The sequence below is a fragment of the Thrips palmi genome, unplaced genomic scaffold, assembly GCF_012932325.1.
Source record: "Thrips palmi isolate BJ-2018 unplaced genomic scaffold, TpBJ-2018v1 HiC_scaffold_17, whole genome shotgun sequence".
NCBI classification, from domain to species: domain Eukaryota; kingdom Metazoa; phylum Arthropoda; class Insecta; order Thysanoptera; family Thripidae; genus Thrips; species Thrips palmi.
Window position 1 is genome coordinate 12,209,036 of NW_023144626.1, and position 70,451 is coordinate 12,279,486.

The 70,451-nt window shown below is 43.6% G+C and overlaps 5 protein-coding genes across 6 annotated transcripts in view; 1 reads left to right on the plus strand and 4 right to left on the minus strand.

Moving 5' to 3' along the window:
- The first annotated feature begins 1,522 nt into the window (after nt 1-1,522).
- On the plus strand, nt 1,523-46,875 carry LOC117644073. The gene is made up of 14 exons (XM_034383258.1): nt 1,523-1,547; nt 6,133-6,309; nt 7,250-7,435; nt 9,037-9,188; nt 10,270-10,341; nt 12,585-12,724; nt 12,875-13,067; nt 13,856-13,992; nt 16,600-16,776; nt 17,574-17,776; nt 23,091-23,302; nt 26,631-26,762; nt 43,514-43,650; nt 46,646-46,875. The coding sequence occupies exons 2-14, from the start codon at nt 6,183-6,185 to the stop codon at nt 46,854-46,856; spliced, it is 2,079 nt and encodes a 692-aa protein (XP_034239149.1). The 5' UTR covers nt 1,523-1,547; nt 6,133-6,182; the 3' UTR covers nt 46,857-46,875.
- On the minus strand, nt 29,836-35,321 carry LOC117643699. The gene is made up of 5 exons (XM_034382750.1): nt 33,841-35,321; nt 33,567-33,729; nt 33,287-33,448; nt 33,109-33,201; nt 29,836-33,030 (listed from the first exon to the last, which is right to left on the minus strand). The coding sequence occupies exon 5, from the start codon at nt 33,027-33,029 to the stop codon at nt 30,249-30,251; it is 2,781 nt and encodes a 926-aa protein (XP_034238641.1). The 5' UTR covers nt 33,030; nt 33,109-33,201; nt 33,287-33,448; nt 33,567-33,729; nt 33,841-35,321; the 3' UTR covers nt 29,836-30,248.
- LOC117643714 lies at nt 40,755-45,247 on the minus strand. 2 transcript variants are annotated; one of them, XM_034382775.1, is made up of 5 exons: nt 42,833-45,247; nt 41,677-41,816; nt 41,411-41,510; nt 41,139-41,248; nt 40,755-41,048 (listed from the first exon to the last, which is right to left on the minus strand). In XM_034382775.1, the coding sequence occupies exons 1-4, from the start codon at nt 42,894-42,896 to the stop codon at nt 41,142-41,144; spliced, it is 411 nt and encodes a 136-aa protein (XP_034238666.1). In that variant the 5' UTR covers nt 42,897-45,247; the 3' UTR covers nt 40,755-41,048; nt 41,139-41,141. The 2 variants fall into 2 exon arrangements, with proteins under 2 accessions (XP_034238666.1, XP_034238665.1); XM_034382774.1 differs by lacking the exon at nt 42,833-45,247 and having other exon boundaries at nt 41,677-42,335.
- Nucleotides 46,876-47,781: 906 nt separating the features above from the next.
- On the minus strand, nt 47,782-59,298 carry LOC117643712 (acyl-CoA Delta(11) desaturase-like). The gene is made up of 5 exons (XM_034382765.1): nt 58,953-59,298; nt 53,069-53,199; nt 51,999-52,204; nt 50,291-50,476; nt 47,782-48,474 (listed from the first exon to the last, which is right to left on the minus strand). The coding sequence occupies exons 1-5, from the start codon at nt 59,128-59,130 to the stop codon at nt 48,231-48,233; spliced, it is 945 nt and encodes a 314-aa protein (XP_034238656.1). The 5' UTR covers nt 59,131-59,298; the 3' UTR covers nt 47,782-48,230.
- A 6,540-nt stretch (nt 59,299-65,838) lies between these two features.
- Nucleotides 65,839-70,451, minus strand: part of LOC117643702 (myrosinase 1-like) — a 10,180-nt gene continuing 5,567 nt past the window's right edge. Inside the window, exons 3-10 of the mRNA XM_034382753.1 lie at nt 70,106-70,240; nt 69,114-69,239; nt 68,825-69,008; nt 68,504-68,743; nt 68,122-68,291; nt 67,697-67,837; nt 67,040-67,149; nt 65,839-66,553 (exon numbers count right to left, since the gene is read on the minus strand). Of these exons, the coding sequence (XP_034238644.1) occupies nt 66,361-66,553; nt 67,040-67,149; nt 67,697-67,837; nt 68,122-68,291; nt 68,504-68,743; nt 68,825-69,008; nt 69,114-69,239; nt 70,106-70,240 (1,299 nt within the window). The 3' untranslated portion in view covers nt 65,839-66,360. The remainder of the gene's footprint in view (nt 66,554-67,039; nt 67,150-67,696; nt 67,838-68,121; nt 68,292-68,503; nt 68,744-68,824; nt 69,009-69,113; nt 69,240-70,105; nt 70,241-70,451) is intronic.

Genomic DNA, 70,451 nt, shown 5'->3' on the forward strand with positions numbered 1-70,451 from the left:
GCTAGTACGACAGTACTACTTTTGATAGTAGTTTTGTTTACGGGGCATGCAGCGGCGATTTCGGGTAATTGATAGGCGTTAAATAGGAATTTATCCTCCAAAGGTAGATTTTTGCTTCCCACCGGTCCCTGCACCGTTCCCCAGGGTGCCTCCAACTCTCAAATCGTTATGTTGGGTCTCGAGAACACTCGACACCGGGGTCGGAAAGTGCAAGGTTAAACCCCTGACAGCCCTGACTAGACCAAGGATGAAGGTGGGGCCGAGGGCTCCTTCCAATCCCCGGTACGAGTAAAGGCCTCCTCGTCCGCACCTTCCGGGCTTCGAGACTCCCCCGCGTGTAAGGGAGGGTGGGGTACAATGGGACACGGGGCACAATGGGACACTGTCAAATTAGCCACCTTGCGGTGTTCGTAGGATCTGCGGGTTACGCTCGATTATAGGCCAGCAGTTGCCATGTTAGTTTCACAAAGCGGGAACTCTATTCGACTGAGCGTTCTCTCGGCAGGTCGACGCAAAGTGCGAATGTAAGAAAAACTAGGCAAAACTAGCAAGACCGGAGAATTTTGTTTTTCCTCTAGCATTTAAAGTATTTGTCGCACGTTCGTGGCGAGTTCACCAGTGCGTTCGTTGGTCTTTTCAAGTTCAGCGAAACTTGTCTGGGCGCTCTGGCATTTGGGGCACAATGGGACACCCTCGTTTGGGGCACTATGGGACGTGTTAATCAAAGGGCTTTCAAGTTTTGGTTGTAGTTTATGTATAAATGAAGCCAAACCATACGTTAATTATGTTCTGCACAAAAATTTTGGCGTCACACATTTCTTTCGTGCTTTTTATTATATTTAACACTGCATATTCTTTATTTGTTACACATCTTACTCCGGTATTTTTTTTAAAGGCAACCAGTAACGTAAGTCCTTTTTTAAAATAGTTCGTGACAAAAATAGATCAAAACCTATTGCCCACAATTTTTTTAATGCTCCTTCGCTTTATTTTTAGGTCATAAAAGGGTGTGTCCCAATGTGCCCCTGGGCTGTCCCATTGTGCCCCAGCCCGGGGCACAATGGGACAGGTGACACTCTTTGGCCAAATGTCTCCACAGACCAAAAATGCCGTATAATCAATTTTTTGTTCAAATAAAAGTTATAGATAAATAAACAAAGAACATTTTGAGCTTTCGGGAGACATTCTAGCTCCAACGGTCTCGGATCTAGGCCAAAAACAAAAAAAGCGTCCCATTGTACCCCACCCTCCCTTACCTCGCCCTTGAAAGAAAAGGTCAGTATGCAGTCATCATTATACTTCTATTCTAAATTTAGTAATAAAGAGACTTTTTTTTGTACAAGTCAGCTTTCAGTCACCAAATTTAAAAGTGGGTCACCCCTCGAGTCAGTCACTGCTGGCAACAAAGGGCGGATAGCGTGACAAATCAGTGCCGGTGAGGCCTGGGTACGACCAACGGTGGCCCATGCATACTTGATGGTGCGGTGGCTTTGAGGACGCCGCCGCTGGCTGTCGCACAACGACAATCTGGTGCACGCGGTCGCAGGGTGAGTATCAACCAACGCCACCGCCAAAGGCACCGAAAGAGGCACTCCGCCCTAAACTGAGTAATTTAGATCGTTGCTCTTTAACTGTTGTTCCCCGATGACCCAGATTGCACTGGCGAAAGTAGTCTACTGATCTTTGAAATGCGCACAAATAATGTCATGTGGAATAAGGTAGGTGTACGCCAGACCGTGTCTTGTCGTAACAGGCTTCGCGATGCTGCGCCAGTTCCGACAATCCACGCCTGGCGTATACACCTACCTTCGCCTGCGGCGCTCGCCTGCCGCCTTCGGCAGGCTGCTTTCCTACACTGAACGTAGAAATGGTCGTGATCCCCACATAATATAGAATTTGGTGATCAAAATCTTCAACAATGGGACTTAACTTTAGGTCGACGGTCAGAATGGGTTCTATTTTCGTCATCAGCACCCTCCAAAACATAGGAAACGATATGAATCTTTACAAAAAAAATTGGAAGTACCAAACAAGGTGTCTTATTTTCTGCCGTTTTTAAGCGGTCTTGCTACCGCTTCTAGTTCTGCATCCGATCCCACTCATCCCATCCCATCCACCCATCCATCCATTCGGCGCGCTCGGGCTCGGAGGGGACTGCATGGTCGTGTTGGTCGTCGTCGTCTGTCGTCGTCCTGCGCCGCCGCGCCGCCTCGCCGCGCCAGTCCCCACTCCTCACAGCCACCCCCACCCTTCTTGCCCCCTCTCTGCCCGGCCTCCCCGGCCGGTCCACGGCAAGACCGCTTTGCTAAGCTGGGACATTCCACGTGAATCCAACGACAGTTTGGAATCGAGGTCCTCGGATTTCGACCTAAGTGGTATCAATCGATTCGGTATCGGCCCCTGACTCACCATGTAAATTTTTTTGAAAAAATTTTGAACGGTTTAGTTTTTGCACCAGTTTTATGGTTTTATAAGTTTAAAAATAGTAAAAACAAAAATTTTTTTTTTAAATTTTTTGTAGGTGTTCTTGAGGGTTTAGGAATGTGGGAAAAGCATTAAAAGTTGTTTGAGAACCATCTGGGAGGTTTTAAGGGTAGTGAAAATGGTGAATTTTGGTGAAAATTTGACAAATTTCACCGTTCTGAAAATACGTCATCATGGATTTTGGCCAAACTTTTTTTTTCTTTTCCTCTACTATTGGTGCATACTCCCTTAAGAGGGTTTGGATGGCCCGCCACAATTTTCTCTTCTGGAGCCTATAACATGTCTAATTGCGGCATATTTTTCCCTTTAATTGACTGTTTTTTTGTCGTTTCTCTCGTACGCTTACTTGGTCGACCATGCAGATCACTCAAAGTAAGGATATCAGGGCCCAACACAACTCCTGATAGCTAGCTCTTCTATATGCAGACTTTTAGGGACCCATGCAACCATTATTATAGTTACTTTACACAAATTTATTTTATTTTGAGGACATTTTCACTCAGATCTCGACTAACCTGAGACATGGAGTTTCGAAGTGGACTTTATGTAGTACAGCACATGTTTCAACTTGATTACTCTTTCCATTAAGAATTTCTGAATCTTGCCATCCTTAAATAGTGAGTTGTCACTAAACTTTTGTCCACTTCAAAACTCCATGTCTCAGGTTAGTCGAGATCTATGAGTGAAAATGTGCTCAAAATAAAATAAATTTGTTTAAAGTATCTATGATAATGATTGCATGAGTCCCTAAAAGTCTGCAATTAGAAGAGCTAGCTATCAGGAGTTGTGTTGGGCCCTGATATCCTTACTTTGAGTGATCTGCATGGTCGACCAAGTAAGCGCATGAGAGAGACGACAAAAAAACAGTCAATTAAAGGGAAAAATATGCCGCAATTAGACATGTTATAGGCTCCAGAAGAGAAAATTGTGGCGGGCCATCCAAACCCTCTTAAGGGAGTATGCACCAATAGTAGAGGAAAAGAAAAAAAAAGTTTGGCCAAAATCCATGATGACGTATTTTCAGAACGGTGAAATTTGTCAAATTTTCACCAAAATTCACCATTTTCACTACCCTTAAAACCTCCCAGATGGTTCTCAAACAACTTTTAATGCTTTTCCCACATTCCTAAACCCTCAAGAACACCTACAAAAAATTTAAAAAAAATTTTTTTTGTTTTTACTATTTTTAAACTTATAAAACCATAAAACTGGTGCAAAAACTAAACCGTTCAAAATTTTTTCAAAAAAATTTACATGGTGAGTCAGGGGCCGATACCGAATCGATTGATACCACTTAGGTCGAAATCCGAGGACCTCGATTCCAAACCGTCGTTGGATTCACGTGGAATGTCCCAGCTTGCCTTGGCGGAACTTTTTAAGCGGTCTTGCTACCGCTTCTAGCTCTGCATCCGATCCCACTCATCCCATCCCATCCATCCATCCCATCCATCCATCCATCCATTCAGCGCGCTCGGAGGGGACTGCATGGTCGTGTTGGTTCCGTCGTCCGTCGTCCGTCGTCGTCCTGCGCCGCCACGCCGCGCCAGTCCCCACTCCTCACAGCCACCCCCTCCCTTCCTTGCCCCCTCTCTGCCCGGCCTCGCCTGCCGGGCCACGGCAAGACCGCTTTGCTAAGCTTGCCTTGGCGGAACTTTTTTTTAAGTGTTTTTTGGTTAATATGACCGAAAGGAATGATATAGAAAGCTGAATTTTGGTGTGTGGCGAGCCAAGAATCTACCTAAGGATCTTGCAAAATCTCAGCCAGATCGGCCGAGCCGTTCAGGAGGAGTAAGTAGTGCGCACGCACACTCAGACAGACAGGTAAAACTTTTCAACCCCACTGGAGCAACGGGCTTCGCTATCGCTCAGCCCAAAATGTCACACTCTTAAAACCTTACGAAGTATTATGAGCGTACATATAACAAACTAAAATACTTTGTTATACGAAGAAATAGTTCGTAAATTACGAAGTATGTACTTTGTAAGCTTATGTATGCTCAAAATACTTTGTTATACAAACTACTTTTGTTTGTAAGGCCCAAAATAGTTTGTAAGGTTTTCTCAGTGCATACGTAAAAGATCAACTCTCGACAAGAAGGAAATAAAGTTAGGAATTATTGCCCTTTAGTCCATGCCATGTGCGTCCTGCAACAAGATGATATTTGATTTCAACAGTACTGAGCTTTGATCTGTTTCTTCATATGATACATTACAAACTAAAACTATAGTACACATACCAGAATCATCCCACTCCTTCGCCATGTTGATCCAGAATGCTTCACCCGCGTCTTTTCAGTGACATGCAAAGCTACGTATGTGAAAATGTTCTTGTCCTCTTCCCTGGTGTAATGTGCAAACCTTCTTGTTCTGTTGCCAGTGAGGGAATGAGTGACAATAAATTAAGAAGTGAATTGAACAAATCATATGAACGATTCTCACGTTTCGGGGTAGTTTTGGCGTCTCTGATTTGCCGAAAGTGAGAAATATCCAATTAAGTTTTTCTGATTATTAGGGTCCTGGATGATACTAGAGTTATGGCAATGGTATTTATAGTAAAGACCTTGTACTACCTTCCTAAAAACATGAGGCATAAGGTATTCCCATACGTTTTAGTGGGTGTTTTGATCACGGAAATTACGTTATCACGGAGGTTACAAAGTGTGAAAATCGGCTTTAACGGCTGACTCGGGCTTGCTGTGGCTTAAAAGTCGTTCCAGGGTCAAATGATACTCTAAGCCCGACATTTAAGTGGAAAATTTTTTCACCTAGTGCTGCTGCAACATTGGGTAAAGGGTGCCACGGAAGTTACAGGTAATTGTTGATACACGCCATTTTATAATACTCTAGCCCGCTTTGAGACCGTGTACAGCATCTTAGATTTCCGTGACCCATGCAATTATATCCCAGGGACTCCACTTTGATGGCTTGTGTCATGGAAAGTTAAGAGTTTGGCTTGGGGAGAAGTCCAGAGCTGCCTTTTCGAAATTTGTGTAGTGAAATTGAATATACGGTGGACATTTTTCGTTGCAGCATAAGTACCTTTGAAAGAAGTCTGGCGTATTGGTCTTCGGTTGAAATTAGCTCGAGACATGCTAAGCTTCGAATCCCCATCGACAGTTGGCAGCATTTTCGAACCACACGGCCACACTGGCGGAAAGTTCGAGTATGTTCTCTTTGGACAATCACGGAAGTTACATTTAGGGTATCCCAAACGCTGCGTAGACCAATCCAACGAACGTGAACTTTTTCGAAATGTGTGCGTTTAGTGAGCAATGGCCCTCCCTAACATCAGAAACAAACCCCATGTCTATATCTGCGCTCGTTTGGGCACAGTTGTCTGAAGAACGCTCTAAATGTCTTACGAAGAAATTTCCCATATTACGAAGGAAATGGCGCAAGCATAATACGAAGGTGGTTTTTCTTCGTATTACGAAGGTTTTTCTTTGTATCTTACAGTGAAAAAGCTAAAAAGATTCGTATTACGAAGGAATATTGCTTCGTATTATGCTTGCGCCAAATTCACCGCAACATACGAATAACATGGGTCAAATTTCATTGTAAGACATTTAGAGTGAAACGAAACTACCCCGAAACGTGAGAATCGCTCATATATTTGTGGCACATAAATGAATTTTCCATTATTTTCAGTGATTGATGCGACAGTGCTATCAGTTCATCTTCGCAAGGCGATTGGAGACATGAACTGGTGGAATGTCCTGTTCATTTCCGCCTCAGTGCGAGCGTCAGACGTTGCATATCTAGCAATGGACTTCTTTGCGGTAAGGGGTGTCGACGCTGTTGTCCTGGCCGTAAGTGATGCTGCCGGTGAGTCAGGGAGGGTGATCAACTTTAAGAACGTCGGGTGCGGTCAAAATCGACAAAAAATAGAAAAGCTAAGCGATACACATCGGCAACTTTAGCCCGTCCCAAGGCTGTAAAATTTAGGGGAATGGTTTTCCTTGAGTTCCGTGTAACTTGCTGCCGAATACATACGGGGAACAAGCGAAAGGTACTGAATAGATGCAAGGTAGGTGTACGCCAGACAGTGACTTACCGTAACAGTCTTCGCGATGCTGCGCCAGTTCCGGCAATCCACGCCTGGCGTTTACACCTACTCTGGTCTGTTGCGATGGCGCTGGCCAGCTTTCGGGAGGCTCTTTTGCTTACGCATCGGCACTCAAAGAGACGGGGTCGCAAGTCTAAACAGCATTTGGTTTATGCATTGAGGCTGGGAGGCACCGACCCCAGGCCCCCTTATGAGAGTGATGCTCGCTGATCAAACTGAATGACATCTAAATTATGTTTAATCACGGCCTATTGTGATTCGGTTTTCTTCGGCACTACACAGCGAGAAATCGTAGGCCTCAACTCTTGTAATGCTGACCTTCACCTCAAAATGGTTCCAGAGAGTCAAAACAGACACCAGGACAACATTTTAATACACGGGAGCAATATGGGTGTCAAATAGTCAAATTTTGACGATCCACTAAGATTTCTTTTAGCGTTTTTCACAGTTACACTCAAACAGTTACAGTTACACTCACGACAGTTAGGGACCCTGCTAAATCTCAATCAGGTCGGCCCAGGCGTTCGGGAGTAGTGCTCACACACAGGCAGCCACAGTCAAATTTGACTGTTTGACTTAAATGTTTCAACCCCAGCCGAGTAACGGGCTTCGCTGTCGATCAGCCAAAAATTGTAGGTGTTTCCGTTGTCTGCTCATATTCTCACACGTCAACACTTTTTTGTCGTTTGTTTATCTTAGAAAAGCTTAGTGTCTTCCGTATCCTAGCGGGAGACGGCCGCTTCCAGGTTTCCATCCCGGAAAACTCTGCCAGTGCACACACCTTGCTCAATGTCAGGCACCAGACGAACATTGGCGTGTTGCTGAAGGGCGGCCAACACAGGCAGCGTTGGCTACAAAAGGCAAGTATTGTTATTAATTGCAGCTGTATTCCTTTCAAGGGGATAAAAACTAACACACACGCTTCGGTTTTCGAGCTGGGCAGCATGCAGGAACAACACACAATATTTTATGTTCAATTCTGTACGAAACATATAAGTTTTCGTGTGCACACTAAATGCACACTTTTCGTTGTATTCTTCCAATGTTCGAATTGAGGGACTTGACTGACTTCTGTAGACATGTTTATTCGGCGAGACCAGCACAGACATTAACCGTACAAAATGGGGCAGGTAAACAGCTGGACAAGACAGTGGTAGTGGGGGTAAAACAGCTGATGGTGACGTGCGTACAGAAGGGTGACAAATGACGGGTGATGGATGAGGATAATGTGTGATGGCGGTTAATACAATAAGGGAGTATGGGGCGATTTGTAACAGGGGCGATTCGTAACACACGCGTTTATTAATTTAAGTGGAGGGAGCAGAGGAAAATCTGGGTATGGCCCCTCTTTCGCTTCAAGTACAGGGTCCTTCTACAATCAAAGCGGATGTGATCGGTGCTCAGGTATAGTTTTGGAGGGCGTCTGAAATTTAGGGTACACCGAAAACAGGTAAATCTTTTATTTTGAATTCTAGGAAGTTTCTGTCTGAGGCTCCCCAGGTATGAATCACCATCGAAGTACTGTTGGGGCCTTGAAGCGTGACCCCTTTACAATGTAACCACGTGGCATAAGGTGCTTTTACTTTGTCCAGTGATAGTTAGGGACGTATTTCTTGCGTAGCCGGCAATTGGGGTGATTCGTAACAGACCCGTATAAAAACAAGAATTTAAGTAATTTTTGCAATTAAATGCTTGAATTATTTCTCGAATCATCTGCTGTTTTATTCCAATACATTTACACAGCTCCAAATGCATTTTAAAGCGAGTTATTCTATGCTTTCCTCCAAAATTGAAAAAAGTGAGGTTAGGGTTGACATAGCCGGTCAGTTTATGCTGAGGCGGTCAAGGGCAGCTTGTAATGTAGATTTTAAGGCGTCTGTAGGACATCCGAAGAACAACTGCTGGAGGAGATAACATTCCCGACGATGTTTCATTTAATGTGTAGGCTGTTATGAAAAGCCCCATGGCTGTTACAAATCACCCCATGCTGGGGCGATTCGTAACAGCATGCAAGGGTTTGGAAAGCGTCTTAGATTTCAAAGATTACGGACTCCAGATTGATCCAACGGAGCTGCACAGTCTAGATGAAGGGCCAGACTGCTCAACTGGCACAAGTTTGACACCGATATGCAGAATGTTCTTAATTTTGTATAGAGAATTCCAAAATCTGTTACAAATCGCCCCATACTCCCTTACTTTCCGTACAAATTTGTACAAAAACATTTAGTGTGAAGCACACAAACTTACAAGCGTACATCGAGTGTTCATACAGGCATACTTGAACTACAAGCACACAATCTGCACAGAATGTGCACTTACAATTCTGTACAGGATGTAGCAAGACATAATTCAGTCTCTGGTCTCCAGCTTCCCCGGCTTCCTTTGGGTGCTCCCTCAATTTTGAAATAAAATAATCCTGCAAAATGGAAAATATACAGTGAGTGGTAAATATTGTGTGAGCTTATTAAAAGTCAGAAAACATCCAGTGGGCCAGGAACTCCTTGAAATTTTTACAACTGATGTGGGCAGACGTGATGGGCCAGAAAATGAGCTCAAAAGTGGGCCTGCACTAGCCAAGCTTCGCTCTTCAAAACGCCTCTCCACATGGAGAGGCACCCGTTCGAACTATGGAGACATGGTCAGCAAGTCATCAGCTGCCTTAAAAGAATCCAGCTTAATATAAGAGAGGAAAGAGTAATAATTAATTAGAAAAACAAACATTATTAGTAGTACAGGGAACAGGGAATGCATTGGACAAACCTCAACAATTGCAGCGTGCTCTATCTGGATACGCTATTTGGATTCTGTTATTCATTTCAAATTGAAAGACCGGCTGAAATTGAGAAACAAGTTTTGTAAAGACAATATCGCATTGTTAGTAGGAATGTACCCACCTCAAAGGAGACCCGATACTTAAATAAATCAAGTGAGATCATCCTGTGGACGAAAGGAAGCAGTTTCACAAGTGAAAGTGCATGCAACAAAAAATCTGAATGGTTCTAGCTTACTCTCATGGTCAGTCATTCCCACAAGCACCTGACCCCCTACGCACGGAATCACCCCGCCCTTATTCCAAAAATACCCCTACATGCAGTGCTAGCTCCGCCCATGGCTGAAATCCTCCTTCCGCCCTTGTGAACCTTGCCCTTTTCTGACGTTTTGGAAGTTATTTTTGCTACTTATAAATGAAGAAATTAAAATAGGAAGCTGAATTTTGATGTGTGGCGAGCGAGGGGTTACCCACCCCGGGAATCGTGTGTACACATGGCCGGGAATCTGGTCGGAATCTCGGCGGAATCAGGTGGAATCAGGCGGAATCACGGGAATCGTGGGAATTGCAAGGGAATCGCGGGAATCGGCGGAATCGTTTAGGAATCGCTCGGGAATCTTGGGAATCAGTTGGGAATCTTGGGAATCATTTCGGAATCATGGGAATCAGGTGAAAATTGTGTGTAAATTATGGAACATTCCCTTAGATCATGCGAACCATCGGATACTCTGCTTAGCGCCTCCGAAGTGTTCCGTAGACCGCCGAGGCAGCCGAGGCCTTCCCCTTCTTTACTTCGGTTGTGACAGGGTTACGAACAGGACGCAAATTTCCACAGAGGGCCAATGATGAACCAGACTTCTTTTACAGCTTTGGAAACTTCCTTTCCAGCTCGTAGAAGGTGAGATCCGCAAACCTGAAAAACGTTCTGATTTTGCTTCTCATTCTCTAGAAAAGTGCTATCCTCATAGTTTGTTTTGATGTTGTGTCGTCTGCTGAGGGCCTCGTGAAGCCTAGAGCCCTGGTAGCACTTCGAACAAGTCCTATTAACCTCCTCAGCTCTCAATAATAGTTGATTGAAGATCCCTGCAATGTCGCATGTAGACAGTTTAGAAGTTTCGAGGCTCATTGCGGAAGTTTAGGAACCGACGCCGGAAGCGGAAACGCACGGCGGACATTTTGGTCGTCACCGGACGCTTTGTTTTGATGTTGTGTCGTCTGCTTGGGGCAGCGGTTCCCAACCTTTTTCGGTTCGCGACCCCAAATTTGTAGCCAAAAATTTCCGCGACCCCCAGGAAAAATTTCGCGACCCCACGCGACCCCTCCTTTAGCATGCCTTTGATACAAAGTGCGATAATCCGGCTTAGTTTGGAAGCAGTATTGTCTCAAAGTTGATCAAAACTGTCACAAATGTCTGTGAAAAATCGTGTTTTGGGCCGACTTTAAGCATCTGCTGCGTCTGATCCGAGGCGGTATTTCGTCCTCCCTCAACGGGCAATTCTGTGGCATTACAACAAAGTGACGTAAGTGCACTTACGACAAAAACGAGTTAGTCGCACGGTTGGAACCCTCTCATTGATGCGGACCTATTCCAATATGCACAATTACATTTTTCTCGTTTGGTCTAGGAGATAATGACAAGTAAAATCTGACGTAAGTCAATTTCATTCAGAAGTCAATTTGCCAAAATGTCGTAAGTGCACTTACGACATATTTTTGGAAATCATGTCGTAAAAAATGTGTCGTAAGTAAACCTGCGTCACAGATTTTTTCACAGCTGGGCAGGGACCTCGAGTACGATTATGTCATACAGCTAATGACTTGCACTGTCTAAACTTTAATATATAGGAGGGGTCACAACGGAGTAAAATGTAAACTTTCAAAGTGACGTAAGTGCACTTACGTCACTTTGTTGGATTAAAAATCCCAAATCATGTGACGTAAGTCTAGCGAAGTGGAAAACCAATCATTATTTTAACTGTCTCTTAACATAAAAGTATTTTTTAAGTGCCACAAGAAATTCTCCTATCATCGGTTAAAGTTTTAACCTGTTGCTTGATTTTGAAAAGTGTTTTTTACGTCTCCTGAAATACTAATGTTTTTGACTTACGTCACTTTGTTGTATTGCCACAGAATTGGTCTTTGGACCTTCCTTATGCGTGCCTTTGTTACGGAAAGCGATTATCTGCCTTAGTTTGGGAGCAGTACTGCCGCAAAGTTGATCAAAACGGTCACAAATGTCTGTAAAAAATCGTGTTTTGGGCCGACTTTAAGCATCTGCTGCGTCTGATCCGAGGCGGTATTTCGTCCTCCCTCAACGGGCAATTGGTCTTTGGACCTTTCTTTTGCATGCCTTTTTTACGGAAAGCGATTATCTGCCTTAGTTTTGGAGCAGTATTGCCGCAAAGTTGATCAAAATGGTCACAAATGTCTGAAAAATCGTGTTTTGATCAACTTTGCGGCAATACTGCTCCCAAACTAAGGCAGATAATCGCTTTCCGTAACAAAGGCATGCAAAAGAAAGGTCCAAAGACCAAATGCCCGTTGAGGGAGGACAAAATACCGCCTCGGATCAGACGCAGTAGATGCTTAAAGTCGGCCCAAAACACGATTTTTCACAGACATTTGTGACCGTTTTGATCAACTTTGCGGCAGTATTGCTCCCAAACTAAGGCAGATAATCGCTTTCCGTAACAAAGGCACGCAAAAGGAAGGTCCAAAGACCAATTGCCCGTTGAGGGAGGACGAAATACCGCCTCATTCCCCTTTAGGGCCTTTAGGACTCTAGCTCGCTGTCATGCGCATCACAGATTTTCATACCTGTCGACCCATACGGACCCGCGAGCCCGCGAACCATTTAAATTTCTACCGGAATCGCGAGAAAATCTTGTCGGAATCACGTGGGAATCATTGAAATCACGTGGGAATCATGGAATCAGATGGGAATCTCTGAAATTACAGGAATCATTCTGGAATCTTCAGGAATCTTCAGGAATCTGGGAATCATTTTGGAATCTTGGGAATCTTGAAATTGGGAATCGTGTGTACGCGAAAATCGGGAGTGGGTAACCCCTCGGTGGCGAGCCACGGACAAACCTAATAACCCTGCAAAATCTCAGCCGAATTGGCCGAGCCGTTCAGTAGTGCGGGCGGACACACAGACACACACACACAGACAGAAAAAGCTTTTCAACCGCACTCGAGTAACGAGCATCTCAATCGCTCAGCCAACGAGGTTACTCATACGGTTTTGTCTATCCACGTCAGGCGGACGGAAGGTGGTTTAACGACAGCTTCCATTGGCTCAGCATCGAGGACGATGAAAAGTCGTCAGTTGACGAGTGGCCTTTGCGCTTCGACAGCGAGGTTTTCAGAGCTCGACGAACTACTTCTGGAAATGGGTCCACGTGAGTAGAGTAACGAGACATTCTGTAAAACCGTATCACAGAATCAATGCTAAGGTCACACTCATTAACCCGTTTCGCAACATTTATTTTCCGTTACCTCTGTCACATCCGTGTGAGGGGTCATCAGAGTAATTTTTCCTCGATTTACAGGTGGGTTTTGGACGAGATGCTTCGCTCCAATGCAGAACCAGTGGCGTCGTGGCCCTTCGCCGCCTGGACAGAGCTTGACGGCCTCGTGTCTACCGACATCATTCATTTTGGTGGTGATCCTCTGGAAGACCACCGATCTCAACTGAGGCGAGCCAAGCACTACTGGCACCCAGTGGTTCGCACCGCTGTCTTCGTAAGATACTATTTTTTGGTCTGGCCTTTAGAGCATTTGTTTTGACTGTTTGTTGAGCAGAGATCGTTTTGCAACATTTACATGATCATTTTCAGAGTTTTTTTTTTAAAAACCTCTTCATTTCGAATCGAATACTGAGCACATAGCTACTTACTTGAGGAGAGGTATTAGATGTCGAATCTGCAATATGACCAGATTGCAATTGCACTGCGCGTTTTGAGAAGTTTCGCACCCTCCACACTAAATCACTATGTTGGTTTTTCTGCGCGTCAATGCACGAAATTAAACATGCACTTCGTAACGCACGAATTTGTGCGCGACAATGCACGATTTCGTGCGCAAGTATGCAGTAAATCGTGCATTTTTGCGCACAAATTCGTGCGTTACGAAGTGCATGTTTAATTTCGTGCATTGGCGCGCAGAAAAACCCACATAGTAATTTAGTGTGAGTTACACGCAAAGCATTCTGTCAAAAAATGTATAAATAGTCACCTAAGTAGGTTATTGGAAGTTGCAGAGGTATCCACATCAGATGCCATGTCACTGTCGAGCAGTTTAGTGACCGATTCTAATTTTCCTCTAACGTCATTTGTTGGCAGAGAATAGTGCTCTTGTTTGTGTCATCAGCCACTGAATTATCAGGGACTTCCGGGAGGGGTTTCCATCAACATTGCATTTGAGCGGTTGAGGACGGGCCACAGTGGAAAGACCACTGAAGAGGAAAAAATTACCATCATTGTTGACTAAAAACGAAATGCATGTGGAATATACATTTCTTTCCTGCTCAGGAGGAGCACTATGCCGACCGAGCCACAATGCAGAAGATATTCGATTTGCCCCCCGAAATTGTGTTGGCACACCTTAATTTTCTTAGCATCGTGACCTTGGCTATAACTCAGAACACCTTCGAGCTATTCAACGCAACGTAAGTAACAACACCGCACAGTACATTTGAATAATTGAGACTAAAAGAGGCCTTTTCAAGAGCGCGCGTCTCGTAATTATGGAGGAATGTCAGTGCGGGCATGGGACGTCGGATGCATGCTGCATCTGTCCGAGCACTTCCGACCTTAGTTAATCTCCCGTTGACTTCGGAGACAGCCTAGACCCGAAGTCAGCGGCAGAACGGGAGAAAGAAAAGAGCGTCGCATGGCCGTGCTGAGCGGTGGAAATCTGCGAATCCGAATGCTTCGAAATTGGCTCCGTTCTGTCGCTGACTTCCGGTCTAGATTTCCTCCGACGTACCCTATTTCCCTCTGTCAATACTAGATAGGTGTACGCCAGACCGAGACCTGTCGTAACAAGTTTCGCGATGCTGCGCCAGTTTCGACAATCCACTCTGTGGCAGAAAGCTGCGGGAGATTCTGTAAACAGCTTGTGGTAATAGGGTACTTCCGTAGATCCTGATCCGGAAGCACGCAGAACAGCAGACGCCAAATTGGCCGGAAACTAACCTCTCTTCGGATCTTAAACTATAGCCGAGCTGTACAAATATTGCTCGCGAAACACATATGCACTGCAAGCAAGTATCAAACGACTGTTTATGTTCAAGTGTGGCCGATACGTTTGACTAACGTCTCTTTCCCATGTCAAGTTTGGATCTACTTCCGCCAACATGGCGTCTGTGTGCTTCCGGATCAGGGATCTACGAAAGTACCCTATTCTCCGTAGGCTCATGCAGTATTTTCCGTAGGACCTTACAGTGATCTCCGTAGGACTAAACAGTCTTCCAGGTCCTACCGAGAAGACAGTACGGCCCTACGGAGAATACTGTACGAGCCTACGGAGAATTTCGATAAGAGGGCTACGGAGAATCCTGCCAAAAATATTAACAGAATTTTCCGTAGCTTTTTGCCACAGTGCACGCCTGGCGTTAACGCCTTCCTTCGCCTGCGGCGCTGGCGTTGCCTTGCCTTCGGCAGGCTCCTTCCCTTGGTGAACGGCACACAAAGGGTCAGAATGGGTTAAATTTACGTCATCAGCACCCTCAAAGACATGGGTCATTCTACAGAAATGTTACAATTTGATGTCCCTGCCCCTTTGTGACGAAACGGTTCGTCCTAGAAAGACGCGGTTTGCGCGGTGAGATGGTGCTTTTTGTGCTTCAAAATGATCCACTATTGGGTTTGAAAGTTTCTGAGGTTTTCAGATGGCTGTGGCCTCCGGAAGGTGCAAAATGTAAACTCCGTGGCTGTCCCGATGCGTAGTTCACTAAGTTTGCGCCTCTCGTATGTCTAAACGAGACGCAGGACAATCATTCCCGACGGCTCTATTTGCTAAGGCACTTTTATACTTTAACTTAATCCCACTGACTTTAGTAAAAAGTTTGAAGCTTTGTGCCTGCACAGAATTAACTTTTGTCCCGAAGTTTTTACTTCCCTAAAATCCACATGTGCACTGTAACGAGTTTGGCACTACAGGAGACAAACGGGAAGTCACAGCCTCAATCTGAAGACTGCAATGGATTCCGGATGAAAAAACACATCTAGCCACCAAGTTTGAAGGATGTGAGTCCAATGGCTAGCATCTAATTGGTACCCAAATTTCAAAAAGGGGGTCGCGTATTTTTTTTGTATGTAAACTCCGTACCCGATTTGCCACGGATCCCCTGTGCGTCAAACTTTCGAATTGTGGATAAAAACAATGCTTTGGTGGTCCTTTAGTCCGCTGTGTATGCGCGTTCTACTGTTCCAACTCATACGGCTGCAATCCAGGTATTTGCTTCAAAATGTAAACTCCGTAGGCGTCAATTTATGTAAACTCCGTAGACATTTCCCCTATGATTTCAGTGGAGAAAAATTTTTTTCTCGATAAGTGTGACGCTTGATATCGTTTCGCATTCTGCATGCCGAAACAAGAAAAACAAGCCCAATATGAATGAAATCGGACAACTTTTATTTTTTCACGGTTCTAACTGCGAAATTGTAACATTTCTGTAGAATGACCCACATAAGAAGCGATGTTAAACTTTCTACAAAGTTGTAAGGCATTGAAAAGTTGCCTTCTTGGCAATTCTTAGTGTTTCATCGTCGGTTTCACTGAATAGTACGAGTACGAGATGCTGAATTTTGACGTGTCGTGAGCCAAGGACTGCAAAATCTCAGCCAGATCGGCCGAGCCGTTCAGGAGGAGTAGTGTTCACACACAGACGGTCAGAAAAAGTTTTTCAACCCCACTGGGCAGCCAATGATGTTCTGGCACCGGAAATGGAGACGCCTTTAATATCATGCTTCATTAACACTCTTTCGCCGTTAGTCTAACGAGAGGATGACATTTAGTTCCTGTCCACCAATTCCAGTTAAGCCTTTCTTTCCTGATGAAACGCACGAAGAGTAGGTTCGATAGACTGGACCCTGAGGCACTCCATTTTCCTCAGCCTGACATTAAGGTAGCTTCATGGATATTAAATTCCGTCTCCTTTTCTCACGGTGTTATTTCTGTAACACCTAGTTCCATGAAAACAGCCCGAAAGTAGAAAGAGGCTCCATCCGGCCGTCGCGTCTGTACCCAGCTCGCCTTCATTTGATTTCAGAGTCATCGCCAAGGACTTTGTCAAGTCAGGTGAGCTGGAGGTGCCCCCGTCGGGCGTTTTCTCCGGTGCGTCCGGCGCAGTACAGCGCGGCAGTGTGGACTTAGTGTCGACCGGTCTCATCATGTCTCTGGACCGCTTGCACCACTTCGCCTTCTCGGCCACAACCTTTGAGCTCAGGTGCCGTGCCCCAAGGAACAGACTAAGGCCAAGTTGACGTCAAGGGACCTAAAATCGGTAACAATTAGTCGAGCTCTGTTTCACTGGTCCCTTTTGACTTCAATGTGACCAGGAATTTTGTGTCAAATTGACATCAGAAGATATCATATTCATCAAAGGGTTATCAATTGACCCCACTTGACGTCAAAAAGGCAAACCGAAACGCTAACTTTTACCTACGGCCCTGATGTCATCTTAGCACCTATCATTTGAGAGCCTTGCAACCTTTTTCTGTAATTAACATGAGGATTTCTATGTGCGCACTCATCTTCCGTATTGATTGGAATCGATCCTAATTACGAAACTGACTTAACAGAACTTGCGCGTACTTTCGCTTGTTCGCAATTGACGATGCCCTCACCGTAATCAAGAGAGTTGTACCTTGTCCGCTAGGTCTAAACATGAAGGCAGCAAAAGGCCCGGTTCCAATCGACTTCAGTTTGGAAGAACCAAAAGAGAGGACACAAAATTATCTCATTACACTCTAATTGTCTTACATTGGAATTTGACCTATGTTATTCGTATGTTACAATGAATTCGGCGCAAGCATAATACGAAGCAATATTCCTTCGTAATACGAATCGTTTGACCTTTTTCATCGTAAGATACAAAGAAAAACCTTCGTAATACGAAGAAAAACCACCTTCGTATTATGCTTGCGCCATTCCCTTCGTAATATGGGAAATTTCTTCGTAAGACATTAAGAGTGTACACGAGAACTGCTTAGCTATCTTCGGGCTTTCCTTGGTGTCTGGCAGGATCGTCGGTCTCTTTCTAGCAGAGGGGACCCTCGGGTCAGTGGACGCTCTCATCACGCCGTTCCACTGGTTCACGTGGGTGTCTCTCATCGCCCTGGCTCTTGCGGGGCTGCTGCTGTATCGGCGCTTCCGCCAAGCCGAGGGACAAGAAATCTCATGGAGTGAGAGCCTCATCGGCAGCGTTGGTTCTCTCACTGGGCAAGGTGACTTCCTACACACGTAAAGTTAATGTAGTTACGTTGACTATTTTTTATTCCCATATATTCCCATTCAAGCACCCTAGTAGCACAGATCAGTCGACAGATTGTCGGTCGACTGTCGGTGCCTCGACTTAAAATTGTCGATCGACTGTCGGCCCCGACGTTTCTCCGTCATCGAAATGGCACAACTTCCGAGGTCGGACGACAGTCGGAGCCGATGATTTCTCGACATCGGAATCCGATGATACCTCGACATCACAAACTCGGCAGTCAGATAGACACCCCCCCCCCACAAGAAAAAAAAAGAAATGCTTGAGTGATGTCGATGATCCGAGTGCTCCGATATTCTTCGCACCCGCTTGCCTCTCGCCGGAAGGACGCTTCAGCGCCCGCCGCCGGGAGGAGTTGAACCACGGTCCTGTAGCATCGTAGCGCGGACGCTTACCCCGAGACTACCGGACTTGTTGGGGACGACGGTTGCACGGCTCCGAGCACATGCCCCGAGCGCGCCGCAGCGAGCTGCTGGCGCGCAGGGGTGGGGGCAGCGGCTCTCTACGTGCGGCTGCTGCGCGCGGTGGAGGGGGGTACGGAGCCGCACCAACGCAAGCCACGCCAACATCGGGACTTAGAATTTTCACGCGTTTTTGGAGCGCTTGCACCCTAGCGCCGGCGGCTTGTGAGGATTCCACAACTTTTTGGTTTACGCTGGGCGGACAGACTTCACCAGGGATCATCTGCGGCGGACTTGCATCTGCCCTACGTGGCGCGGACCACTCACGAAGTCCCCGAGAAGCGTCCGAGTGCCCCCGTCCCTTAGAGCGGAGAGTAATCAACTCCCTCGCTTCCTAGCGCAGCGGTTCTCGACCTTGGAGTCGCGAAAAAAATTGTGGTGTCGCGGCGATGTGGCTGGGGTCGCGGCGGTTTACCGGCTGGCCTACAGGCCGAGCATTGCCGGGAACATCAATTCGCGGAAACTGGAAAACCCACTGCCTGTTTGTCGCTGCACGGATGTTTGAAGGCCTGCCAGCGCCGTGAGCAAGCGGGAAAATCCTTCTTGGAAGTGTAGGTAGGGGACGGGCATCGACTCTCTGGAGGTAAGGACTCCTCCTCCACGACCACGGCCGGTCGCCACCGATTCGTTATCGCTTGGTTGTCGGAAGCGCGATTTCCGTGTCGCGGCAACATCGAGTTCGACAGCTTCTCGACAACGGCCAGTTGCCATCGAGTCGTTATCGTAGGGTTGTCGGGAGCGCGATAGTCGAAATTTTCACATCGCACTGGCATCGGTCTCGATAATTCCTCGACAACGGCCGTTCGTCTTCGACCGACTATCGCAGCGTTGTCGACAGCGCGTTATCGGCCGGCCGATAGAATGGCGACATCGAGAAATCATCAGTTGTCAAATGTCGACCGAGTGACAGTGCGACGACAGTCGCTCGACAAGCGAAATAACGTTATCGGCTATCGACGTGCCGATACAATTTCGACTGTCGATCGACAAGTCTGTGTTACTAGGGCAGTGTTGCCAGAACAGTTGGCGAAAAGTGGCCAAAACTCCTAGGTGCGCGACGCGTATTATCTTTTCCTGCTCTCGAAAACTTGTCCCCTCAGCTGTTAAGTAACTTTTCCATGCAGGAGGATATGCAGCCTGCCGCTTGTGTGTTCGGGCTGCGTTTTGGTAACTCTCTTACGGGGAAACATCAGTCCAAAAACAGTGCACTCTAAATGTCTTACAATGAAATTTGACCTATGTTATTCGTATGTCACAATGAATTCGGCGCAAGCATAATACGAAGCAATATTCCTTCGTAATACGAATCGTTTGACCTTTTTCATCGTAAGATACAAAGAAAAACCTTCGTAATACGAAGAAAAACCACCTTCGTATTATGCTTGCGCCATTCCCTTCGTAATATGGGAAATTTCTTCGCAAGACATTTAGAGTGTGCTCTCGTAAAAATATCATATAAAAAAATTCCAATGCTTACGCATTGCACGGTGTTCCGGTTGTGGAAATCATTTTGAAATCTGTCATTTAAACGTTAATTACGTTAATTTTACCGTTATTTACGTAACTTTGAATCCTACCGATATTTTTACATTTCCAAAAGTGATTCAGTTAACACAATGACCATCTCAGTCCATCTCGCGATCTCGCGATTTACAGTGCTCGCTCATGTTCGTCAACCGAAAGTCATCCGCGTTCCGAAAGCACCCCTCCCGAGTTTAAAAAGTTTGTCAAACCAACCGTCGTGCTGGTTATAGAATTGAGGAAAACATGAGACGAGAACCGCAGCCTTTAAAAGCAAGCCAAGCAATCCAACCTCAGCAACAATGGAGGGGCAGTTTCAATGCGCGACTACTCGTTTTTTCAGCCTCGCGATTTTCGAAAGGGCGCAGACGCCGAGAAAATTGTTGCCAACTGCGGAAAATCTATTTATTCTGTCTTTTCTGCTGTGAAGTTTTTACTAATGACAGATTTGAATTATGTGTAAATGTTTTATCAGTGTACAATGAGTGAACATTGGCATTTGTGAATTTTACGGCGTTTTAATTTCTTTTTATCATGGACTTTAAATTTTGACAGTTGGTATAATGGCAGTGGGACGTTTTCATCGAGAATTTTTCTTCATGTTTTTATCATTTTCTTAGAACAGTGATTAGTTTTTGTCACTTTGAAGAGGCAGGAAGTTTAGTTTTTAAGAGTGGCACATTTTTTCTTCGAAACGTTTCTGGAAAATGTGAACGGATAAGGGTGCTTGATTGTTGCAAATTTATGTTTTACACGGTTCGACTCGGTCCTGGAAGTTCCAGGACCGAAATGGCTGGTTTGGGTCGCGCGCACCTGTTTCCAGGACGGATCGCGACCAGGGTGAGGTTTAGTCCTGGAAACGGGTGCGCGACCCGAGTTTTCTGACCAGGTTCCAGGACCAAGCCCCACCCTGGTCGCTTACCGTCCTGGAAACGAGTGTTCCTGGCACCCTCGGGCTCGGGCACCCGCTTCCAGGTTTGCCGTCCGTCCTGGAAACGAGTTTACCGTAGAGCCGGACGGGCGTCACTGCCAGCCTCAAACCTCTCGCCGTCTGCGCACCGCGCGCCCGGCAAGGAGGCAATCCCGCCACGCTGCCGCGTCCGGGTGGTAGAAGGGTGGCCTACCTCGCCCCTGTCAACTGTCACCTCCCTCTCCCTCCCCTCTCTCCTCCCCGCCCGTCCCCCGCCACCGCGCGACTGCCAGACACACCCCGTTATTGAGATTACCAGGGGCGGATCAAGAGGGGTGACTTCTCAAAAATCAGGATTTGGATGTTGCATATCGTTTCTCATATTTTTGGGAGCGGAGACAACTAGTCTTGAACCATCTTGAATGCAAGTTAGCTCCAAAGCTGATCCAATGTATTGTCAAAACATCCAAATTCGGATCACCCCCTTTGCCCCACCTCTTGATCCGCCCCTGGTAATCTCAATAACGGGGTGTGTCAATGAGGGTGACTTTTCCGAATTTGAGATGTTTGAATGTCGCATGTTGATTCTTATGTTTACAGGGGTGTAGGTAACAACACTAGCCTTACTTTTTGCAATGGGCCTAAGATGTTCACATTTGGAGGCTTTTTAATTTTCTGTTTTTTTTACGATACGTAAGATCAGCTTTAGAGCTTGCATTCATCATCGTTCAAGATTCGTGATCTCCGCCCCTGAAAACACAGAAATCGCGTTGCAACATCCAAAAATCCTGATTTTTGAAAAGTCACCCCTCTTGATCCGCCCCTGGGAATCTCGAAAACGAAAATTGATCATATTTTCAGGTTCAGCACCCCAAATCACTGTTCCGAGTGACACTATAAGTTCAAGATCGAGAACCTGCGGTCTCAAATATGCATCATGCTCCCCTCCACACCACTCCAACTAGCGAAAATTTGCCAAATCGCAACACTAAAAACCGTCTTTCTTCCTTGTTTATGAATTTTTTCCAACCAAATTTTGAGGGTTGCTACACTTAAGTATGGACTATAACCCATCAAAAAATAAAAAAAATAAAAAATACTACTTTTGAGAAAATCGTGTTCAAAAATTTGACTTTGTTCAATGTTTGTCAAATTTGAAAATATTTGTCAAAATGTTGAAATAAGCTTAAAGTCCAATTCAATACCTTTCGAATGCGCCTATAATGAGATCTGTAGCTTCATTTTTGAAGAAACTACAGCGTTTTCAAAAAAGGTCTGCAACGAAAATCAAAATTTTTAACAGAAGCTATAACTTTTTCAAAAATCGTTATTTTTTGCTCAAAATTGATTTTGGGGGGTTTCAGACCATAGCCAACAAGCTCGCAAAGTTTCATCGAAATCGGATAGGCCACTTGCAACAGCATGTCGAACCCCCATGGAATGACCCCCTTTCGATTCGAGTGGGTTGGGTCTGATGTTGATGTTCTTTTTCTTTTTCGGCTTAGGCAAGATGGCGTCATTGGCGCGAAGATCTTTGACGTTTAAAATGAAAAGCCGTCGCGGTGGCGCTGGCAGTCGCGCGGTGGCGGGGGACGGGCGGGGAGGAGAGAGGGGAGGGAGAGGGAGGTGACAGTTGACAGGGGCGAGGTAGGCCACCCTTCTACCACCCGGACGCGGCAGCGTAGTGGGATTGCCTCCTTGCCGGGCGCGCGGTGCGCAGACGGCGAGAGGTTTGAGGCACACTCGTTTCCAGGACGACTGGTGAACCTGGCAGTGACGCCCGTCCGGCTCTACGATAAACTCGTTTCCAGGACGGACGGCAAACATGGAAGCGGGTGCCCGAGCCCGAGGGTGCCAGGAAAACTCGTTTCCAGGACGGATCGCGACCAGGGTGGGGTTTGGTCCTGGAACCTGTTCAGGAAACTCGGGTCGCGCACCCGTTTCCAGGACTAAACCTCACCCTGGTCGCGATCCGTCCTGGAAACAGGTGCGCGCGACCCAAACCAGCCATTTCGGTCCTGGAACTTCCAGGACCGAGTCGAACCGTGTAGTCGTTTACGGAAAATTTCCACGATAAATTTTTTAGATTTTCTGGACTTTTTATTGTATTATGAAAAGGATTAATATGGCGGGAGCGAAATGTCCATCCTGGGGGGTCCGTAGAAGGAGAATTCTGAGCGGCCCCGGGCAATAGGGGTCCTCCTTCGTCGGAACCCCTAAAAATGTGCATAATACCAGAGTTGAAGGTACAATTGCGCTTCAGAAACTTTGTGAAGCGTGACTTTATTAAAATGTGACTTTTGTCGGACAATGTACAGCAGCACGTGGTAACTACGATTTGTGGCGAACGAACAGATATTTTGATCGCGTTGCAGGCTTTGGCTCGCCGGGTGACTGGTTCTCCGGGCGCGTGCTGCTTCTGGTTTTCGAGATCCTCTTCATGCTGATACAAGGCTACTACGGATCGGCCATAGTCAAGTTCCTCCTCCGCCCGCCGCCGCCGTCCGTGCGAAACGTCGAGGAGCTCCTCCATTCGCATTACCCAGTCGCACTGCACGAGTGGTGGCTCATCATTCGAGAGTTCGAGGTACGACATCACTCATCCCAGTAACGTGGCATCACGTTGGATTGTGCCGACGTAATATCACATTGCCTACACTCTAAATGTCTTACGAAGTAATTTCCCATAATACGAAGAAAATGGCGCAAGCCTAATACGAAGGTGTGTTTTCTTCGTATTACGAAGGTTTTTCTTTGTATCTTACAATGAAAAAGCAGAAATGATTCGTATTACGAAGAAATATTGCTTCGTATTATGCTTGCGCCGAATCCACTGTAACATACGAATAACATAGGTCAAATTTCATTGTAAGACATTTAGAGTGTATGTGAGCAAGCTAAGTTATCGCTAATCCACGTCCATAACACCATGCTAAAAGTGCTTCTTTAACGTGATGTAACTTTCCCGAATTGAGAGTGATCGCTGGGGCGTAATAGGCACACTGGTAGCCAACCAATGTCACGTCACATTCGTCGAAATGTGAACTTCGTCACGTTATCAAAGAATTCGCTTGAAAACGATGTCACATTCGTTGGGACGTGTCTCGGCCGTTAAGAGGAGGTTCTACTGTAAATCTTACTTTCTTCAGATTGATTCCCACCATCAATATTCATTGTAAATATAAACTACTTAATAGTAAATAGTAAAATTTGAAGTTTTGAGAGCAATAACTAGCCCTAAATCCAGTCGAAGGGTAATTTTCTGCTTTTAACAATCTTATCTTGAAAAATTCTCCTACGCAAAGAATTTCAACGTAAACTCTGGGCATTTTTCATTTCTGTGGTTTATACTGAATAAACTGCACACTGTAAAAAAAGTATTACTGAAATTTCATAATTTTAGTCTGAAGTTTTTAAACAGACTAGTGGTCTGAAAATTCAGAGTAATTATTCAGACCATTCTGTCTGAATTCCAAATTCAGACTAATTGTCTGAAAAATATTTTCAGACTGCTACTCTGAAATATTAAATAAAAGTGCCATCTATAAATCAAAGAGAAAGAAATCAACAAGAGAACAATATGAACCACCAACGTGTGACGGTACCTCCTTTCCACTTTTCATTTGTTCGCTTCGGCCCGGGTTCGAACCGGGACTTTTTGGTTACGAGACGAGCTCGGTACCACTGCGCTACGGGCGCTGCCTGGCGGCCGGGGAAGCCGTGCCGCGTGACTCTCTTCAGAGGATACCAGCTCCTTTCGGCAAGTCCAGAATGCAAGTTCGGACAACTCTTAGGGTTAATCTATCGTAAGGGAGTATGGGGCGATTTGTAACAGGGGCGATTCGTAACAAATGCGTTAATTTTATTTAAGTGGAGGGAGGAGAGGAAAATCTAAGTATGGCCCCTCTTTCGCTTCAAGTACACGGTCTTTGAACAATCGAAGCGGATGTGATCGGTGCTCAGGTATAGTTTTGGAGGGCGTCTGAAATATAGGGTACACCTGAAATTTCGGCAAACGGGCAAATCTTTTATTTTGAGTTCTAGGAAGTTTCTGTCTGAGGCTCCCCAGGTATGAATCACCATCGAAGTACCGTTGGGGCCTTGAAGCGTGACTCCTTTACAATGTAAACACGTGGCATAAGTTGCTTTTACTTCGTCCAGTGATAGTTAGGGACGGATTTCTTGCGTAACAGGCATTTGGGGTGATTCGTAACAGACCCGTATAAAAACAAGAATTTAAGTAGTTTGTGCCATTAAATGCTTGAATTATTTCTCGAATCATCTGCTGTTTTATTCCAATACATTTACACAGCTCCAAATGCATTTTAAAGCGAGTTATTCTATGCTTTCCTCTAAAATTGAAAAAATTCCAATGCTAATCGCATTGCACGGTGTTCCCGTTTCCATAGCTGGTTGAAAATCGAGGAAAACATGACAAGACAACCGCAGCCTTTGAGAGCATGCCAAACAATCCAACCTCAGCAACAATGGAGGGGCAGTTTCAATGGGCGCCTGTTCGTTCTTTCAGCCTCGCGATTTTCGAAAGGGCGCAGACGGCAAGCATATTGGTGCCAACCCACGAAAATTAATTTGATGCGTCGTTTCTGCTACGAACTTTTTAGTAGTGACAGACTTTAAACATGTTCCAACGTTGAGACACCGTGCAATGTGTTAGCATTAGCATTTTCAAATTTCACGGCATTTAGATTTTTTTTAATGGGCGACTTTAAATTTTGACGGGTGGTACGATGGGACCATGCCGTTGCCATGGAGATTTTTTTTTCATGTTTTGACCATTTGCTCAGAACATATACGATTTCTTGTTACTTTGATGAGCCAGGAGGTTTAGTTTTGAGGAGTGGCACATTTTTTATTTGAACCATTTTTTCATATCATTAACGGTTCTCGTTTTCGATTGTTGCAAATTTATGTTTTTCGCGTTTACGGAAAATTTCCACGATGAATTTTCGAAAAAAATTGGAATTTTCGTTTTTTTTCATGGTTGAAATAGTTTAGAGTTGTTTATTTGAAAATCGGAGAGGGGGGGGGGAAGAATCCACGGACCTCGGACAATAGGGGTTCTTGGGAACCCCTAAAAAGTGAGGTTAGGATTGACATAGCCTATCAGTTAATGCTGAGGCGGTCAACGGCAGCTTGTAATGTAGATTTTTAGACGTCTGCAGGACACCCGAAGAACAACTGGTGGAGGAGATAACATTCCCGACGATGTTTCAATTAATGTGTAGGATGTTATGAAAAGCCCCATGGCTGTTACAAATCACCCCATGCTGGGGCGATTCGTAACAGCATGCAAGGGTTTGGAAAACGTCTTAGATTTCAAAGATTACGGACTCCAGATTGATCCAATGGAGCTGCACAGTCTAGATGAAGGGCCAGACTGCTCAACTGGCACAAGTTTGACACCGATATGCAGAATGTTCTTAATTTTGTATAGAGAATTCCGAAATCTGTTACAAATCGCCCCATACTCCCTTACACAGACGAATCTGCGTGAAGCACGGGTGTACATTATTATTTCCGATAAATTTATACAACGCCTTACGCCTAGACTTGATTAGTAGACAATCTGTCAAAATTTTCATACCAAAATTATGAAAACAGGTTTCAGGATGACAAGTCTGAAAACTTTATCAGAATTTTCAGACCTTCTGCTTAAAATTCAGACTAACCGGTGTGATCTCAAACTTCAGAGTTCCTAGTCTGAAAATTCAAAGCAACTTTCTGAATTACCGATTCAGACTGCAAAGTCTGAACAAATTGTACTGAAATTTCAGAATTTTTTTTACAGTGTGTGGCATTGGTAAGCTACTGGAACATTTGCGTGGATACATTGCATAGATACAGGGACTAAACGTGTAAATCGTGTACAAAATGTTGCGCTTGTTTCATCCCAGACTGCTGCTTCCGGGATTGAACGTCAGCTCTATGAGAAGAAAGTAGGACCGCCGCATGGACTGGGATACATGTCCTCTGAAGCACTGGAAAAAGTTTTGATGAAACCGTTGCACGTGATCGCTGGTGCTGAGGTGAGGCTTGACACCGCAGTTCTTCCGGAAACATGTTCGAAATGTAACGTTGCCCACACAGTAAAAACGGTTCCTGGTTTTCCCAGGAACTCCCTGGAAATCGCCTACACTGTTAGAAAAGATTGTTGAATTACGACAAAAGTTACAACAACTTAGTCGTACCCAAACAACAAACTCATTCAAAATTAAAACGACTAAAACATTGTTCCAAAACAATTTCTACCGTTTCAGAAAATAACAGCTATATAGTCGTTCAAAAACGACAATAACGTTTTAAAATGACAAACTCGTTCACTAACGACAGAACTGAGCAGATCAAAAATTACATGAAAAAAATTTTAGTTCACTCAAAACAAAAAAAAAATTCCTTTAAAAAAGAATCTGAAATCTGCTGAAACATGTTCCAGGTACTCCACTGTCCATGCCCAGTTGCTTTGGCCCGAGTGGTATTGTTTCCCTACCGCTGACTGCGCACTGCTTGAAGCCAACTGACCTGCTATGTCGCTGATGAAGAGCTTGCTGCTGCACTCTGGAAGAGTGCATCCTGCCTTAGCTGAGCATGTTCTGCTTTGCTTTCTGCATGATGTCTCCACAAGATGCCCTCACTCTGCACTGCTTTGATTGTAAGAGCTCTGCTTAATAAAAATAGAACTTAAAAGCACTCAGTGGCTTGGTCAAGTGTGAGAACTAAATCTTTAACCTATTCTTGCACGTTTGTCTCTTGTCACGTCCAGGAGACAACGAAATACACTGCACTTCGAAGTTTGTGTTGATGGCCATGGGGAACAGTAGGCCACTGGGAAACTTCACAACTTTCCATCAAGTTCTCTGTGGCAACCCCAAAAACAAACGTCCCGCGGGCGTGGAAAGGCATGATGGGGCCCAAAAGGGTAATCCATGGGGAGTGAAACAGTCCAATATCCCCTCACAATTTAGCAACACTTTGGGGTGAAAACATTAAATTTGAGACGACAACCGACACCAAAACAAACACACGCACACCGACCACCGTATATAAAAAAATTCAACATGAAAATGAATATGAGAAATACAACAATTTGACAAATGACGGCCGAGAAAAATGAAAGTGAAAGTAGAAGAGGGGAGGGGGAGGGGAGATGGGGGGAGGGTGCGGTGCGGTTCCTCGTGTGTTTTAAAAAAACAGCAGACGCGTCGCTCCCAGGTGTGGAAAACTGCTGAATTATTTTTCCCTTCTGCGAAAAATTTTCTCCTTGTCTACAGTATTTTCTATCCAAGCCGGTGGGCCGATGCCTTTCTTACGATTGTGCCCAAGTCTGACGCATAAACCTCGTCGCAAGCTGGCCCGTTCCACCTACAAAAAACTTGCAGACAAGTTCATTGTTTACAGTACGTGCAATGCATGAGAGCATCGATACGATGAAGCCCTTTCACTTCAGTGCTTAGAAAGGATTTCGTCTGGAAAACAAGAGTCTAAATTTCAGTTGACAATTGAGTTCAGGCAACTGGCAGTGCCCAATTGTTTTTGTCTTCAAAAGATTATACTTGTGCTGACCATGTATCACTGCAGTGTCAGGTTACAATTTTATGTAGAATATTTTCCTTGTTTCTCTGTGCGATTTTTCAAGATGTATTTGCTTTTTGTTTTTGTTTCAGGTACCACACATAACCCTCCTGTCTTGTCTGCGGGACCATGACGAATTTGGGTCACAACCTACTCACAAGTGGCCGTTCAATTAATTCAGAGATCGGGTTACCAATCACAAAGTTTTATCTTCCTTAAGGTGGAAAGGTTGAAGGTAATGCTAATGATTAGCTCATTCATCAAACACCTGTAATGTTTGTGGAAACAATCCTCTTCAGGAACTCTGTAAGTCCTGCCACAGTCAAGTCTATGACTGGTTTTTACTTTTCCCAATTCGTGATGATTGTATATTAGTCGCAGTTCTATTGTCTTGTTCTCAGGAAATACATGGAACAGTCGAGCCACATTACAGCAAAGCTCCAATGGATCCGCTTCACTCTTCAATCGTAACATCATCCGCTCTTCTGCTCATACTGCAAGGCAAGAAATATATGTAGTTCTCGTTCTTTGTTTTGATTTGAATTTGAATTGTATTGCTTCTGGCTGGTCTTTGGGCTTGTCATAAGTTTATATTTATGTTTGTCAGCATTTGTTTGCTCTTTAGCTAATACATGGGCTTAAATGTTTGCTTGCACCAAGCAGTGGGAGAACTAATAGGTGTTGGACTTCACAGTGGCTACGCCAAGCAACGGATCAAGATGCAAGAGGTTGTGACCGTGATGATGACAGTGCTGCTCCAGCAGGTATAAACTGTGAGTTCTTTGTAAAAATTTTCCCTGTTGCAGCTTTCAATAGGAAAGCCACATCACTGTTCTGTCAATTTATTTTCTTGTTTTGTTGGCAGAAAAATGGGAGGCACTTTTTAATACTGGCACCTCAGTTCAAGAATTAATTAAGACTTGACAGTCAATCCTTCTTTTTAACAATGCTGCTAATTTGAATGGTAACGTGAAGTTGTTTTGTGTTCCTGTTTTAAAAGACTTTTTAATTGAATGTTAGCAGTTTGTAATGTAATTCAACAGATAGGTTTAATTTTTTTCATGTTGTCATAGTGTTTGTATTTGCTATGTTTGTTCTTTGAGCTGGTGTATAGACCTATTACTAATTGTTTTTTAATGAATAAAATTACCAATAGTTGCTCTTTGAAAATGAAGACTGTTTTAATCCAGTATGGTACCCTTGAAGCACATCTATAGTTTTCCAGAAACAATCTTTTTAATTCAAAATCTGCTTCAACTGTCAGGATTCCAAGGGCTTATAGAATAACTGAAGCTATGGCATGTAGATGTAAAATTATTTGTGAAAACAGGACAGAAGAAAAATAGCCTTGATCATAAAAGCAATGTTAAAGAGTAGTACAGGGAGCGATGATTAGGTGATATTCTACATGAATGAAAGCCTAGACTCATTGCCTTTGAAATGAGGAACATTTAATTTCCTTCTGCAGTAAATAAAAATTCAATGGTATAACAGGAGAATTAAAAAAAAAAAATACATGTATGAGGGTAAGTTGACAATAAATGGAGAGATTCACATCCATAACTTAACTATTTTCTACCTGTTGTGGATAGTGAAATAATTCAAATGGGAAATTATCTTAAAGGAATAAAAACTTATTCTTATTTAGCTGAAATTCAACACATTCTCAGTTGGATCTTAAAAATGTGTGCTTTAAAGAAAAGCCTCATTGACTTTGTTCTAAGGGAAATTTCATTTCCTTCTGCAGTACATGAAAATTCAATGGTATAACAGGAGAATAGAAAAAAAAATACATGTATGAGGGTAAGTTGACAATAAATGGAGAGATTCACATCCATAACTAAACTATTTTCTACCTGTTATGGATAGTTATATAATTCAAATGGGAAATTATCTTAAAGGAATAAAACACTATTCTTATTTACCTGAAATTCAACACTTTCTCAGTTAGATCTTAAAAGTTTGTGCTTTAAAGAAAAGCTGAGCCTGCCTCTGAAAAAGTAAATGGGATGAGGTACAGGATATCTTAATTCGTTGAAACTGATACACTTCAAGTTACCAGAGGGTTCTGGCATTGTATGAATTCCAAGTGAGGAATCAAAGGTAGCTTCATTGAGTTCACAAATGAAGCTCAAGACATTGTCTTTGACAGCTATTACCTTAACAGTTCCAGTGAGAATGTTGCCTTGATTTTCTGACAGTAAGAGTACATCTTCTTTCTTGTATTGCAATCCGTCAAAACATACTGAAGTACAGTCTCGCCAGCCAGGTTCTTGGAATGAAGAAGAGACTATGTTTGCAAGTTTTGCAGAATACAAATCAGGGGTCATTTGCTTTGAACTAACTTCAACGCATTCTTCTTGGAATGTTGGGCCATCAGATGACATGTAAGTGACATGCAGTAGATAACGGTAGGCACAGCTGTGTTCTGGATTGATAAAATTTTGGGATAATCTCAACAAATGCTTGAAGAATTTGTGCCTTTGTTCATAAGGGAGGGTCCAAAGATGAATTAATGGTCCTAATAAACACATGAGGAAAGCATAGTGAGCATAAAGAAAATGGTGCTTTGGATTCAGTGGATATTTCTCTATATCCAGGACTTCTGCTCTTCGTTCAAAATACGCTGGCAACAACACATCTTGGGCGTATGGCATGTCAGACTTGTAGAAAGAGGGTGGAGTGAAGGACTCAGTGATCTCCTTCAGCTGCAGGTATAACTTCCAGGATGAGTGCTCTACATCAGCTATTTTGTCACCCAAGATGAAGGGAAGTAAACGTAGTAATGTCCAATTTTGGACTGCATGACCGCCCAACTTCAGCCCCTTCTTCTCCACAAATGCAGGCTTGTTGGGAGAGTCTGCACCAACGCACTTGAATGCTTTAATCTTCTTGTTGAGCCATTTCCGAGAAAACCATTTATCACGGATAAGATTTGAAATGATGCCAGCAAGGTCCCATGAGACAACACCCTCAAATAAATCGTGTGCTAGACAAGGTGCTAAATGGGTAGTGGCATGAAAATATTTCAAATCATTGAACTCACATCCAGCCTTGATGCCTTTAATGGGCTTTTCCATCACCATTGCCCTTAGCGCACATCTAGTGTAGTCAGCTTTGGTTCTGAGCCTACTAGTGGAAGTTGGATTTGCCTTGAAGTGTGCACGAAGAATCTCACAAAATCGACAGAAGAATTTTGTAGAAAAGCTCTCAATAAATCCTCCAATCAAATGCTGACCCAGATTGTCTCCTTGAATAAACACTACTGCTACAGAAACATTCTCACCTTTGTAAAGAATCCCTTCAGTCTCCAGTGACTTTAGTTCTTTCATAACTTCTTCTAGGCTTTTTGGAGCTTTAACCTCTTTGAAGACTGACTCTCTCATGATCATCATAAGGTGCTTAGATTCAACTTTTGCTCTGCGGTGGGATTTAAGATTGCCCACAGTAAAATACATTGTAAGCAGTTTGTGCTTGTTCTTTGCAGAGCCCAATGCGTTCATTACTGCATTGACAGTGTCCTGGTAGACAAAGATATGAATTTCTTTGCTGGGATGATTTTCAGAGATGAACTGTAGGCCTTCTGTGTAGTCTGACACAATATCATTGCTCGGATCAGCTTGCTTCAAAAATGAGTCATCAATATCTTTGCAGATGACGGGGTCTTGAAAGAGGCGCAGAAGAGTTGGAGTAATAGGAATTATTTCTTGCCTTAGATGGTTGTCATGATCATCTTCATCCAAATGCATTTCTTTGGGAGAACAGAAACCAAAATACTTCATGAAGTACTCTCTCCTATAGTAGTCGGAGCTTAGATATGGCCCTGGACTGTTATCCTTGTGATGTGACGCATAAAGAAGGTCAGCCTGCATAACTTTGTAGCGTATCAAGTTGATTTGGTCTTGAGGAATGTTTAGTTTTTCCAATTCTTCCGTTAACACTTGGTTCATTTTGGCATGAATCACTTCAGTCATGCAAATAATCCCATTACATATATCTTGAATAGTTTCAAATGGGAGCGTATGCAAGCCATAAAGCTGTAGATAGAATTTGGCAATGCAATCTATAACAGCAGCATCATCAAACATGTTCTGATTGCTGTCAGGACTAATGTTAGCTCCACCATCTTCGGTATCCATAGCTTCATCGCAATTTGGTCCCAGGTATCCACCATTTAGATTTTCTTGATTTCTTCTTAAATGCTGTTTAGGACAGCCTTCATCGCGCCAATTGGGGTGGTACTGGCTGAGATGTACTCTAAAGGTGGATTTCTTCCGAAAACTGTTTGGATATTCACAACCAAGAATAGGGCAACCCACTTCCACATCACTGTCCAGGTGTGTACATAGGTGCTGAACGAGCTCCCAGAAAGAAGTTGTAGAATACGCACAGGGAATACCACCACTTTCACAAACACAGCCAATAGTATTTGTAGCTTCTGGGTCAATATGACTAGTTTCACTATGAAACATTGACACATGCTTGTTCATAAAATTAAATGATTTGGTAGAGAAAATGCATGAGGGTGCTGGACAGTGATACAAAAAATTTCTTGATACTGAATGGAGGTGCTGATGCCTAATGTTGCAGGAAATAGTCTCAGGTACAGCAGCACAAGACTTGCAGGGGAAAGGCCCAGGATTTAGCTCAATCCCAGCTATGTACAATAGCAAAAACAGGTAGAAAATTTGGGGTGCAGAGAAAAGAATTCCGAAAAGCTTCATCCTGCAAAAAGAGAAGAGCATTAGAAAAGATATAAGAACACAGAAAAATTGATAAAATGATTGCAAGAAATTAACTCACCTGAAATAGTTTATACAACAATTTGGTGGCTGGTTCTCAATAATATCTCAAGATGATGCACCCGTATCGCAAAGGATGAAATTGCAGGAACAACTATAAGAATAAACGTTGAACAGAAAAGACTTGAAGTAAGATTTTAACTCACATTGATTCAACAAAATTTTGAAAATGAACCAACCTTAAGGATTATCCGTACTAGTTTCCATTGCGTCCAAGTTGATGTTTGACACATAGACCTCTCTTGAACAAAGTAACTTAGCTGATTGGCACCCGCAAATGAGCATGACTTGTGGCAGAAACCGTCTCAAAAGTCAACTTCAGAGAACTGCCTTGATTTAACCTGTGAGACCAGAGAGAAAACGGTTAAAATGTGAGGTAGCACAATAACCTCTTCCAACCATCAACCAAGTTCCAAATTAAACAGCACTTATGTCTAAAATATTTCAAACTGTACAAACCTTGGCAGAGGCTTCCGGACCAATTCAAACGAAGTCAGATATCCAAATAGATAAATTGATGAGCAGCAAAACAGGCTAGCAAGAGGGAAGGACGTAAACAAACCAGGTGATTCTGGAGATATTGTTAAAAACAATACTCGTCATAGCTTGTAGCTTGTGAGACCTGAGAGAAAACAGATAAAATGTGAGGTAGCACCCCATAACCTCTTCCAACCATCAACCAAGTTCCAAATTAAACAGCACTTATGACTAAAATATTTCAAACTGTACAAACCTTGACAGAGGCTTCCGGACCAAATCAAACGAAGTTAGATATCCAAATAGATAAATTGATGACGAGCAGCAAAACAGGTTAGCAGAGGGAAGGACGTAAACAAACCAGATAATTCTAGAAAAAAAAAATCCCAATAGAAATTGTCAAAAATAATACTCTTTTCAGGGTGGTTGGAACGAAAAAGAGATAATATAGATAGATAAATTACGTTTAACGATGGAGAAGATAAGTAAGCTCACACTGTCATTTATCCAGGTAAATTTCTAATCTTGTATTGGACTCGACAGTAGACAACTCGTCCAGTCAAATACAAGATTGGAAATTTATCCTGATTACTCATTTGGCACTTTGAAGGAAGTTATAAAACACCGAACATGTTTTCAAACTGAATTCAATTCGTCTTAATTCATTATTACCTTTTCCTTTTCTTGATAAGTAAATGATTTTTGTATAATTTGGTCTCTCATTTGGACTGATTTCTCGCACGGAGCAGCAGCTGCAGTTACAGCGCTGAACGCACGTCGCCGCTGCCGCCACATTGTTTGCGCGCCATAGTTTTGTAAACGACCACTACTGCAAGCTGATCTGACTTTGATTCTTTACCATCCAATAATACAGGTATGACCTGCGCCATTTAAGGAGCGCTCATTTTCCTTTCTTGTGTAGCAGCTGATCGAAACGTTACTTGCTTAACCTTTTCAGCATGGATCGCATCAAAACCAGCATAGAGAAGTGTCTGGCCGATATTTCTGAAGAGGATGCGTCCCAACTGGCTTCGTATCTTTTCGACAATGATTTCACCTTTGATGATCTTCATCTTGTCGCTCTTGAAGATATCCGAGACGTGACATCGCTTGGTCGCTGCAGGAAACTCTTAAAATACTGGGGGCAAGGTTCAACAGGTATGTTCTTATGGCTTTGGCATATCACTTTGTTCTCCTAGTCTGTGTAGAAAAATTAAACCAATGTGAAGTATGCCTCTATGGCATGTGTTATTTAGTGTGGATTTGAAAATTCAGTGGAGTTTTGGCATCTTAATTAATCACTCCAATGTATTTCTTCTTTCAGCGCCACAAACACCACCTTCTGCTGGAGTCGGATCATCCTCTAATGTTCAAGCTAAATCTTCCTCTGGATCATCTAGACAAGCTGAGTCCTCTGGAGCCTCATCGTTCTCCTCTGCTGGAACCTCTAGGCAAACTTTGCATGACCAAGCTATGCGGCTCAACTCTGTCAGTCTTCCAACATTCACAATAGATAGCCCGTTCATGCCTGCTTCTGTACGTGCTGCGATTAAAGCTAAACAGAGGGCTCCATCTAGTGGACGGGAAGATATGGTAAATAGGATTGTTGACCACTGCAGGGAGACCGTGCCAGGCTTTAAGAGACCACATTTAAGTATAGTTGCAAGACAACTTGTTGAATTGTATCCAAGTACATTTAAAGATACATTACCGTTGAGCGAACATGGCAGTGATGGATTAGCCAAAAAGTCAGTGGCGCCAACAGGTGGGGGCAGGGTCTGCGGCCGCAGACCCTGTTTTGGGGGGGGGTGGGTGGTCGCGATGGTGGGTGAGGGAGGGGGGAAAAGGGAAAGGGGAAAAGAGGGGGGGAAAAAAAAAAAAAAAGAAAAGGAGAAAGGGGGAGAGGAGTATTCCATGTGCGTCGCCCAAGCGGCAATAGGTTAAGGGGGGAATGAGGGTGCCTGCTGGGGACGGTCCTTCAGATTCTCGTCCCCTTCAAGTTTTGAAATAATATGGATTCGTTCGTTAGAATCTGGAGTTGGTCACCCTCAGCCGTGAACCCTTTACACCAAAAATTTCCCCTTTAACTCTACTTTTGCACTGAAATCGAAAGTGAGGGGAGTTCACTAAATTGAGACCTAAAATGTGGTCACCTTATTCTCCACTGCCAATCCAAGTGCAGGAGAAGTAGACCCTTGTAGACGTAGACCAATCTGGCCTACGCTTGCAAGTGTCGACCAGTTGTGTTCGAAACTGAAGTGTCGAAATGCTCTTCGGCAAATCACAAATTGTTTCCTGTGGAAGCACCTTCCACCTTCCAGCCGTCTGACACTGTGTGATTACACTTACAATGCGTCGGACACAATCGGTCGACGCTTGGGGATTGGGGTCCATAACTTTTTCTGAAGGGCATAAAAACGTTATCGTAAGCATTCAATGTGCAAAAACGCTCCGGAAAATTCTGTTTGCGTGGGCCATTCTTTGTTGCCCTCTTGTCAATTTCTGTGCACGGGTTTAAAAGAGGGTTTTGGGAAAGATGACTGTAATCCTCACGAATAACTTAGTAAAATGACAGAAGTTCACTGTAAATTTACAGATAAAATCGTAATTTCAAATTATGTAATTTTGTTCCATTATAATCATGTCTTCATTTTTTTTTTGTAAAATTCCCTGGACCCCCAACTCACCTCAAAAGTCCATCATAACGTTACCGTACGAGTTAAAGTTATTAGCCTTCACTTCTGAATTCTTTTCAAAAGGATAAGTTATATTTCTTGTGTCTCGAATTTCTGCGGAGATACTTTTGGAAGTACATGAAAAGTCCGTACCCCTTTAAACCCTTTTTGAGCAAAGTAAACAGTGTTTTGTTAAATGTTAAGTTAAGGATCGCCGAAAAATTTCAAAAATACTTGTGAACTTTATTTTGATGTAACTAGTGAAAAAAAATAACCCCTCACATCGTGGAGGGAAACCATAAGAGATCTTGGTCGACCCACAATAAGTGTTTATCCTGGATAAGAAAAGATATATCATTTGAGCCCTTTTTTTGAAATTTAAAACAAAATCTCAGTTTTTATTCAATTTTTTGAAATTTTAGAACATTGATTTTGCCGTGAGGGGATGGATCTGATGATTTTAAAAGGTAATTTTTGGGTTTGGGTAGTTTAAAAATTTTAAACCAATTCCCTCATAGTGCTTGTGGTCGTGGTCCCCTGTGCTGGCAACACGCGGCGTTTGGGCCCGGACAGCGCGTCAAGTGGGGGCTTCTTCGGATAATAAGACGCGTATTGCGGGTCAAGACCATCTTTTTTTCTTGAGGGGGGAGGGTCTGACCACTTGCTGTGGTATTTTCCAAGATTTTAATGTGGTATTGGCCGCATTTCCACGTGTGGTCAATTCGGGTAACCGCATCTTAGGGCCTCCCGCACAATTTCTAAAGTCTGTTCCACACTTCGAAGAACATGCAGGACTTTGAAGTGTATAGAAGCTAGCTTCCCTAGCACAGGGAGGCTCCTAACTGCGGCTTCGATAAAAACGACCCAATGACGGACATAAAAAAGAGCTTTTGAAGACGTTGGCATCATGCTCACTTAGCTCTTAACTTTTAGTAGAAGGTGTTTCTTTGTTGAAGTAATTACAAAAAGATTTGCACGGAGCATTGTGAAAGCGTTGGCTCTTAGCTCGCTTCGCTCGCAAAAGTAGACTTAACTGTAAAAGGCCGTCTGAAGTATCTCTTACGGAAAATACGCTTGCGAAAAAAAGAAAAGGGGGGGGGGTCTCGAGGGGTGGGTGGGTCCCTGTGAACACTCGCGCCCCCTGTTAAAATTTCTGTTGGCGCCACTGCAAACAGTTGAAAGTAAACCTGGATAATAATGTAAGACCCAATAATACTGCCACTGCCAATGAGCGTCAAGCACCTAAAGCAAAAGAAGCATTTGGATGTGTCAGGTGGAATCCATCATTGGAAGAAGGAGAAACACTTGAATCTCAAGAAAGTAAAAGGGAGTTACTTCTAAATATGCACAGCCTGACAAAGAAGCAATGGCAATGGAAAGAAATCAGGAAAAACATGGAAGAGTCTTTCTACCTTCAAAGAAGAGATATCAATGGAGAATTGGCAAATGCTGCCACCTCAAAGAGAAAGAACAAGAAGAGAAAGAGTGACTCAGATGCAGATGACCCTACCCCACCTAAAGGAATGCCCATAGCTGAAGTAAAAGAAAGGTGGCCATATCTATTCACTTCAAAAGGAATGAACTACCATTTTAGAATGTTGACGGGACAGGACTTCAAAGATCTGTTAAGTAAATTTTCTTCTGAAGTAGTGATGATGATTGAACATCTGGCCTGCAAGGGAGAGGAGTTTGCAAAACTCAAAAGAAAACTTGACCGAGCTGATCGTGCAGGCATGGCAGATGCCCAGTTCATTGGGCTATTGCAGATGCTAAATAAATATTTCAAGGAAGATATAAGTCATCTAGTCACATTTGTGGATGTAAGTTTGCCTCTATATAAGGTTGCGGCATTTTTTAAAATTTGAAGATTTATAAATCATAATGTACTTAAATTAATTTTATTGATTGCAGGAAGTGACAACAATTGATGAGATACCTCGTGAAGCTCTTCCTGCATCACAAACACCTATTATAGTGGCTGCAGGTAATTGAAGACTTCAGTATTAAGGATATTTTGGCCACTATGCGACTTCTTTAATATTTTTCTTTCTTTTATTGCAGGCTCCAATTTGTTCAACGCCCAAAAGTTTTTTGTCTTCATTGATAACAACGCAGTGGCCACCATGTCAGATTTTCCGGATGCCTTATCACTTGTTTTCTGTTCTTACTTTACTTTCAACATTGAATATCCAACAGAAATTGCCTGTGTACTGATTTTCCTTCAAAGGTAAGTTATTAGAGTGCCCTTGTATCCATGTGCAAATTTCATTTCACGTGTTTCTATGCTTTGAACTGAATATTCCTTGTTTCTCTTCTGACACACAGAGTCATTGCTAAGATCAATGCAATAGGGTCATCAAAAAGTAAGAACTTCAAGACAGCTAGTGAGAAGGTCACCAAGTACTACAATAAATATCAAGAATACAAGGAGAAGGTTGAGAATGAAGAGAATGAGAATCCATGAGGGAAAGAAGACTACAGTTTACTTCTTCATCAATTGATATGTGATCAGACATTGCCTAATGATAACAAGTATTCCCCAGTAACACTATTAATTTATTATTAACTGAAAAACGAAATGAAATTTCCCTTAGAACAAAGTCAATGAGGCTTTTCTTTAAAGCACACATTTTTATGATCCAACTGAGAATGTGTTGAATTTCAGCTAAATAAGAATAAGTTTTTATTCCTTTAAGATAATTTCCCATTTGAATTATTTCACTATCCACAACAGGTAGAAAATAGTTTAGTTATGGATGTGAATCTCTCCATTTATTGTCAACTTACCCTCATACATGTATTTTTTTTTTAATTCTCCTGTTATACCATTGAATTTTTATTTACTGCAGAAGGAAATTAAATGTTCCTCATTTCAAAGGCAATGAGTCTAGGCTTTCATTCATGTAGAATATCACCTAATCATCGCTCCCTGTACTACTCTTTAACATTGCTTTTATGATCAAGGCTATTTTTCTTCTGTCCTGTTTTCACAAATAATTTTACATCTACATGCCATAGCTTCAGTTATTCTATAAGCCCTTGGAATCCTGACAGTTGAAGCAGATTTTGAATTAAAAAGATTGTTTCTGGAAAACTATAGATGTGCTTCAAGGGTACCATACTGGATTAAAACAGTCTTCATTTTCAAAGAGCAACTATTGGTAATTTTATTCATTAAAAAACAATTAGTAATAGGTCTATACACCAGCTCAAAGAACAAACATAGCAAATACAAACACTATGACAACATGAAAAAATACGATTTCAAGAAATCCTAGGAGTCACGAAGTCAATTTGATTATTGTGTAAGAGTGTGGAGAAAGAAAAGAAGTGGTGTTGTGAAGTTGTGGCTCAGGGGACTACCAATGGCAGTGGTACCAATGTGGTCGATGTGCCACCCGTCGAAATTTAAACTTGACAATAAATAGAAATCAAAATGCTGGTAAATTCAAAAAATTCCAATGCTAATGTATTCCGCAGTGTTCTGACAATGGAACATCTTTAAAGTCCATCATTATTAAAATGTTCTTAGCAGAAAGAAGGCAGTAAATTAATTTTCACGGGTTGGCAACAATCTTCTCGGCGTCTGCGCCCTTGCGAAAATCGCGAAGCTGAAAGCACCAGCAGTCGCGCATTAAAACTGCCTCCCCATTGTTGCTGACGTTGAATTGTTTGGCTTGTTTCAAAAGGCTATGGTTCTCTTTAGTCATGTTTTCTTCAATTCTGTGTAATAGTTCTCACTCACAACGTATAAACACCACGACGGTTGGTTTGACAAACTTCATAAACTCGGGAGGGAAGGTTTCGAAACGCGGGTGAGTCTTGTTCGAGGAACATGAGCACTGCAAGTCGCGAGGTGGAGCGAAGTGGTCCTAGTGCTAACTGAATCACAACAACAAAAAAATTGTTTTATTGACAGAAAAAAAAGTAATATTTGATAAACTTTATGTCAGAAAAAAAGAACTTTTGTTTTGCTATTTTTTTGTGAATATTTTTTTAGAAAGTTATTACATAAAAATTGAAAATTTGTTTTATATGAATTTTCATAAGCAGGAATCAAAGAAAAAACAAAAAAGAGAGCAAAATTAATACAGATTTCAAATGCTACAGTTGGTTAAACTGTTAAACAGGTTGCAAACCTACTGCGCATGTCCAAAAACACTCCGATCAAGAAGTATTATTGGATAGTTCTACCCGAAAAACTGCGTTCGAACCGACACCAATTCTATTGTTGCATCTTGTCTACCTGCAGTCAAAGAAATTTTTCATTTCGAACGTGCCATTTCAGCTTTTGGTGTAAGCTGTACAGACCCGAAATGAAGCTCGGCTATTGGTCCGCCCCGGCTCGGCTCCCCCCACTCCCTTTGACGAGTCGAGTTTTGCCATGGAAACGGCGATTTTGACAGCAAATTTCTCAAAATTGGCCGTTAACTTTTTAACCAGATTTCAGCATAAGAATCAGCGTTCAAAGTTCTACAAGTCTGCAAAATCTCATTAAAATCGTATAGAAAATTTCCGAAATGCATAAAGGGCCACACAAATTGAATCTCGGGCCGGCTGAATCCTGGGTATACTATAAGGCTACTTCGTGCCTAAAAATATTAAACCTATCTGTTGAATTACATTACAAACTGCTAACATTCAATTAAAAAGTCTTTTAAAACAGGAACACAAAACAACTTCACGTTACCATTCAAATTAGCAGCATTGTTAAAAAGAAGGATTGACTGTCAAGTGTTAATTAATTCTTGAACTGAGGTGCCAGTATTAAAAAGTGCCTCCCATTTTTCTGCCAACAAAACAAGAAAATAAATTGACAGAACAGTGATGTGGCTTTCCTATTGAAAGCTGCAACAGGAAATTATTACAAAGAACTCACAGTTTATGCCTGCTGGAGCAGCACTGTCATCATCACGGTCACAACCTCTTGCATCTTGATCCGTTGCTTGGCGTAGCCACTGTGAAGTCCAACACCTATTAGTTCTCCCACTGCTTGGTGCAAGCAAACATTTAAGCCCATGTATTAGCTAAAGAGCAAACAAATGCTGACAAACATAAATATAAACTTATGACAAGCCCAAAGACCAGCCAGAAGCAATACAATTCAAATTCAAATCAAAACAAAGAACGAGAACTACATATATTTCTTGCCTTGCAGTATGAGCAGAAGAGCGGATGATGTTACGATTGAAGAGTGAAGCGGATCCATTGGAGCTTTGCTGTAATGTGGCTCGACTGTTCCATGTATTTCCTGAGAACAAGACAATAGAACTGCGACTAATATACAATCATCACGAATTGGGAAAAGTAAAAACCAGTCATAGACTTGACTGTGGCAGGACTTACAGAGTTCCTGAAGAGGATTGTTTCCACAAACATTACAGGTGTTTGATGAATGAGCTAATCATTAGCATTACCTTCAACCTTTCCACCTTAAGGAAGATAAAACTTTGTGATTGGTAACCCGATCTCTGAATTAATTGAACGGCCACTTGTGAGTAGGTTGTGACAACTTCGTCATGGTCAGCAGACAAGACAGGAGGGTTATGTGTGGTACCTGAAACAAAAACAAACAGCAAATACATCTTGAAAAATCGCACAGAGAAACAAGGAAAATATTCTACATAAAATTGTAACCTGACACTGCAGTGATACATGGTCAGCACAAGTATAATCTTTTGAAGACAAAAACAATTGGGCACTGCCAGTTGCCTGAACTCAATTGTCAACTGAAATTTAGACTCTTGTTTTCCAGACGAAATCCTTTTCTAAGCACTGAAGTGAAAGGGCTTCATCGTATCGATGCTCTCATGCATTGCACGTACTGTAAACAATGAACTTGTCTGCAAGTTTCTTTGTAGGTGGAACGGGCCAGCTTGCGACGAGGTTTATGCGTCAGACTTGGGCACAATCGTAAGAAAGGCATCGGCCCACCGGCTTGGATAGAAAATACTGTAGACAAGGAGAAATTCTTCGCAGAAGGGAAAAATAATTCAGCAGTTTTCCACACCTGGGAGCGACGCGTCTGCTGTTTGTTTACACACACGAGGAACCGCACCGCACCCTCCCCTCATCTCCCCTCATCTCCCCTCCCCCTCCCCTCTTCTACTTTCACTTTCATTTGTCTCGGCCGTCATTTGTCAACTTGTTGCATTTCTCATATTCATTCTCATGTTGAATTTTTCATATACGGTGGTCGGTGTGCGTGTGTTTGTTTTGGTGTCGGTTGTCGTCTCAAATTTAATGTTTTCACCCCAAGTGTTGCTAAATTGTGAGGGGATATTGGACTGTTTCACTCCCCATGGATTACCTTTGGCCCTATCATGCCTTTCCACGCCCGCGGGACGTTTGTTTTGGTGTTGCCACAAAGAACTTGATGGAAAGTTGTGAAGTTTCCCAGTGGCCTACTGTTCCCCATGGCCATCAACACAAACTTCGAAGTGCAGTGTATTTCGTTGTCTCCTGGACGTGACAAGAGACAAACGTGCAAGAATAGGTTAAAGATTTAGTTCTCACACTTGACCAAGCCACTGAGTGCTTTTAAGTTCTATTTTTATTAAGCAGAGCTCTTACAATCAAAGCAGTGCAGAGTGAGGGCATCTTGTGGAGACATCATGCAGAAAGCAAAGCAGAACATGCTCAGCTAAGGCAGGATGCACTCTTCCAGAGTGCAGCAGCAAGCTCTTCATCAGCGACATAGCAGGTCAGTTGGCTTCAAGCAGTGCGCAGTCAGCGGTAGGGAAACAATACCACTCGGGCCAAAGCAACTGGGCATGGACAGTGGAGTACCTGGAACATGTTTCAGCAGATTTCAGATTCTTTTTTAAAGGAATTTTTTTTTGTTTTGAGTGAACTAAAATTTTTTTTCATGTAATTTTTGATCTGCTCAATTCTGTCGTTAGTGAACGAGTTTGTCATTTTAAAACAGGGATCTCGTTTTTAAACGAGCTTTTTTATTGATGATGAAGTCGTTAATCATTTATTGTTTCCAAACAAATTTGTCGTTCACAAACAACTTTTTGGTTACGATTTGTTGTTTTTAAACAAATCATGTCGTTTATAAACAACTCGTGTTAGAAAAAAAATTAGCGACAAATTTGTCGTTAAATTACGACAAAATTTCTAACAGTGTATGCCTTCACCATTGGCTTCCTGGGAAAACCACGTTCTGTTTTTACCGTGCAAAAGGAGACCACCACGGCACGCGGTCTAGACCACACCACTGCTTGCAGTGCTAACGTTTTGCACTCGTAGGAGACTGTGTACAAGAGTACACTGAACCTCAACGAAGGGCAGGCATGCCGTCTGCACGAAATGGACGTCCTGTCGTCCAAACACATCGCCCCCATCATCCACCGCCACTGTCCCTTCAAGGAGACAATTTACGCCGGGTGAGTATGGCGTCGAACTACTGTCGGTCCAAATATTTCGACGCGTCCTAATAAAATAATCCTAACTGCCAGGGTAGATCCAAGACAATCCTAACTTTTCGTCTCAATTCAGTACCATCCTAACTGCGCATAACGTGAAAAGCGGTGTTTTCTCAAAGTCCGTGACGGCAACATACTTCATGAAATTACTCGCCGGAGGGCTTGTTACAAAGTTTCATCCTTATATAAATACGTGGAAAATGTATTTCAGATATATCGCGATTCTCTGATTTGCAGTGAAGATACTTCGTGAACACTTCTACCTCTGTAGTTAGGATAGTTTTTAATCTGCACTGACAGTTAGGATTGTCTTGGGTCAGCTCTGGTAGTAAGGATTGTCTTGGATCTGCTTTGACAGTTAGGATTATTCTATTAGGACACGTCGAAAATTTCACCTCCTGACGGGCAACTTATCAAACGTCTTGGCTGAGCGATGGGAGGATGACACTTCGCTCTGGGGCACCGCGCGGCTTCGCGATAGACCATTCTAGTCGTGGCTGAGTGAAGAACAAGAAGAATCACAAAATACTCCATTTAAGTCTCCAAGAAATTTTGAGAAATCCTGTTTAACAAGTTCACTGGAACAGTTAGGAAATTTTAAACGTCTTTTTTGAGTGTAGCGCGAAAAGTTCGTCTAAGCGACCACGGTAAGATCACGATTGGATGACCTCGCATGGCGAGGTTACATCCTTTGATAATAGTAAAGGAAGTCTCTGAGTCGTCGGACTCCATGGTGTATTCACACTATAAATTGCCTACATATAGAGCAATGTATGAAATTTATATATTTGCCACATATTTTTTATATCGGAAAAGTATCTTGCTAAATTATCTTTTCCACATATGTCGTCAATACATGTTGGGCCATATATTTTGTCCACATAGTGCCCATATATTTTCCATTTTGCAAGGGTTCTCCATTTCTCCCCGCAAACTTTTTGTTTCGCGTCAAATTTTGTACCAGACGTCAGTTCTTTGTGCTGCACTGCAAAAACAATTATTGGTTTCCCCGGGAAGTCCCTAGGATATCGCCTGTCTTTACTAGAGGCGACCTAGGAAAACCAGGTACCGTTTTTGCCGTGTGATCAACTCAAGGTACCAATAGAGTACTCCAGAGAAGCTCTTGCCCGGAAGAAGAAGAACAAAAACGGAAGTAAGAAATTGCAGTTTCTATGAGAAATGTACGCTGCGCATGAGGGTCTGCAGCGTATATTTCTCATAGAAACTGCAATTTCTTACTTCCGTTTTTGTTCTTCTTCTTCCGGGCAAGATCTTCTTTGGAGTACTCTATTAGTACTAGCCTTTGCACAAAAGTAGGACGACGTGCTGTCATTCTTTTGAAATTCGTACAAGTTCATGAATCAGTGATGAACCTAAAGCGCAAGTCTTTGCCTGACTCAGGCATAGTGTCACGCTTGAAATGAAAAGAGATAATTAGTAGGGTGGGTCGAAAATCCCAGAATTAAACGGCGTATGGTTTTCTTTGCAGTTGACCATATTAGAAAAGAGATCCCACAATGCTGGGGTCTGGTGACGTCACCTTCCATCTCTTTCGAGGCTCCAAACTTGGGTCTAATTGTGAAAAATGGCACTTTCGGCCCTACAGGGACCAAACCATGGATCGCCCAGGATGCGGCTATCTCGCGATAGGTGCGGAATATGTTCCTTTATATCCCTGCAAAGTCTGGGCGATGTGGCTCGACATCTTGGTTAAGCCCGGGCACTTGTTTTAAGGGGGCAGTAGCGTCATTTGCACGTGTTTTGACGATTTTCGAACCTCCTGTTTAGACGTTAATATAAAGATAAGTATGAATGCCAGAGACAAACGGCAGGCACCATTTGAAAGATAAAAGTTTTTACAACATTTTCAAAAAAAAATATTTTGTTTTAGCATTGAATTAGGATGTTTTGTGTTCTATGCAAAAATGGTCTGCAAAATTACATGGTGTCACTGCGCGCACGATTGCAGCCAAAGTTTTTAACTTTTTACCAATCGGTAAAATGCATCTGAAAAAGCATGAAATTGCCCATAAAATGACCCTTGGGTTTCAATATTGGGCAAGAAAAACTATTGAAACGCTCATCTTCAACTTAAGATGGAAACGAACCACATTTTTTCTGGCCCAATAATAAAACCCAAGGGTCATTTTATGGGCAATTTCATGCTTTTTCAGATGCATTTTACCGATTGGTAAAAAGTTAAAAACTTTGGCTGCAATCGTGCGCGCAGTGACACCATGTAATTTTGCAGACCATTTTTGCATAGAACACAAAACATCCTAATTCAATGCTAAAACAAAATATTTTTTTTTGAAAATGTTGTAAAAACTTTTATCTTTCAAATGGTGCCTGCCGTTTGCCTCTGGCATTCATACTTATCTTTATATTAACGTCTAAACAGGAGGTTCAAAAATCGTCAAAACACGTGCAAAAGACGCTACTGCCCCCTTAACGCTAAAACAAAGTTGCAAAACACTAAAAATTGGATTTAAGGGTCTATTGCTTGCTCAAAGGTCCCATGTACTTATATGAATGGAAAGAGCTCAAAAAATGCAATTCTTTGGTATATATAACTTTGTGATCGGACGAAAATTGTTGCCAGGGCGTAACTTTACACATTTCAGCAAAAGCTCAAAAACACTAAAAAGTGATCTTTACGAGAATATGTATGCAAGTAGACACTTACGAACGCATGCTTGGCCAAGTACACACTTACAAATGCATGCTTGCAAGTGCACACTTACAAACGCATGCTTGACGCATGGAGTTACACGGCGTCAAGCATGCGTTTGTAAGGTGTACTTGCAAGCATGCATTTGTAAGTGTGTACTTGGCCAAGCATGCGTTTGCAAGTGTGTACTTGCAAGCATGCATTTGTAAGTGTGTACTTAGTAGACAGTTAGGTTTGTAGTGTATGACAAACCTCTGAATGACTAATTAATCTTCATGTGCGCAGCAACTTGTTGCAACGCGAGCGTGGCATCTTGCAGCGCGCCTCCCGGAAGTGGGCACAGCCCCGAGCCCAGTGCTCTGGCGGCGGTGCGCACGGCGAGGGCGAGCCAATCGGACTGGATCCCGTGAAGCCCGTGGTGGGCGTCATAGTTTTCGGAATAATTGTTGCCCCGGTCATCGCCTGCATCGAGGTTGTTACTGGACGGCGCAAATAAAGGAGCTTAATGCTTACCCTGAAAACTGGAGTGTTCGAAGCATCACTGCTATTTCATCCCCACCCTATAGTGGGGAGTTTTCCTGCCTCCACAGGCGCTCCGTTTTCAATGCCCCCGATCACATCTGAGAGTTACGAAGCTAAGCGCCCAAGGCCGCCGGGGTGGCAAAAGTTGGCGTCGCAGGCCGTCGTGATGCCATCTGTGAGGGCATGTTTGGCAGTCAGGACGAAGCGCCACTGGAATGCATCTGACCTCTTTCCCTGCGATCTCTTTCTACGCCACAGACGTGTCTGCCTGTCCCCAGTCATAGGTTGTAACCTCATTTAAGAACATAGTAAACACTCCCTTGAGGGGGTGGGGGTGACAGCAGCAGGATGGTGGGTTGGTTCGAATTGGATTCCGGTTGTGCCGTTGGAAAGGGGAGAAACATTTGATTTTATGCACCCAAACTTTGGACATTGTGATAGACGCTGTCTGTGGGAAAAGCAGGGTTTCCGACAAAGGTTGTCCTAATCAAACCAAACTTTGGTTTTGGATTCTCCTCAACCCAAAGACATGTGAAAAAATTTGAAAAGTTTTCGACAAGTTTTGTCAAAATATTTTTTTTTTATTTTACTCAAAAGCCACGTCAATTGATTTTGAAAAAAAAAAAAATTTCAAAGATCAACTTACAAGGAAGGTTTTGAGTTGTGTCCCATGTCTTGGTCTTGCTTAGTTATGAACCATTACGTTGAGTGTTTTTCTCATTTTTACCCAAAAAATTCGAAAAATGCTCCTTTGCTCTTACGAAAAAGTAACAACCATTAAATTTCCGTTATGTTTCGGTAAGTTATCCCGCCCTGCTCCTCCACTACCAATACCGCACACAATGGGGGTTGTGAAACCAATGGGAGTCATACTTCGTTAGGATTTGGGTTGCTGAAAGTAGATTTAAAGATAGGGTTCATATGGCGTCATATGAGCCGTCATATATTTGTCATATGTTACCATTTTATCACACCAAAACTGTGATTATGTGGGCCCACACTGTTAAAAATCCACTGTAATATTACAACACAATCACCTGCAGTAATGCTGTTAAATAACAACAGTATTGTTTTGTGGCTGAACGGGAAACCCATCCAGAAACAACACTTTCGTTTCACAACAACTTCCTTGTTCACGATTACATTATTGTTACTTGACAAGGAAGTTGTTATAAAACAAAAGTGTTGTTTCTTGATGGGTTTCCCGTTCAGACACAAAACAATACTGTCGTTACTTAGCAGCATTACTGTTGGTGATTGTGTCGTAACATTACCAAACATTACAGTGGATTTTTATCAGTACACATTCCTTGAATAGCAGCGTTCGGGATGAAATCGCGACTCATGTCTAAAGTGAATGTGTTCCGTCACCGGTTCTTTCGATCCTGGCCTTGATGACGTCATCGGAGGCTTCTCTAAGGTCGTAGGCCAGTCCCAGGCGCGCACAAGTTTTGATGAAGGTTGCCATCGGATTGTACTGAAGTCCAAGCTCGGACGCCTTGTAATCCCATGGGAACGCGTGGTGGTAGTTGTGCCATCCTTCTCCAAGAGCCAAATGCGCGACAAGTAAACTTTGCACTGGGTAAATTGTCCTGTCACAGAAAGGCATTTTCACTTTAGAAAGGGCACTTGGCTTCAAAGTCGATTTCTTAAAGGGACAACATACTCTGCAAATCTAACGGCGTGACTTCGTGCCGCTCCATGGCCGTTAATTAAATGTCTCGCAGAAAAACGGCATGACTAAAACGTCATGCCAAAAATCGGCTTGACTCAGAATTCACGCCAAGTTTTGGCATGAATTTCCTGTCATGCCGGTTTTTGGCATGACTTCTCTCATTAAACGCATTCTTGCGCAGCGCACCATTCCACAATCCACATAGTAAATTCGCGCCCGACACTGTTAAAAGAAACTGTAGGAAAACAGCACATTTACCAACGAGTGATTTGCTTTTAAGCAGCACGTGTCATCGGAACTTAAAACAGCACAAATGCTGTTGGGAAACAGCAAGTTTCATCATTGGAGAAAACAACAAATATAGTCGATTTCCAATGCTGGAAAACAGAACATCTTGTTTGTAAAATTAATGATATATGCTGTTTTGGAACGGTATCCTGTCATTTAAAAACAACACCATTCAATTGAAGATTTGCCGGAGCATTTTGCAGCTCACGGCTCAAATCAAACTCCAACTATGTCAAAATAAATTCTGTTGTTTCTGAACAGCATTTGTGTTGTAAAGTTTTTTAGCAACACTTCCAATTTTTAAACAGCGGTGAACTGTCCAAGAACTGCACGAACTGTTACAAAAGAAATGTCTTGTTTGAGCCGTCAGGAAACTCCTATTTCCTTTTTGTGAATAACAGAGAGACCGCGTTGAAGAACAGTGCTGTTTGTAAACAGAAAAGAGCGTTTCTGAATGACTGCTAGTATTGGATAAGACTATTAGGACCCTCGACATTCTTTTTGTAAATGTATAACAACTTTTTTGTTTGAAAACAGAAAAGTGTTGTTTATGAACAGGTTGGTGCCATTTGGAAATGGTAATTCTGTTACACAACAACTTATTGTCAGAGATCAGATACAGAGAGCCATCATCCCTTTTTACAACACTGCTGTTGGATAACGACTCAGTCTCCAACAATATGCCGTTCTTCTACAACAAGTGTTGCTAAAAAACTTAACAGGATATATGCTGTTAATTAACAGCATCTTTTCTATCAGTGGATGACGGCGTGACGCACATATCATGCCGTTATACGGCGTGAAATTCCTGTCGCGCCAATTTTCAGCGTGTCTTTATGTCGCGCCACAAATTGGCCATGTGTCCGGACCATCCAATTTTCAGCGCACAGGCTCATTTTCAAGAATTTAACGTGTCTCAGCCCTGTAGATTGCTATAAGCTCTCCAGAAGGTAATAACCTCACGACAGTTCTGTGCCATTACTCCCATTCCAGGAGCGTGACATCACGGTCAAAGGAATATGAGTCACGTTCGTTTTAGCATTGTGTTACATTCCTTTCGATGTGAATCAGCCATAAATTAGCTTATTCACGTTCCAACGAATGTGACACAATGCTCAACGTGATGTCACGTTCCTGGAACACTCTAAATGTTGTTCAGTGAAGATTCTCCATATTACGGTGAAAATGTTCCATATTATGGTGGTGCAGCTGACTCCACAACATACCATTCAGAATTCACTGTAACTGATAGATATTTTGACGAATTTTGTTGGTATTATGGGGAAAATCTAAAATCTCCACCATAATATGTTGGTGCAGCCTTTCACCGTAAGACATTAACAGAGAATGAAAGTGATGTTGATTGACAAAAATGTCAAAATCATTCTGAGAACTTGGCGATTGAATGTGCCGATGACGTACTCTTCTCATTGAAGTATACGTACTTATCGTACGGCTTCGTGCCGAAATGGTGACTCCAACTGTTTATCATGGCAGTGCAGTTCCAGCACCACACAATGCGAAGAGTCACGGGAACGAGAAAACTGTTTAGCCACGTTTCATTCCAACCGTATACCGAAATGATGAGTGGCAGCGCCACTGCGAAAACCGCGATCAGCTTGTACTGGTGCCTAAAACAAAACACCAAAAAAACGCTGTAGTTAAGTTGGCTTAGCCATGGCGAAAAAAACTGCCACCGGTAAAACCAGACAAGAGTACATCGAAGTCAAGAAAATGCCCACTTCCTGGTGATGGGCACTTACGTGATTTCGGCGTGCTCCTCTGTGGTGCTACTGGCGGCATATCTCTTTTTGTCATAGTCCATATTGTGGGATTTGTCTTTTTTTTTAATTCTTTAATAATTTTTTTTTTGTAAATACCACATTTTTGTTTTAGACTTTAGAGCCCGCTAAAAGCGCCCTCAAAACGATCGGATTTTTCAAAAACAGCAACATATCTGGAAACAGTCTAAGTGGTGCCATGAACGTGCCATCTAACGTCTGTGATTTCGAAACAGGTGTGTTTTTGACCTCTCCTAACCAGTGGCGGATCCAGAGACGTCCCGAGGGGGGAAGTCAAAGTAGTACTTTTTTCCCATTTCCAGGGGCAAAGTGTTGTTGTTTTTTCTACCTTTCTTCAGGCGCGGCTATCTAGGGACCAAGGGAGGGGCAATTGTTCTCCCCCCCCCCTTCTGGATCCGCGTCTGTTCCTAACCGGAGGGGCGGCACGTCATTTTCACGTTCATTTTCCATGACACCACTGTGAAACCAAACGTGGACAACTCCACACTGTAGCAAAAAGCTACGGAAAATTCTGTAAACAGCTTGTGGTAATTCTCCGTAGCCCCCTTGTCAATGTTCTCCGTAGACTCTTACAGTATTCTCCGTAGGACTATACAGTATTTCAGGTCCTACGGAGAAGACTGTGCGGTTCTACGGAGAATACTGTACGGCCCTACGGAGAATACTGTAAAAGCCTACGGAGAATATTGATAAGAGGGCTACGGAGAATCCTGGCAAAAAAAATTAACAGAATTTTCCGTACTTCATTGCCACAGTGCACTTCGTGGTGTGGAGTAAGTCTCCACACTTCGAAGTTCAGAGTTTGCAGTCTCCACACTTCAAGTGGAAAGCTAACGGAGCCTGTATCTCTTCGCATGGTGGACACGTGGACAACTCCACGTTTGAAGTGTGGAGACTGCAAACTCTGCACTTCCAAGTGTGGAGACTGAACATTCCACTCCTCCGCAATTCAAACGTGGAGCTCTCCACATTGACGGCGGAACGGTTTCAAAGTCGTTCTGGTATGTTAAAAACTTCGCATAACAAAATGGGGCACTGTCTTTGAAGGTGAGGCGGAGATTTCAGTCCGGACCCGACCGGCTTCATGGCAGCCCCTCACAGAGCGTGTTCAAAGCAATTAGCCTAGGGGGTGGCAACGGCCCACAGAGATCGTGAAGGCATGCTCGCGCCTTCGTTGCAGGTGTTCCTCACTTGAAAAGACAAGGCCGTTGTTACCAATGCGCTCCGCGCTTTTTCTAAGCTGGAAATGTAGGGTGCATTAGGCTAGATGCCCTTCTCGATCTTCCTCTCACCCATTTAGACACAAGTCGAGCTATTCTCTTCTTCCGCTTCCCGGATCACTTCCACCTACCTCTTTTGAAACATAACGTAAGGGTCATTTTCGAGATCAGACAAATCGATCGTCTTCCATTTTGCGAAAACCTCCGGATGCCTTCGAAGACACATCCACCCCCAGTGAGAGAAGAAGAATCCCCGCGCTGCACTGTAAGGGTCGGCCATCGTGTCCGAGTGCTTGTGATGAACGCGGTGGTCTCTGGCCCATCTCCAGGCACATGGCTGCAACACAGGTATGATTTAGAACAAAACTCTGGTAAAACTCGTACAATGCAAATTCGGTGGCGAGGCCGCTTGCCGTTTAGAGTGCCAAAATTTGGCAACACTTGACCAGAAATCTCCATCAGCTTCCAAATATTTGGCATTCCAGCAGCTTGCAATGCTAAATATTGGCAAGCTGTGGAGTAATTCAGGTCTAGGCTGGCTAGTGTTTGGCAATCAAACCGGCTTGCCAATTTTGTGTCCCTTTGAAGTATGTGCTTGCTCACCCTCAAACCGTAACAAACTCTTTGAGGCTTCATAGGCTTACGAACAAAATACTTCTTTAGTTTCGAATCATTTCTTCGTTTAACAAACTAGATTGTTTGTACGTTACATATGCTTTTAATGCTTCGTTAGGTTTTGAGCGTGACTCCAAGTCAAGCATAAAGTTGCGCTGGGCCACTCTCTCATTCCAGTAACGTGACATCACGTTAAAACGAACGTGACAAAATACCACGTTCGTTTGAGCATTGGGTCACATTCGTTTGAATGTGATCAAGCTTATTTTTGGCCGATTCACATCCAAACGAATGTGACCCAATGCCCAAATGAACGTGACATTTTGTCACGTTCGATTCAACGTGATGTCACGTTCCTGGAATGAGAGTGCAGTTACGATTGTGATGGGGCAGGGATTCTTCCATGCATTTACTTGAGGGAACTTTGTGCTTGCACTTGAGTTCAAGCACACACGGATTGGATAACGCTTGAAAACGGAGGGTAGGCTATGCCGTTGAGCTCTTGAGCAGGAAAGTGAAGCATTGCTAATGGGCTGCATAGAGAGAAGGACAAAGGGAGAGAAAGATGAAATGGGCTGGGAGTTACCTGGACGGCCAACGAACCCATGGCCAGAAGGAAGATCTTCAAGGGCAGGGTTGCTTTGTATGCCCTGTGAGAGAAAAGCCTGTGGGCCCCAGCGTTCGAGCCCACGGTGGATAAGTAGTACAGAAGAACAGCTGCAACAGCAATTACTAATAAAACAACGCGACCGGATATAAAAATCCTAATTGTGCTCTGTGCCAAATGAGCTGAGCGTGAGCGATAGCGAATGGCCAGTTACTCAATTGCAGTTGAAAAAGATTCCTCTCCCTGTCCGTCCGTCTTCCACTACTCGCACGGTAAAAACGGTACCTGGTTTTCCCAGGAGAGACATTCCATGCCGGTTCGGCCAGGGCCTGAAGGTGACCATTGACGATTTCCGCTCCGCTTTGGCATTTTTTTGTACTCGTCGCTCGTCGAGATAGGGCGATTGCCAAATTTTTAGGTCCCTAAGTCCATTTTTGCGCCCAGGGTGGCAATTTTTAGATTTCTCTGAACTTTCTTTAGTGGTTTTGTTGAAATTGCGCTTCGAAGTCCCTTTCTTGGCTCTCCACGGCACAATTTCAACGCTAGCTCAATGATTTTGTGCTTAAAAGATGCGTATTGAATAGAGGAAGAGACTCCAGCGGTCAAATTCTACTTTTGAAGTCATCTTCGTGGTGATCCAAGCGATTTTGCAAATTAAAAACATGTAAGAATGAGGTAATTTTTGCTAACTTTGGCGAGGGATCTTTCGATGACCGACATCGAAATTTGAACTTTTTCCGGCGGATTCTTGAAGGTCTCGAGGAGATCTTTCGAGTTCCGGTGCCAGAAAGTATGGGACCGGCCCTAGTTTAGCCGCTACACTGCTCCAAAGTTTCGAAAAATCCCAAATTTGCACTAAATGGTGCAAGGAGTGGACTTTCGCTTGCAGGCCCACGGCAATTGCCATGCGAGTCCCAGGCCATCTCGGCCCGACTAAAACCGAGGGGGTAAACACTCGCGTAATACCCTGTACACAAAAACTGTGTATTACGCGTAATACACGTAATTGTAATACCATTTTTGGGCTAAATATGCCAAATTTTGGCATTTTAGTGCCGTAATACACGTGTAATGCCCCCGTAATACAGCGTAATACCGCGTAATACCGAGTATTCTGTATACGATTTCGTGGAGTGTTTACCCCCGCGACTAAAACTGACCCCTGCAGTAACTTCTACTTGATCCCAAGCCCCAGCACTCCAAATCCAGTGGCAAGTTCCTCGCCACTGGAGTGGCGTCTTTTCGGAAGCACCAAAATTTGGCGTTCCCATCCCTGGTTTCCGGATTCCATGCCAAACTTTGGCGTTCCACAGAGAGCGCCAAAATTTGGCGTTCCATTCCCCAGAGCACCACAGACCAGAACGCCAAAATTTGGCGCTGCAAAAGAAATGCAATAATTTGGCTTAGAAAGCAATACCCGTTCACAGAAAAATAAATGTGCATACAATAGTTTTCAGTGCTTAGGATCCCCAGTTCAAATCACAGCAATTATACTATGAAAAGTAGAACTGGACCAGTAAAATACAAGACCTGCATCTGTATTTTCAGGTTACGTGTCAATGCCGCTGACCAACTATTGAATCACTTTGGTTTGGCCAGCGATTCCTGAGACACCTGGAAAATGGTACTCACATCAACACAAAAAGCTGGATATCACTTAGTCACTCTCTCTTGATAAAGGGTCGACACAGCAAGGGGTCTCAGTCCGTTCTCAAATCAAGAAGACTTGAGCCAGCCTCAAAGCCCTAGCCTGGCCCTGTTGCATCACGCCGCTCCCTCTTCAAAATCTTCCTCAGAACAACACTTGAATAGTTTTCAAATGGCCCGAGAGCACTCAGGCCTTCCGAAAGTACTGCGACACGATAAAACATGACAGACACACACTATCGTTGACCGTGGCGAGACGAAATGCACACAAAAGTAACAATTTGAATGTTTCGTTTGTCTTAGAGAAGTAGCCATGTTTACTGTTTTTGTTGTTTTGATTTTGATGATTGCTTATGCGCCCTACCTGTTCAGTGCGAATAAAACGTGGAGGGCGAATAACATGTTATTCGCACGCAATATGTTATTTACCCTCCACGTTATTCACCCTCCATGTTATTCGCACGCAATATGTTATTCACCCTTCACGCTTTTGCAGCCAGCTGTCGTTTCTAAATGAAGAAAATAGATACAGGGATTGAAAAGAAAATGACTGTCATTTTAAACATATCAGATAGGGAGGAAAAATGATATAGAAACGACAGGTGGCTGCAAAAGCGTAAGCTCTGACACACGCTTTTTCCGCATCCATGAGATCTGCGAAACCAGTAGGCCACTGACTTTTGAAATTAATAATGTTGAGGCCGTAATAGTAGCGAGAAAAAACCTATGTGGATCTCATAATCACCACTGATGCGGGGCTAGGACGACATGTAAGCTTAGGGCATAATTTTGTGAAAATTCACTGTATTCTTTCATCCCCTCCTTTTAACCCCCGAGCCGGTGAGTGACCCTGGGGCTTGGGATCAAGTAGAAGTTATTGCAGGGGTCAGTTTTAGTCGGGCCGAGATGGCCTGGGACTCGCATGGCAATTGCCGTGGGCCTGCAAGCGAAAGTCCACTCCTTGCACCATTTAGTGCAAATTTGGGATTTTTCGAAACTTTGGAGCAGTGTAGCGGCTAAACTAGGGCCGGTCCCATACTTTCTGGCACCGGAACTCGAAAGATCTCCTCGAGACCTTCAAGAATCCGCTGGAAAAAATTTAAATTTCGACGTCGGTCATCGAAAGATCCCTCGCCAAAGTTAGCAAAAATTACCTCATTTTTACATGTTTTTAATTTGCAAAATCGCTTGGGTCACCACGAAGATGACTTCAAAAGTAGAATTTGACCGCTGGAGTCTCTTCCTCTATTCAATACGCGTCTTTTAAGCACAAAATCATTGAGCTAGCGTTGAAATTGTGCCGTGGAGAGCCAAGAAAGGGACTTCGAAGCGCAATTTCAACAAAACCACTAAAGAAAGTTCAGAGAATTCTAAATATTGCCACCCTGGGCGCAAAAATGGACTTAGGGACCTAAAAATTTGGCAATCGCCCTATCTCGACGAGTACAAAAAAATGCCAAAGCGGCGCGGAAATCGTCAATGGTCACCTTCAGGCCCTGGCCGAACCGGCATGGAATGTCTCAGGAAGCAAGTGTGGGGCAAAAGGTGTCTCACTTGCAAGCAAGGCACAAACTCGGCTCACACTTGTAATTGTGAGACATTGTGGCGAGGGGGTAAACATTCGCGTGGCCATTTTAGGGTCAAATATGCACAGATGAATTTCTGCAAGGAAGGAACATCTCTTTGTAATACGAAGAAAACGGCGGCTTCGCAGCCTGCGAAGAAAATCGTTTGTAATACACTGAGATTCCAAACGCTATGAGTATAGCACGTATGGTGCAATGCACTGAGATATCGCACCATACGTGCAATGCGATTATATATTGCACCTTAGGTGCAATACGTCCCGAAAATGCCCTATGCTAATGCATGGGAATGGGGAGGCATTGCACTTCATGTGCAATGCTTTTGCATTGCACCAATTGACGCTATACTCATAGCGTTTGGATTCTCAGTGTACGAACAATTTTCTTTGTGATATAAAGAAAAAAATCCTTCTCAGGCTGCGAAGAAATTCTTCGTAGGCTACGGAGAATTTTTTCTGTGTATTACAAAGATAATCGTTTGTATTACAAACGATTTCCTTCGCAGGCTGCGAACCCGCAGTTTTCTTTGTAATATAAAGAGCAGTTCTTTGTAGAGTTTTAAGGGGGCAGTAGCGTCTTTTGCACGTGTTTTGACGATTTTTGAACCTCCTGTTTAGACGTTAATATAAAGATAAGTATGAATGCCAGAGACAAACGGCAGGCACCATTTGAAAGATAAAAGTTTTTACAACATTTTCAAAAAAAAATATTTTGTTTTAGCATTGAATTAGGATGTTTTGTGTTATATGCAAAAATGGTCTGCAAAATTACATGGTTTCACTGCGCGCACGATTGCAGCCAAAGTTTTTAACTTTTTACCAATCGGTAAAATGCATCTGAAAAAGCATGAAATTGCCCATAAAATGACCCTTGGGTTTCAATATTGGGCAAGAAAAACTATTGAAACGCTCATCTTCAACTTAAGATGGAAACGAACCACATTTTTTCTGGCCCAATATTAAAACCCAAGGGTCATTTTATGGGCAATTTCATGCTTTTTCAGATGCATTTTACCGATTGGTAAAAAGTTAAAAACTTTGGCTGCAATCGTGCGCGCAGTGACACCATGTAATTTTGCAGACCATTTTTGCATAGAACACAAAACATCCTAATTCAATGCTAAAACAAAATATTTTTTTTTGAAAATGTTGTAAAAACTTTTATCTTTCAAATGGTGCCTGCCGTTTGTCTCTGGCATTCATACTTATCTTTATATTAACGTCTAAACAGGAGGTTCGAAAATCGTCAAAACACGTGCAAATGACGCTACTGCCCCCTTAAGTGCGAGCCAAATTTTGGCATTTTAAGGCCGTAATTCACTTGTAATATCCCCATAATACCGAGTAGTCTGCACTTGAAGTGTTCACCCCAACGCATTGTGGTTCACGCCAAATTGTGAGAGACTGTCCAGAGACTATCGCCCCCTTGGATAGACACTTTCAGTCATCGCCGTCACTGTTAAAAAAAAAGTCTGAAAATTCAGACTTAATTGGTCAGAAGTTATTAACAGACTTGAGAGGTCTGAAAATTGAGACCGTTTAGATGGTCTGAAAATTCAGAACTGGAGAGTCTTACATTTAAGAGTCTGGTGGTCTGAAAATTCAGTCCTGTATGGAAATTGTTAACTGAAAGGTTCGTGACATGATAAATATGACATAGGCAGAATCTCAGGTGTGTGTGAACCTCCAGAGAGGACAACATAGAGTAAAAATTGTGTTGAGGGAGAAGATCCTCTGGACTTTTCCCTGCCTCTCGAGAGGCCGGCCTGTGGCACCCAAGGAAATGGCGACACGGAGCCACCCGCGAGAGGTAAATTAAAATGTGGATTGTTCAACTCCCACCCATATTACGGAGATAAATCTTGCAGCAGAAAATGGTTCTCATATGGCCGATGAAGTCTTGTCAATTTGGAACTTTTCAACTAATATATTTTCACATTAGAAGCCTTTAAAACAGAAGTAGGTATGTTCCACAACATGCGCGCCATCTAGCGGGCAAACGAAATCTTGGGTTGGTCTGAATTTTCAGACTTAATCATCTCAATTTTCAGACTGCGCTGGTCTGAATTCAAGTTCTGAGACGATCAGGTCGCAATTTTCATACCGGAAGGCTAAATTTTCAGACAAGCAGTCTGAAACAAGTCTGAAAAATAGATTCAGACCACCAAGTCTGACAAAAGTGGTCTGAATTTTCAGATTTTTTCTAACAGTGGTGTGAAGAAACAAAGTGATCAAAAATTCTGGAACCAGCAGCGCGCCATCAAGCGGCGGTTACTGTAAGCTGTCTAAAGCTGAACCCTAATAGGTCACAGGCGTAGGCCTGGACTTAAGTTCACAACAGTCGACGCTGGGTGACGCGCAACTGGTTCCTGGTTTTTGATTGCTTTTGTTCTCCACACGGCGACAAGTGAAAGGGTCTATTAGCAGCGCAGTTAGTAAATACGACGGCGAAATCGCGTATTGCGGGCCAAAAGAGCCCACACGGTAAAAACGGTACCTGGTTTTCCCAGGAAGCCTATGGTAGAGACATAGGCGATTTCCAGGGAGTTCCTGGGAAAACCAGGAACCACCTTTACCGCGCAGGTTAACACCCGACGTTGGACACCAACCAATACTACAACAGATACTCACTAAATATCCACGTCTGCCATTTAACCTGAAACAGGACGAAGCGGGGCAAAGCGTAGATTGCTGTGCCATGAGACAGTACAGCCACAAGAACAGTCATCCACGCTATGTCCGTCTCAAACCAAGGATTGTTTTTAGTTTTCAGGACTGCGTTATCCTGCCGCTGAACGTCTGCACACATTTTGAACGCGTGAACGCGTCCTGCCCAAGATTTCTCTCAATCTATGGAATTGAAGCGCACGGGGGGACGCGGTAGGGCTGTTCCGGTGCACTGGTTGACTGAGGCTTCAGTCACTGGCGGTGTGCGATAGGCGGGATGGGTCACGGATCCTACCTCATTTAAGGTAGGGATGAAAACATCAACTGTGGAACCGCGAAACTGATTCAAAGTAGGTGCCCCCATGCGTAATGACCTACGCCCAATGCAGTTCGGGTCCTGCAGTTGACGCAAGCAAACTTCATTATGTAAGCTACACTTGGCGAAGCGTCAGTTGTTTACATAGTGTCAGGGTGGAGTGGGAGTAGAACTCCACTCCAAGCTGAACGGTCGGGGGACAGATTAAGCTTCGGGCAAACATCCCGATACGTTGACCGCATTGTGTAAGGGTCAATGGCGGACGAGCCGAGCTCGCCGTGCTACCTGCATTCCAATGTAGTGCACCTTTCGGTCCATACCAGGTCCGACGTGCTGGCGACCCTCCGGGTTAATGGCTGCACTCCCCAAACCTCTGTCAGACAGCGAGCTCGCCGGCCGAGGGTCAAAGGTTACAGTAAATGTTTTTTCGTACACAACTTTGAACGAAGAGCGTACGTTTTAAAACTCCCTTTGCGCCGTTCTTAACGGCGTTGCTGCAGCGGGCTGTAAGTTTGGGGGCTTGCAGAGAAGGGTTGTGCCGAGATGTGACGCTTGGAGTTTGGACGCTACCCCACCTGAGTTCGGCGTTCATGGGGGTCGAACTTAGGGGATGTTTTCTCTTGTTTCGACAGTTTTTTCGTCCAAGAGGGCAAACGGTGCTCCTGACCGACTCGAGAATTTCAGAGATGGTTCAGCCGCGTCTCTCTTGCCGATGCCACCCTTGAACGGCGTTCCTACCCCTACCGGGCGAGCGGGGGGAGCTAGGGGGTGGACACCCTTCCAAAAGTAGATGGAAATTTCCGGATCTGGATTTTTTGATAGGAATGGCTTTGTTAGCACCCAGTGTGTCTCCCCATGAATTTCAACGCCCAAATTCAACCCCTTTGCTACTGAAACGGCACAAGGTAAAAAAGGGTTAGGTCCTGCCGGGGGTTGGTACAGCTGGGGGTGGTCGGATTCGAAAAAGAAAACTTGCAGCGTGTGCAGGGGAAGTCACAGGATCGTTTGCAGTCGGTTTCAGACATTTTCGAAAACCACCCCCCGGAGGGGGTGGGGGTGGGGGTGACTGTGGAAAGGGATGCGTTTGTCCGATTGCAATTCCGCTTGCACGGTTGCATTGCAAGATAAAGTGTGGATAGTACAACAAAAGTACAACAGAAACTGTACAGTAAAAGTACAACAGGGATTGTAGAAAGTACAACGAGAATTGTACAAACCACAACGAGCCTTGGACTGCACAGCACTCGTCATGCCGGTTCCATTGTACTTTGTACAACAATTGTTGTACTTGAAAAGTACACTAAATTCCTGATAAAAAATTTGTCAGAAATTTGTGTACTTTTGTTGTGGTTATTTCCTGCAGTGTGTGAAGGGGAGACTCATTGGAGTCGGTGCACAACAAATTTCACGTTTCCGGTCACTTAAAGTAAAAAATGTCGCCATGTTTATTTCGGATTTTACACCCTTTACCACGGAAGAGGTTGCACAGGGCAGAAGTGGTGACGCACGGATCGCATACTTCGCAAGGCTCAAGAAGAACAGTTGGGGCATCCACCGACCAAATTGCAGCGTCCTAGCTCGATAAACATAGAAACTGCGCCGTTTGCAAAAAAGGAGCCGCTAGCGGCAGTGTATGCACCAAAGAAGTGAAAAATGCCCAGAACATCAGTTTACGTTAAAATACTTGGCGTAAGAGAAGATGCGACTGTAAATAGCAGAAAATTCCTCTTCGACTGGATTTGGGGCGAGGTATTGCTCTCCAAACTTCAAATTTTATGATTTACAACGAAATACTTTAAATTTACAATGAATATTGATAGTGGGACTCAATTTGAAGAAAGTAAGATTTTCAGAAGAACGTCCCTTTAATTTTGACGCAATGTCAAACACTGCATCAATGTACACTTTAACGTCCCACTGACGCTTTGAAGCAGATCATTGTATTACTATTTTTGCAAACATGGCTACCAGGTCAGACGTCCTCAACACAACTCTTCAAACGCTGAATACCTTGAATTGTATCTACACATGAGCCACCTGGCAACAAAAGTTGTATTCAGAGGTGCGTTTCTCTGTAGGATGTCGAGACACGCCACTGGACGTAATGAAGGTCCGCGCATTCGGCCGCGCTACCGACAGGGACCCGCGGCCACCCAGGCGCCCGCCGCGACGGTCGAACGCAGATCAGCTTCGAGTAGATTCAGGTCTACCTGTAAGGGAGAGTGGGGTAATTCCGGACGCTTTTTTAGCAGATGATACCTTTACTACTTCAATATTCAATACATACTACAATACACGACACTTGAAGGTGTCAGCTAGCTTTTACTCGAGAGTCCAGGGCCGGCTGTTGGGTTGGGGCGGGACAGCGAGTGCTTTAGGCACGGTCAACAATGTGCGCGAAACATCGACAACTCCTCCCCCGGGTACAGCGGCACCGGGCGTAAACAATGGCACCCCCTTCTCGGCCCGACCCCGCGCGGCAAGGACCAACAGAGCAGATTTAGTAGTGACGTATGTCTCCACCTATGTCATTGGCTGCGACACTTTCTCTGATGGCACTTTCACAGGAGGATATGAGCTTTCGAAGCTCTGGTGAAGCATAACTGTACCCACCGAATTTTTAGCAGATGATACCTTTACTCAAAACATACCTAAAACTACAACTACAAGATACATAAAGGTGTCAGCTAGCTTTTACTCGAGAGTCCAAAAACCAAGTGCGTATCCTAACAATATAATAGGGGCTGGCTGCCGGGGCGGGCTGGTGTGTCTGGCGGTGAGGCGCAGCCTGCGCGGAATTCGACAATGGCACCCCCCCCCTCGCGCGCGACGGCCTGCGCGCAACATTGACAATCCCTCCCCGATTCAAGACTATCAAGACTATCTTTGGGATTAGCCAATACTACCCCGTAGAAGAAAACCAAACGAGTATCATCTGCTTTCATTAACGTTCGTTGAATGAGATTTTTAGCAGATGATACCTTCACACTTGAAACATACTGAAAACTACTATACACAAATGAAGGTGTCAGCGTGCTTTTACTCTCGAGTCCAGAAACCAAGCGCGTATCCTAACAATATAATAGGGGCTGGCGGCCGGGGCGGGCTGGTGCGTGTGGCTGGCTGGCTGGCTGGCATGAGGCGCAGCCTGCGCGGAATTCGACAATCCCTCCACGGTACAGCGCCAGCGGCACCGGGCGTAAACAATGGCACCCCCTCCTCGCATTGACAATCCCTCCCCGCCTGCCACGGCGCGGAGTATCGCGCAACAATGCCTCCCGATTGCCCAGCTCGGCACGGCTAGTACCAACACCGGCCAGCTCGCTCGGGTCTGTGTATTTTGTTTCATACACAATTTTAAATACTATCTTTGGAATGATACCGCATACTACCCCGTATAAGAAAACCAAACGAGTATCATCTGCTTTCATTAACGTTCGTTGAATGAGATTTTTTCCTTGATTTTCTGAAATGTATAATTTGATCCAGATTCTTCTCGGAACACAGTCAAGGTAAGCGGACAGTCATCACAATTCTTGACGATTTTTTTCTTCCCGAATGCAGTGAATCCTGTCATGAAGCTTACAATGTTTCAGGAGACACTGTGTAGCTGTGGTCCGGCTCACAGTGGAAGGGCAGACTTTCAAATACGGCTCCTGCAGGCAAGATTTTTGTCTTAAAATATCTAACAATTTGCATCTTTTACTTGGTTTGTGTTCGTCAGAACTTACCCTCTGTCAATACTTCATCAATTAGCTGGTCTATTTCCTCCTGCCTTTCTTTTTCAGAATCAAGTAACTTGCTTTCACTCGAGCAAGTTTTTCACATTTTCTCCACCTGTCACATTGGAGCCCTTTGGAAGCTTAACCAGTGAGAAGACACTAAGCAGTCTATGCATTTGTGCAACTACCTTTGGGTCAGGGTGAGGGTTTTGTCTGAGAGCATTTCGAATTTGCCCAAAAAATTGCTATTTTTATAATTTTTTTTTGAAAAAGAAAAAAATATATTAGAGGATGAATTGCTATGTGTAACCTGTTATTTCATTGACTGAATCACAAACCTCAATTGCATCTGAATTGAACCTGGCCTGGCTGTCATGACATACACTGCTAAAAAAATCCATCTTAATTTTAAGAAACTTTTTTTATGAAGCAGTTTACAAAGACTTTTTGGTAGTAAACGTATTAAACTTTTTCATCTTAAAAGTAAGAACCAAATTTGAAAAGTAATAAACTGTTTCTTAAAAATTGTTTTTGCATTTAAGAAGAATTTAATATAGAGCAGGGAAAAATTGAACGCCTTATGGACGTAATGAGTTACTCATTGTATGGTAGTAGTCGATTTCACTACCGAAGTTGCTTAGAAGCGTGGTTGAAACTCGGTCTCGAACCCGGAATTCCGGATAACCGCACCGCGACGCTACGAACTGCGCCACGAGTGAGCTCTGCGAGGCGGGCTCTAGGATGTGGATGACTCCAAGCTTCTCGGCGGAGACTCCGTTAGGCAGCGGAAGCGCTCATCCAAGGGCCTCCAAGCACGACTTAAGTAGTTCTGTTAAATTCTTTGCAGCTTATGTAACCGTTTCAGTTCTGTTAATTTATATCAAATTTTTTCTTCAAAGTTATGGTTTTGTTAACTTTTATCTCAAGTCATTTGCCTTGGTTCAAATTTTCCATTTTAGTTCTGTTAACCATCTTCTATATTTCACGTCTTAAACTTGTGTAAAATTCCATTTCAAGTATTACATAAATTGTGAATTAAGTGGGCGTCTTGTTTTTAGTAATTCACAATTGGCTATCCTGTCTTCTGTAAATAACAAAGTCTTATTGGCACTCCTGCTGATTATGTACAGAACGCTTCTTATAAGAGCAGTTGCCAAAATAACGGTATCTTTCGTTTCTTTTGGCTCTATAATCGTTAATTTTCAACGTATTGAGATGCGGTTTGGTGCGTTGTGTTGGGCTCGACGTCGCCCTCTCTTATCCATCACCAGTCTTCACTTTTTCAATTCAGAAGATGTCGATGAAGTGCTCCAAAGGGTCATTTTGTAACGTCCCGGCATGTCCCCGTCCATAAATTCAAAGTTTCGATGCTTATATTTCAGGTAATATTAAACGTAGAACGATTCTGAGAAGATATTCGGAAACTTGATTTTTTTATCTATCAGATACATGTTACTGAACTCGTTTTTACGGGCTCGATTTGGGTGCAATCTGTAAACGCAAAACAGGGGCGTCGGAAGTACTTTTAGGTGGGGGGTGCGCAAATTTAAAGGGTTGTGCTGTGGGTTGCCTACCTTTTAAGCGGTACTTCCCAAAGCCGGTATAATTGACGAGCGAAGCGAGCCAAAAAATAAGGACTAATCCAAAAAAAAGTTTGTTTCAAAAGTAACAAAAGACATGTGTAAAATGGATAGAGGCTATGCAATTTGTGGTCAACAAGTCAATAAACAACTTTGACGATCCTTTTAAATAAACCATGTGTAAGACTTCAGGGGAAGTGCAAGGTAAAGCTTTAAACTTATGCGTTGATGCGAAAACATTAAAGGCATTAAAACGGATTTTTTTTTGTACAGAATCTTTTTAAAAAGAACGGGAAAAAATGGAGTGAAGCGAGCTAGGCTCAGGTTTTAGTTTTGGTCCCTTTTGTGAGTGCAGCGTCACGAGTTCTTGGCGAGCGAAGCGAGCTAAATGGTTTTGGTTTAGAGAATCATCAAAACCAGTAGGCTAAGCAAGGTTTAGATCGAATATTATCTCAGGAGTGTTAACTAGTGTTATTGTTACCCCTTTGACCTCTCACTCTTTGTGCATCAAAATGGGGGGTGCTGCGCACCCCCCAGATTATTTTGGGGGGTGCGCAACGCACCCTCTGAACCCCACTTCCGACGCCCCTGACGCAAAATGTCCTCCGTGGATGACTTTGCGTAACGTTACATGTGAATTATCACGGTTTCTCGCCTTGCACTCCACTGATAGTTCGCGGCCTCGTCGTCAGATTAATCTTTAGCATTTTTGCCGTCGAATGGTGCAAACGGGAACTCTGAGAAGTTAATAGAAAGTTCAGAATCTTGTTTTGTAGGTTATGTTTCGGTAGTGTCCGACCATGATTTTAAAAAGCTTTTCTGTTCCCCGGGCAAGTTCTAGACCAAACAGAGATTTGATTCTTTCAGGACGTGTTGAGGTATCTTAAAACAGGTGCTCACACTAAATGGCGTGTTTTAATTCATAGCGTGAGAGTTACTAGGCCTGTTTGAATGAAAATGTAACGTTCCGTATCCCGCTTTTTTCTGTATCGTTCCGTGTCTTTCCCCTATTCTTTTGATAGGGGCTTTTTGGTCTTTCTGCAATATTGCACCGGGAGCTCGACTGCGTTCAGATACAAGTCGTGGGGAATCACTGAATAAATTGGCCGAGAAAAAAGCCGACTTTTCCACATTTTTTTCTTGCGGTTCTATGGCTTTTAAAAGTGCCCCGAATTTTGGCAACTGCAGATATGGGCTAAAACTGGGTGGTTTCGAACAATTAAAATACAGAATGGTACACACTGCTCTTTTATTACTTATACTTATTACAAGCACGCATATTTCTAACTTTACACAACATCAACAAAGCCCAAGCATTCATAAGCAGACTAAGAAAAAATCCACAAGACATCTTGCATAATAGATACTGAGAAACAGAGGAAGTACCCTAAAATCACAGAAAGTAGTAAACGCGCTGACCCCTTGAACACGGCTTCGTCGATTTGGGTTCAGTGCAGGGAAGGGAAGAGTCGACCACAGCAGGTGCGGCGGGGAAAATCGCACACCCCTAATTTAGACTGAACTGTCCCAGGTATACACTCGGAAATATTCCCTTCTGAATACTGGTGTACGTACACGATCGCGTCACAGTATAAGTGAATCTCAAAGCATGGAAATTCAGTCTAAAAACGAGGCGTCCGATTTTCCCGTACCCTCTAGCTGTTCTGTTTTTCCCAGCACAGACTCCACAGGAACTCATGTAATTAAATAATAGTAGCGATATCACTGAGATTATTTGCCAAGCTCGGCGGATATTACTGCCACATTCGCGCAACGAATGAGAGTAACAAGAGAAGCACTGCCGATGACAGCGATGACGCCGACGAGGAAACTATTTGCGGCACTCTGCCAGTTTCTCCCAACTCGATGAAAAACTTGGAGGACTCCTTCAGAGTCCGCTTCAGTGTGGGACTGTTGTAGTCAACGTGGATGAGTCCAAACGGTCGGCTGCAACAGAACGACGAAAAATGTCATGGACAAAGCGAAAAAGTTGTTTCATATTAGTGGAGCAAAGCCGTTTGCAGGTTAGTACGAAACTTTGGTGCCCCAGTCACACTGTGCGAAAAAACTACAGTAAATCCTGAACAACTGGTACAGCTGTCACAGTAGTTCAGAGTACAGGATCTACTTTACAACGGGATCGACTCTGCAACAGAGGTGGAGTACGAAAAATCCTGGACAAGGTACAGTAAATCCGGTAGCCAAGTACGCCAAATCCTGTATTTTGAACTACAGTACATATGGCAAAAAAACTAACCAGGATTCACCGTGGTTTTTTCGCTCAGTGCAGGCTGAAATATGATGCTTCCACGCCTTCATACTTCGGCCTTTTCCCGCCAAAAAAAGGGAACGCCCGCCGTCTTTGCCCAAACCTGAGATTTTCCCACACCTCAGTGTACGCTACTTGTCGTCATGAAAGAGTACATTACTTACGCTGTGTAGCCCGCGGAAAATTCGTACACATCCAGTAGGGCCCACGCGTGGTAGGATATGATGGGAATGTTGAATTCATTTGCAGTGCGGACAAGAGCTCCGATGTTGGACTGAAACAATGATTGTTATACACGTAAGTATTCAGTTGTTCAAGGACAGTGGCATCATGTGCGATAAAATGAGAATTTTGACTTGTTCGATTAAATTCGATGTCTTATTTATTTAAAAGTGGATTTTAACATTGAAACGAATGTGTCAAAATTCGAATGAATATGCCGCTCTGATGTCACATTCGTTCCACTTCCTCCTTTGGCACAGTAGTCCGGACTGGCGACTATTGTCGGATTGGACTGCGCCAGGTCCTTTCGGCCGCGGGCTGGCCCCCTTGGAGGCACAACCGGGAAACGAACCCATGTATGTACGAAGCTCGATTTAGAAAACGCAACCTGCGTTCTTCTTTTTAACACATTGAGGCGGCTTGTGTAGTACCTTTAAACCAAGGTTGCCGATGGAAAAAAAATCCCGAAATTCAATTTTTCTATCACGTTACAGGAACTTTTGTTTATTCTTGATAAGATTGTCGTTCGAATTTTAAGACATTTTGATTTATTAGTCTGCTTGCTTTGCATGGTGCCCTTTCGTGTGCTTTATACTTACACTGTGATACACTCCTCGACTGCTATAATCCTGGATGCCATGTTTTTTAGTGTCACCGTAACCGTTCTCAGTTATGACGATAGGAAGATGGTGACGGGTCCAGGACCACAACACCGCAGTCCTCATGACATCTCCTGCGCCCTACGAAGAGAGCAAATACGATAATTACCGAGGCAATGGAATGTACTTTCACGAAGATGTATCACAATCAAGCGCGGGTCCAGGGGGGGGGCAAAAGGACGAAATTGCCCCTTCCTTGACTCTTAGATAGCCGCCTAAAAGGTATGCTTAACTCAACACTGCCCCTGTTAGTAGGCCAAAAGTGCTACTTTAACCCCCCCCCCTTTCCCCTCAGGCCGTCTCTGCATCTGTCACTGATCACAAAATAGTTGTGTTGTGATCGTGTGGAGATGTGTGTTTCTTACCTCATCAAACCGACCTCCCGAAATCAACTTGACGTGCTCAATGTCATCCAAAACGGGCTCCAGCATTTCTTGGATAGTGCCGAGAGTGCCGTGGTCGTTTGGATCTTGCGAATATTCAACTTTGTATCCACTGTAGACGTTCAGTGCAACAAAGTCCGTGGCTGGGCCTCCTAGAAATCGATTCAAGGAATTGTACAGGGGCAGAGAAAGTGCAGACTAAGCGTCAGTAGGATTGATTCGAGAACTACGCGCACCACGTCAATCTTTCTGTTATCATACACTGCAAGATAAACCTACAGTATCAATAGTTATTTAAACACCAGGAGTGGTCAGGTGAGAGGGTAGTGGCATGGCAAATGTTTCAAGTGAAGCAGCGTTGTACCTTTAATCAGAAGATCTTTCTCGGCGGCGGTAAAGTGGGGAAGTCTCGACTCCGGGAGGCCCTGCTCCTTCGATCTCTTGTCTACAAGGTAGCGCGTGGAAGCAGGGTACTCCCCGTGAATCAGTGGGTCGATCGCCGTTCCCGCGAAAACTTCGTTAAACAGATTTGCAGCCAAAGTGTCTTCGTACTTGTCAGATTGCGGAGAGGCCGGCCAGATCAGCACGGACGAGCCCACTTGTCCTGGATGGCACATGATTATCATCAGTAGTGGTCAAGCATCTATTCCTGCCGGCGGGCAAACCAAACTGCGGTTCAACTTACCTTTATACTGAGAATAGTATTTTTCTTTGTACAGACGGTACACTCTTGCATGAGCAATGATCGTGTTGTGCAAACACTTGAAGAACGTGTTTGGGCTGTAGGCTGTGATATTTGCGACACCGAGTTCCGGTGGCAAATAGATGCAGTACATGTTGCCTTCGTTCACTGGGTTCCAATATTTCACCTGAGGAGCATTCAAAGGTTAGAAAGTATAGAGGAAACATTTGGTTGACACCTGACTTCCGACGCATGCAAGCTTTGTGGAGTTAAAGGCCGATAATAGGTTTACCTGGGCACCATAAGTCTCGAACAAGAAGTCAGCGTAATCGACATACATGTCGACGAGTTTGTCAGATGTCCATCCTCCAGTTTGTTCCTCGACCGAGTATGGGTGATCAAAGTGGTACATAGTCACCTGTGGCAAAAACAGCAAGAATCATCCTGAAGCACAGCAAGGACCCGTCATGTTGAACATATTCAAATCCAGGCTGCATCCGTTCTCACGCAGAAAAACTTTTTGTCGACTCAAAGAAAATTTCTGTTATTATCACCAGAACCGCTGGCTTTTTCGTATACCTAGAACCGCGGAAGGGGTTATTTTGACCCCCCATTTTTTCTGCCCGTATTTTTAAAATTTTGCTCATTTTATGGGCCCTTAAGGAACATAGAATTGTTTTGATTAAAAAGAGAGAAATTCTCAGGTTTCAAAATGTGAGCTTCGATTTGAAGGTACTATTGGGTTGAAGGGAATACTCTCTGCACTTCAGTGGTACGTTTTACTGTGTGCGGAAAACAACCGTCTCGAGTTTCTGGGCTCTCGCTAACTGACAATTCGGTTACAAGTCCCACCAATTTAATACACTGCAATACTGTCTGTCTACTGTCGTTTCAAATCCAAAGGTCAGACTTCTCGCCAACTTTAAGACGAGACATGAAGTCCCACCAAGTTTTGGTCAGACCTGAAAGTCTCGTCTAAATTTGATTAGACAAAAAAGTCTCGCCACAAAATGGTCAGACACAAAAGGCTCGCCACAAAATGGCGAAACTTTCTGGTCTGACCAGGTGAGACTGGTAGAAGTCTTTCAATTCCAATTTGCAGTGGTTTATTAGATTTATTAGACAGTTAGGTTTGAAGTGTATTTAGGGTTCGTCAACTTATTACGTAATGTAGCTCTGTCCTTGTTGCCAATGGGTGCAAGAGAGACAGAAGACGTCACGCAACGCAGTGGGTGAAAGAACCCTCAAGAAACCATTCTCCCTTGTGATTCTCGTTTCACTTACCAGAGGTTCCATGCCATTCTTCTTGACTTCATCGATGTAGTTGCGGTAGAACTCGACGGCCTCTGTGTTGATGACACTTCTGTCTCCCTTTGGCAGGATGCGTGCCCAGGATATGGAGAATCGGTGGGATGTGAACTGTGGATATCAAATCAGTGAATGTAATTTTAATATAAACTTTGGTTTTACCCAACATTTTATGAATCTTCGATGGTCATGAGACTTATTGTGAAATATTTATCATGCTGATAATTTGCTTGATTTGCTGAGAGACTGATATCCGTAGCTAGGTAAATACCAAGCAAGTAATTTGTATTGTACTTAAAAAATTAAGGTTTCGCTCCGACAA

Excerpts from the sequence above, each read along its gene's own strand:
- LOC117643712 (XM_034382765.1), bottom strand. The coding sequence starts at position 59,130 with ATGTGTGCAGACGTTCAGCGGCAGGATAACGCAGTCCTGAAAACTAAA. Across the intron at positions 52,205-53,068 it reads TGGGTTCGTTGGCCGTCCAG|CCATGTGCCTGGAGATGGGC; the intron begins GTAACTCCCAGC and ends CCTGTGTTGCAG. Across the intron at positions 48,475-50,290 it reads GGCACGAAGCCGTACGATAA|GACAATTTACCCAGTGCAAA; the intron begins GTACGTATACTT and ends TTTCTGTGACAG.
- LOC117643714 (XM_034382774.1), bottom strand. The coding sequence starts at position 41,916 with ATGTATCACTGCAGTGTCAGGTTACAATTTTATGTAGAATATTTTCCT. Across the intron at positions 41,511-41,676 it reads TTAAGGTGGAAAGGTTGAAG|GAAATACATGGAACAGTCGA; the intron begins GTAATGCTAATG and ends TCTTGTTCTCAG. Across the intron at positions 41,249-41,410 it reads TCTTCTGCTCATACTGCAAG|TGGGAGAACTAATAGGTGTT; the intron begins GCAAGAAATATA and ends TGCACCAAGCAG.
- LOC117643699 (XM_034382750.1), bottom strand. The coding sequence starts at position 33,029 with ATGAAGCTTTTCGGAATTCTTTTCTCTGCACCCCAAATTTTCTACCTG.
- LOC117644073 (XM_034383258.1), top strand. The coding sequence starts at position 6,183 with ATGAACTGGTGGAATGTCCTGTTCATTTCCGCCTCAGTGCGAGCGTCA. Across the intron at positions 7,436-9,036 it reads TATTGTTATTAATTGCAGCT|TGGGCCAGGAACTCCTTGAA; the intron begins GTATTCCTTTCA and ends GAAAACATCCAG. Across the intron at positions 12,725-12,874 it reads ACTTCTGGAAATGGGTCCAC|GTGGGTTTTGGACGAGATGC; the intron begins GTGAGTAGAGTA and ends CTCGATTTACAG.